The 72,089-nt window shown below is 41.6% G+C and overlaps 1 protein-coding gene across 6 annotated transcripts; it reads left to right on the top strand.

Moving 5' to 3' along the window:
* Positions 1-26,196: 26,196 nt before the first annotated feature.
* LOC136522886 (uncharacterized) lies at positions 26,197-50,303 on the top strand. 6 transcript variants are annotated; one of them, XM_066516682.1, is made up of 30 exons: positions 26,197-26,367; positions 27,103-27,132; positions 27,416-27,725; positions 28,779-28,939; positions 31,087-31,152; positions 32,011-32,128; positions 32,206-32,315; positions 32,424-32,519; positions 35,542-35,665; positions 36,012-36,079; positions 37,798-37,884; positions 37,977-38,129; positions 38,223-38,318; positions 38,710-38,769; positions 38,853-38,974; positions 39,057-39,144; positions 44,849-44,953; positions 45,152-45,256; positions 45,328-45,380; positions 45,463-45,526; positions 45,610-45,744; positions 45,823-45,935; positions 46,029-46,122; positions 46,341-46,560; positions 47,568-47,698; positions 48,566-48,712; positions 48,849-48,977; positions 49,097-49,195; positions 49,296-49,334; positions 49,719-50,303. In XM_066516682.1, the coding sequence occupies exons 3-30, from the start codon at positions 27,476-27,478 to the stop codon at positions 49,854-49,856; spliced, it is 3,171 nt and encodes a 1,056-aa protein (XP_066372779.1). In that variant the 5' UTR covers positions 26,197-26,367; positions 27,103-27,132; positions 27,416-27,475; the 3' UTR covers positions 49,857-50,303. The 6 variants fall into 6 exon arrangements, with proteins under 6 accessions (XP_066372779.1, XP_066372778.1, XP_066372776.1 ...); XM_066516681.1 differs by having other exon boundaries at positions 27,385-27,725; XM_066516679.1 differs by having other exon boundaries at positions 27,103-27,256.
* Positions 50,304-72,089: the final 21,786 nt, after the last annotated feature.

The following is a 72,089-nucleotide window of genomic DNA, read 5'->3' as shown; positions in this document are numbered from 1 at the left end:
CCTCCTCAATCGCAGCTCTGACTGCGGGTGAAACTGGCTGATCTGCAATAACAACTCCGCTGCGGGTACCACCTCTCTCGGCACGCTCTGCGGCCTCTGCAACAGCTGCTGCTCTCGCTGTCTCGGCGTCGGGGTACTTCCGCTTCTTGGATGTTACTTGCTTGGTTGACTTGCCTTTGGATCCGGCTGGCTGTCGAGGCGGGGGCCTCCGATCATCATCACCTAGACCACCACCAACATTCTTGGTGCGAGCCATCTGAACTGACAAGATGGTGAACTGTCGCTGATGAAGATCAACTGTCAAACTGCTGCTTTCGAGGCTTGGCCTCGATCCTTACTCGCGAGCTTGGCTCCGAGTTTACTGCCAACTGCCAGACGAAACACAACGGAACCGACTCGCTGCACGATGGAATAGATGGATATACAAATAAATACCATATATCTAATAGATGCGAAATCCTAATAGAGAAAGCAATGTAGATGCGAAATTGAATCGTATGGCTTTCTACCTGACGAACCGCGAACCGAGAAGAGGTAAGTTGTCACGCGGGGGATCTCGGAACCGGCTAGGGTTAGGTCAAACGCCCTGAATGCAATGGGGAATCAATGTATTTAGAATTGATCGAGATCACAATTGGAGATCAAGATAGAAACGCAAAGATTGCCATACCAATCACTGGGAGAATAGGGCAAGAGCGGCGGCAACAATGAAGCAACGAGCAAGGGCGCGAGGAGGCCGGCGAGGCACTGAGCAGAGGCAAGGCAGGGCCGGAGCTCGGCGGCGCTTGGCTGGCAAGGGGGCCGAGCGCGGTGGCACAAAGGATGGCGGCGACTTCGGCAAGGCAGGGGCGGCGCGGCTTGGTGGCACGTGGGCTAGGGCACGGCGTGGTGGCGCGCGGCTGGGCAGGCGTGGCGCGGCGAGGCTGCGGCGGCGCGTGGCTGGGGTACGGCGGCGCGGGCGCGAGGTGACGGGTTAGGTCAGGGAAGAAAACCTTGAAGGCCTGTTAATATAATCCCCCGAACCGTGACAGAGAAGGAAAGCGAGATAGAGACTTGAAGTCGCGCGAGATCCACTGACCGGACACTCCGGTGGTAGCGACCGGACGCTACCACCCAGCGTCCGGTCGATTCCAGAGAGGTCCAAATCCTCTGGAATCACGACCGGACGCGTCCGGTGGTTCTTGACCGGACGCAGGCAGGGTCCGGTCAGTACAACTTTGTCATCCTCCGATCGACCGGACGCTGAACCCTTCCTGACCGGACGCACAGACGCAGCGTCCGGTCACTCCTTCAACAGCAGTTCACCTCCTGTGAACTGACCGGACGCTGGACAGCAGCGTCCGGTGCACCTTTTCCAGCAATTCTTCAACATACCTTCGCGCTACCTGTTCCCAATCAAGTCCCAACTTGAATAAGATCCAAATAAACACCAATTGGGACTGATGTGAGTGACCTCTCTCAAACCCTCATATTTTTCAAAATATTTTGCCTTAGGCTATAATTCTTTTTAAGAAAGTAGGCAACAAGAGGGCAAATGGAACAAAACGACAAAACAACATTCATGCATATGTAATGCTTGTAAGTAAATCTAGTTGCTTGTCAAGTTTGATCCAAGGTTAAGCTTCTTCACACGCTTTTCGGCGGTTTAGTGAAGATATCCGCTAATTGATCTTCGGATCTTACACCTTCTAGTGATATATCATTTTTAGCTACATGATCTCTTAGAAAGTGATGGCGGATATCTATATGCTTGGTGCGAGAGTGTTGAACCGGATTATTTGCAAGTTTTACCGCACTTTCATTATCGCACAAAAGAGGTACTTTCTCTAGAACTACTCCATAGTCTAGTAAAGTTTGTTTCATGTATAATATTTGTGCACAACAAGCACCCGCGGCAATGTATTCCGCTTCGGCGGTGGACAAAGCCACACTATTTTGTTTCTTGGAGGACCAAGACACAAGTGATCTACCAAGCAAATGGCACCCTCCGGATGTGCTCTTTCTATCAACTTTGCATCCGGCGTAATCCGAATCGGAATAGCCAATTAATTCAAATAAGGCTCCTTTGGGATACCAAAGGCCAATGCTTGGTGTGTGCTTAAGATACCTAAGGATTCTTTTTACGGCAATTAAATGTGTTTCCTTAGGACTAGCTTGAAATCTAGCACACATACACACACTAAACATGATGTCGGGCCTAGATGCGGTTAAATATAACAAGCTACCAATCATAGAACGGTAGAGAGTTTGATCAACTGAGTTACCTCCCTCATCTAGATCGAGATGTCCATTGGTAGGCATTGGGGTCTTGATTGGCTTACATTCATCCATCTTGAATCTCTTGAGAAGATCTTTTGTGTATTTCTCTTGAGAGATGAAGATGCCTTCTTTCATTTGCTTGACTTGAAAACCAAGAAAGAATGTAAGCTCACCAATCATTGACATCTCGAACTCCTTAGACATCAATTCACCAAATTCTTTGCATGAGTCTTCATTTGATGATCCAAAGATGATATCATCAACATATACTTGACAAATGAAGATATGCCCATCAAGCTTCTTGGTGAATAGTGTGGTGTCGACCTTCCCAATGGTGAAGCCCTTCTCAATAAGGAAGTCCCGAAGGCGCTCATACCAAGCTCTTGGGGCTTGCTTAAGCCCATATAGTGCCTTGGACAACCTATAAACATGATTAGGATATCTAGGGTCTTCAAACCCGGGAGGTTGATCAACATAGACTAGTTCATTAATAAAGCCATTTAAGAATGCACTTTTCACATCCATTTGATATAGTTTCATTTCATGGTGTGATGCATATGCAAGAAGGATACGGATGGCTTCTAATCTTGCAACCGGTGCAAAGGTTTCTCCAAAATCTAAACCTTCAACTTGAGAGAACCCCTTTGCAACTAGTCTTGCCTTGTTCCTCACAACAACACCTTGATCATCTTGCTTGTTGCGGAACACCCACTTTGTTCCAATGACTCTTGCACCTTTTGGTCGCTCTTCAAGATTCCAAACTTCATTGCGAGTGAAGTTGTTCAACTCTTCATGCATGGCATTGATCCAATCCGGATCTTTAAGAGCATCTTCTACCTTGGTAGGCTCATAGCAAGAGACAAAAGAGTGATGAGCAATAAATGAAGTAAGTTTTTGAGATCGAGTCATCACCCCCTTTGTTGGACTCCCTATGATGAGATCTTGTGGATGATCTTGTAGGAGAGGTGTATTTCTTCTATTGACCACTTGAGGAGGAGGTTGTGGAGCATCAACATCTTGTGCTTGTACCACCATTTGCTCATGGGAGATATGAGTATCTTCATTTTCTACTCTCCCAACTTTCTCACCATCTTGTGGTACATTTAATGAAGAGGATTGATTAATGACTTGTACATCATCTTCATCATCTTTTGGCTTGATGTCTCCCACCGGAATATTCTTCATAGCCTCCCTCAATGGTTCATCACCTACATCATCAAGATTCTCATGTGCTCCTTGGGAGCCGTTAGATTCATCAAATTCCACATCATATGTTTCTTCAACCAAGCCGGTGGCATGATTAAATACTCTATATGCTTTGGACTTCAATGAGTAACCAACAAGAAAACCTATATCACAACGCCTTTGAAACTTCCCTAGGTGTTGCCGCTTCTTGTAGATGTAGCACTTGCAACCAAACACCCTAAAGAAGGAGACGTCCGGCTTCTTCCCATTGAGCAACTCATATGGTGTCTTGACAAGGAACTTTTGAAGAAATAGGCGGTTGGATGCATAACATGCGGTGTTGATTGCTTCCGCCCATAGAGCTTCGGGAGTGTTGTACTCATCTAGCATTGTTCTTGCAAGAGTGATCAAAGTCCGGTTCTTCCTCTCAACTACACCATTTTGTTGAGGAGTATAGGTTGCGGAGACTTCATGTTTGATTCCAACTTCATCACAATAAGCTTCTATGTTTGTGTTGTCAAATTCTTTGCCATTGTCACTTCTTATCTTCTTGAGCTTTACTTCAAATTCATTTTGAGCTCTCTTGGCAAACTTCTTGAAACAAGATGCAACTTCGGATTTGTCATGAAGGAAGAATACCCATGTATATCTTGAATAGTCATCCACAATCACAAGACAATAGAGATTTCCTCCCAAACTCTTGTATGTTGTTGGTCCAAATAAATCCATGTGTAGAAGTTCTAGCACTCTTGTGGTTGACATGAAGGCTTTGGTTGGATGAGTGTTTGCAACTTGCTTGCCGGCTTGACATGCACTACAAAGCTTGTCCTTCTCAAATTTCACATCCTTCAACCCTCTCACCAAATCATTCTTCATAAGCTTCTTGAGTGAGCTCATCCCAACATGAGCAAGTCTTCTATGCCATAGCCACCCAAGTGTTGTTTTGGTGAATAGGCAAGTCTTCAAGTTTGCATCTTCGGAGGTGAAGTCAACTAGATATAAGTTGTTGTATCTAAATCCATTGAATATCACTTGATTGTCATCTACCTTGGATACAACAACCTCCTTCTCGGTGAATAAGCATTGAAAGCCAAGATCACACAATTGCCCAACGGATAGCAAGTTGAAGCTCAATGAAGCAACATAGAGCACATTGGAAATGGAATGATCATTTGATATTGCCACTTTGCCCAATCCTTTAACCTTGCCCTTTGAATTATCTCCAAATGTTATTTTCTCTTGTCCATCTACCTCTTCATCTAGTGAGGTGAACATACGAGGATCACCGGTCATATGTTGAGTGCAACCACTATCAATAACCCAATGACTTCCACCGGTCTTGTAGTTCACCTACACACAAGAGATTCAAGCTTTAGGGATCCAAGCTTGTTGAGGGCCCTTCACCTTCTCAACAAGTGACTTAGCCACCCAAATTTTCTTAGGCCTACTCTTGTTGGGGGGACCTAAGAACATGACTTTCATCTTTCCACTCGAATCTTTTCTAAGCATGTAGTGAGCATTGAAAGCAAAGGGTCTAGCATGCTTGGGCAAGGGTTGTGGTGGTGGAGTTTGACACTCATGAGCAAAGTGGCCTTCTTGTCCACACTCAAAACATCTCTTTGGCTTTGGCTTTGGCTTTGATTGTTGGTGTTGAGCTTGAGCCTTCTTCTTCTCTACACTTGCCATATATCCAATGCCACTTCTATCCATCTTCATGACGGTATTCATGAGTAGCTCACTTTGGAGATGCTTGCCTCTAGCAAACTTGCTCAATCCCACCTTGAGATGCTCTTTCTCCATCTTGAGCTTCTTATTCTCTTCCTTGAGAATATCATTGTTCTTCTCCTCCTTGAGTTTCTTGATTTCTTCTTTTAGCTTCTCATTCTCAAGGATCACCTCTTTGTCATGATCAAGAGTTTCTAGCACAATGGTGTTGTGACTTTTCATCTCTTCAAGATCTTTCATGAGCTTTTTATTGTCACTCTTGAGCTTGACAAACTCATCATAGTCATTGCACTCAACCACTTGCTTGCCCTTGCTACTAGATCCATGCTCAATGCTTTCATCAATTAAATCATCACATGAGGTAGCTATATCAATCTTAACAACATGGTTAGTAGCATCATGTGGCTCATTTGGTAAGAATTCTTGTGCAATAATAAGGGTATCATAATTGATCTTTAGAGTTGTATATTCATCTTTTAGCTTATGGTGACTAGTGACAAGCTCATTGTGCACCCACTCAAGTTTTTCATTTTTATCTTTAAGCTCTTTCTTAGAAGATTTGAGCTCCTTGAGTTTGGATGATATAGAATCATTTGTTTCTTTGAGCTCATCATTAGCCTTTTCTAATGTATCACACTTAGCTAAGAGTGAATCATTTTTAGCATCAAGTTTTTCATTTGTAGCTCTACTCTTTCTAATGATCTTTGTATATTTTCTTAGTATTTTGACAAGATCATCATATGTAGGTGAGTCATCATCATCGCTATCACTATCATCACTAGCATGTTCATCATCACTACTATCATCACTCTTAGTTACCTTGCGTTCACCTTTGGCCATAAGGCATAGGTGTGTAGAGGATGATGGCGATGGTGGTGGTGAAGATGTAAGATCAATAGCAATGGCGGCCACCTTTTCATCGTCACTCTCATCATCGGATGATCCACTTGATGAATCAATGTCCGTGAGCCAATCACCGACAATGTAGGCCTTGCCACTCTTCTTCTTCTTGTAGAAGTCCCTCTTTTTGCCATCTCTCTTCTTGTATGGCTTGTTCTTCTTCTTTTCATCTTCATCACTTGAATCATCTTTCTTGCCCTTGTTCTTGAACTTGTCTTTCTTGGGCTTTGTGCATTGATGAGCTAGATGGCCAAGTTCGCCACAATTGTAGCAATCCATCTCGGAGATTGGCTTTCTTCTTGAGCTTGTGAAGAACTTCTTCTTCTTGCCATCAAACTTGATGCCACTCTTATTTAGCCTTTTTAGCATCTTGGTGGTCTTCTTCACCATGAGGGCAAGACTTTCTTCATCATCTTCATCACTTGAGCTCTCATACTCAAGTTTTGCTTTGCCCTTGTCTTGGCTAGCTTTGAATGCTAAGTCCTTCTCTTTCTTCTTTGTAGAGGATGAGCCGTCTTGTGGTGTGATGTGCATGTACATCTCATGAGCATTGATCTTTCCCAAGATTTGTGTCGGTGTAGCGGCGGAAAGATCACCTTGATGTAGCACGGTCACAATGTGCCCATATTTGTCAATGGGGAGGATACTCAAGATTCTTCTCACAACGTCGGATGGTGACATTTGAGTAAGTCCAAGCCCATTGACTTCCTCTACAAGAACATTTAATCGAGAATACATCTCATTAGCACTTTCTTTGGGAAACATCTCAAAAGAATTTAGCTTTTTAATCACAAGATGATAGCGTTCCTCACGCTCACTCTTGGTTCCCTCATGGAGCGCACAAACGTCCAACCATAGAGCATGGGCGTCTTTGTGGTTCCTTACACGATTGAACACCTCTTTGCAAAGGCCTCTAAAAATGGTGTTGCGAGCCTTTGCATTCCATTTTTCATAATTTACTTCATCGCCTTGAAGTTGGGCGGCATTCCTAGGTGCGGGGAACCCTTGGGAGGCGGCTCTAAGAATTCCAACATCTAGAGCTTCTAAGTATGCCTCCATGCGGATTTTCCAATATGGAAAATCATCTCCCTCAAAGATAGGAGGAGGACCATCCCCGTGAGACATCTTGCTCTAAGCGATTAAGCTTAAAAACGTGAGCACGAGGCTCTGATACCAATTGAAAGGATCAAGATGCCCAAGAGGGGGGGTGAATTGGGCTAATTCGAAATTCTCTTGCAATATACAAATCCTACGGATAGCCCAATTAACCCCTTGTGCCTAGAAAAGTGCTTCTATCAAACTAATGCACAACGAACTCACAACCTATATTTCAACCTTACTCTAGCAAGCAATTCTATGGATATAAAACAAGTATTGAATTGCTCAAAGTAAATACTCAAAGTAAGTGCTCAAAGTAAATAGGGAGAGAAAGGAACGCGGCGATGTTTTGCCGAGGTATCGAAGAGTCGCCACTCTCCACTAGTCCTCGTTGGAGCACCCGCGCAAGGATGTAGCTCCCCCTTGATCCGCGCAAGGATCAAGTGCTCTTTACGGGTTGATTCTTCGACACTCCGTCGCGGCGAATCACCCAAAGCCGCTCACAACTTTGAGTTGGGTCACCCACAAGCTCCGCCGGGTGAACACCAAACTCCCAATCACCACCAAGCCGTCTAGGTGATGGCGATCACCAAGAGTAACAAGCACGAACTCTCACTTGACCACGCGAAGCCTAATGAGACGATGGATGCACACTTTGCTACTCTTGATTTGCTAGTGAGGCTACTCTCTTGGATTCTCAAATCACAAACACCTCACTAGGACCTTGCTCTTCTTGGCACTCACAAACGTGTTTCTCAGCTGTTAGAATGAGCAAAAGTTACTCCACTCACGAGTGGAGCTTCTATTTATAAGGCAGCCTGAAAAACTATCCGTTATGAGCTTCTGCGGGATGACCGGACGCTCCGGTCGTGATGACCGGACGCTCTGGTCAGTTCTACCCGCGAACCAGTATTTAAAGAGTCGACCGGACGCTGGCAGGGTCCGGTCAGCACTGACCGGACGCGTCCGGTCGTATAAAACCCTTACTGGAACCTTACTGGACTCGACCGGACGCTGAACGCTCAGGGTCCGGTCGCACTGACCGGACGCGTCCGGTCGCACTTTCCCAAGTTTGGACCCTTACTGGAGTCGACCGGACGCTAGCTCTCAGCGTCCGGTCACACGACCCTCCAGCGTCCGGTCACAACAGACTTAACCACCTCAGTCAAACGAACTGACCGGACCCTGCGGCCAGCGTCCGGTCGCACCGGAGCCAGCATCCGGTCAGTGTTTGACCCTCCATTCACTTCCAACTTTCGAACATATGTGAATGAAGTTTGCTCCAAAGGATCTTAGGCATTCATAGGAGCTACCTAGAGCTAGTTTTAATAAGTGTGCACCACACCTAACTCACTAGACTCAACTAGGTCAAGCTACTCGTTCATACCCCCCTTCATAGTACGGCCAAAGGAAAAACAAAGTCCTAAACTACTCTAAGTGTCTCTCCAACTCCAATCGACACTTAGAACTAGTTATCCTTAACCTTGTCGTTCATCCTTTGAAAACCGAAACGATTTCCATCGTAGGGGCATGACAACCTCGATTGCCCAATCGATCTCCATTACCATGACCTAACTTAATTGCCTCTGCAAAACACACGTTAGTCATAGTAATCTTGTATTGACATTAATCACCGAAATCCAACTAGGGGCCTAGATGCTTTCACGTGTGTTGGGACGTAACCATATCAACACATGGGCTGAGATGAAGAGAGTGATGAGAAGACGCTTTGTGCCATCAAGCTATCAGTGTGACCTCTGCAATAGGTTACAAACATTGAGACAAGGAACAAAATCTGTTAATGACTACTTCAAGGAGATAGAGTTACTCTTGGTGAGATATGGAATTAGAGAAGATGAAGAGTCAAAAATGGCAAGATTTTTGAATGGTCTCAATGAAGAAATTTCAGGTTTTGTTGAGATGTTTCCATATCATAATTTGCAAGACCTTGTTGATCAAGCTATGTGCACCGAGAGGAAAATTCAGCAAGAGGGGAGAAGAAGGTTTTATGGGAGCCAATCAATTTCAGCCCCATGGCATCGGCAGCAGCCCGGTACCTCTATTGGTGGGGGAAGATCACAAGGAGTTGCTACTAGGCCTCCTCCATCCATTGGTGCTGCAAAGACAACGGTTTCTACTGCTTCTTCACCTGCAATTCAACAAGAACAACGACGACCTGCTGCAAGCACAACAACCCCTCCTGCTGCATCAGCTACTTCTTCTTCTTCCCATACCCGAGGCATTGTTTGTCACAAGTGCCAAGGTCGAGGACATGTTGCTGCTCAATGTCCTAGTCGAAGGACCATGATTATAAATGAGCACGGTGAATGGGAATCTGAAAGCGAACCTGAGGAAGAAGCTCCAATATATGATGAAGAAATTATACAAGATAAAGGTGATGAAATTCAACCTGATGATGGAGACAACAATTGCTTCACTTCTTGCTGAGTGCTTAGTGTTACTGCTGTCCAAGAAGAGAATAATCAGCGGCACAATCTTTTTCACACCCGGGGCATGATCAAGGACAAGTTGTGTCAAATCATTGTTAATAATGGTAGCTACAATAATATTGCCAGTCGAGAATTAGTTAAAAGATTAGGACTAAAACAGTGGCGCCACCCTTCTCCATACAAGATGCAATGGTTAAATAGTTGTGGTGCGCTGCGTGTAACAAATATTGTGACCATTCCCTTCTCCATTGGGCGGTATAATGATCATGTGGAGTGTGATGTGGTTCCAATAGAAGCATGCCAATTGCTGTTAGGAAGACCTTGGTTGTATGACCGAGATGCTCAGATTTGCGGTCGTGCCAACAAGATTGTTCTCATGTACAAAGGAGAGCGCATCACTTTGCTTCCCTTGTCACCGAAGGAGATTGTGAGAGATGATCTAAAAAGAAAACAGCGAGCAAGCGAGAACCACTTACGAGTGACACACAAACATAGTGAAGGAGTGTTTCCAAAGCCAAATAAAACTCCACAGCTGCAAAGAACCGAGCCAAAGGGAAAAGAGGGTTTAGTGATGATGGCTAGGAAGGGGGATTTAAAAGAATTGAGTGAACCCAATGTTGTGTTCTATGTACTCCTGTACAAGGACAATTTTCTTGTCACTAACGACTTACCCTCTACTTTGCCTAGTGTTGTTTTTGATGTGTTACAGGAATATGAAGATGTGTTTCCTGAGGAAGTATCACCAGGGCTGCCACCAAAGAGAGGGATTGAACATCAAATCGATCTTGTTCCTAGTGCTCCACTCCCTAACCGTGCACCATATCGCACCAATACGGAGGAAACAAAAGAAATTCAGCGCCAAGTGCAGGAGCTCATCAACAAAGGGTATGTAAAGGAAAGTCTATCACCTTGTGTTGTTCCTGTCCTTTTAGTTCCAAAAAAAGATGGCTCTTGGAGAATGTGTGTTGATTGCCGAGCCATTAATAACATCACCATAAGATATAGACATCCCATACCTCGACTTGATAATATGCTTGATGAGCTTAGCGGTGCTATCATTTTCACCAAAATTGATTTGAGAAGTGGCTACCACCAAATCCGAATGAGAGAAGGAGATGAATGGAAAACAACCTTCAAAACCAAGTTTGGGCTGTATGAATGGATGGTAATGCCATTTGGTTTGACCAATGCACCTAGCACCTTCATAAGATTAATGAATCATGTGCTTAGAACTTTTATTAGCAAGTTTGTTGTTGTTTACTTTGATGACATCTTAATTTATAGCAAGTCTCTTGATGAACATGTTGAACATATCCAATGTATGCTTGCTATCCTACATGAACAAAAATTGTATGCTAACCTTGAGAAGTGCACCTTTTGCACTGACAAGGTAGTCTTTCTTGGATTTGTTGTTACAGGACAAGGAGTGGAGGTAGATGAAGAAAAGATCAAGGCTGTACGGGACTGGATGCCTCCATAGAACATGAGCCAAGTAAGAAGCTTCCTTAGACTTGCTGGTTTCTATAGGTGGTTCATGAAGGATTTCAGCACTATTGCTGCACCAATCAATGAGCTAACAAAGAAAGAAGTGCTCTTCAAGTGGGGAGAAGCACAACATAAGGCATTTGAAGAATTGAAGATGAAGTTAACAACAGCCCCAGTCCTTGCACTCCTAGATTTTGGTAAGACATTTAAAATAGAATGTGATGCAAGTGGAGTTGGGATTGGAGGTGTGCTCATGCAAGGACAAAGGCCAATTGCATACTTTAGTGAAAAGCTAAGTAGTCCAACTCTAAATTATTCAGTTTATGATAAAGAATTATATGCTCTTGTTCGGAGTTTGGAAACTTGGCAACATTACCTTTTTCCTAAAGAATTTGTGATACATTCAGATCATGAATCATTAAAACACCTTAAAGGACAACTGAAACTGAATAGAAGACATGCAAAATGGTGTGAATTCATTGAATCATTTCCCTATATTATCAAGTACAAGAAAGGAAAAGAGAATGTTGTAGCAGATGCGTTGTCTCGACGTCACACTTTGCTAACCCAACTTGACACTAAGATTCTTGGATTAGAAAGCATAAAAGGTTTATATACAACTGATTCATATTTTGCTAAACCATATTCCAAGTGTCGAGATGGCAAAGGATGGAAAAACTTTCATGTGCATAATGGGTTTTTGTTTCGAGCTAACAAACTCTCTATTCCAGATTGCTCTGTTCAAATTTTGCTTGTGCAGAAAGCCCACGTAGGAGGACTCATGGACCATTTTGGCATCAAGAAGACAGAACAAGTCCTTACCGACCATTTCTTTTGGCCAAAGATGAGAAGAGATGTAGAGAGACATGTTCTTTGCTGTGAATCATGCCACAAAGCTAAGTCCCGTGTGAATCCTCATGGATTATACACTCCTCTACCTATCTCTAGTGTGCCTTGGGAAGATATCTCCATGGATTTTATTCTTGGTTTACCTCGAACCAAGCGGGGAAGGGATTCCATCTTTGTTGTGGTTGATCGTTTTGGCAAAATGGCACATTTTATTCCATGCCATAAGAGCGATGATGCTTCACATATTGCTAAATTATTTTTCAAAGAAATTGTATGACTACATGGAGTGCCACGAACCATTGTTTCTGATCGTGACACCAAATTTTTGAGTTACTTTTGGAAAACTTTGTGGGGAAAACTTGGAACACGATTGCTATTTTCTACGACGTGTCATCCATAAATGGATGGACAAACTGAAGTTGTGAACCATACTCTATCAATGCTACTATGAGCTATCCTCAAGAAGAACTTGAAACTTTGGGAAGAAAGTTTGCCACATGTCGAGTTTGCATACAACAGGGCAGTACACTTGACCACTAAATTTTATCCATTTGAAATTGTATATGGGTTCAAACCCACTGCACCCATAGATCTTTTGCTTTTACCTATGCAGGAATGTGTAAACTTCGATGCAAGCAAGCGAGCCAAGTTTGTCAAGAACCTTCATGATAGAGCTCGGACAAACATTGAAAAGATGACAAGGATGTATGAGAAGCATGCCAATAAAGGTCGAAGGAAGGTGTTATTTGAACCAGGAGACTTGGTTTGGGTGCATCTACGCAAGGACAGATTTCCTGAACAATGCAAAAACAAGTTGCAAGCCCGAGCTGATGGCCCATTCAAAGTGCTACGCAAGATCAACGACAACGCTTATGAAATTGATCTGCCTAGTACTTATGGTGTGAGTACCAGTTTTAATGTGGCCAACCTATCTCCATTCTTTGGATTGGAAGAGTCGAGGATGACCCTTTTTCAAGGGGGGAGGATGATGTGACCACGCCAGCGTCGGGGACCTCGGCGGCCTCTCCGATCACCTCGACGATCTCTCTGACCACCTCAGTGATCTCTCCGACCACCTCGGCGACCTCTTCGACCACCTCACCAGCTGATACACCACTCCAAGTCCATACTGGACCAATCACCCATAGCCGCGCCCAAAAGATACAACAAGAGGTGCACGCGCTACTTTGTGAATTTCAATTAAACATTGGTGGTAATTTCGAGCTACCTAAGTTGTCAATGTTGTTATTACTCAGGTTCTCCGAGAAGAAAGACAAGGATGCATCAAGGATGGATCAGAGAGGAGCTACATTCGAGTCAACCCATCATGACAGAACCATCCAGAAGAAATAGTCATATCTTTTGTCTCCCAAAGGCTATGAAGGTGAATGAGTACTTGTTGGAGAGATCTTGAAGCCTAGTTTCCAATGCTATCATGCTGACCTGTTTGGAGTGTCTAGCGTGGCGTTCGACTAGTTTTAGTGAAGACTGCTCCGAAGCTCAATAGTCTGCATGAAGCTAAAGATCCCATGTAAAACTATACCATTCTATAATAATTCGTGGTGCATAGCATACATGGTTAGAAAGATGATGAAGTTAGCTTTCAAACGCATCCAATGGTTCATCATTTGGACTTCCTAGGAAGGAGTTATGACCAAAACATTAAAGACTGCACAGAAGCCCAGAAGACGCGCGGAAACTGAAGACCACCTCATGAATGCTCTAGGTCATTGACCTTCCACCTCCCAACCTGGCTTCTTTAGTTCACATCTATCTTAGAGACTTCTCATAGTATAAATATTACCTCTAGGCTACTAGAAAAGTACTTTTTGATGATTTGATAATTCAAGTGATATTGCAGCCGAGCTGCCGAGTGCTTACTCAAACCCTTGTTCTTCCTTGTTCTTCCTGGACTTGTGAAGAGATTCCTCTAGGGTCCACTAGTTTGTGCTTTGTGGGTTCTAGTACGGCTACCCCGCCTTGTGTGGATTAGCTCTGGTTGTGGTTCTGCAGTCGTTTAGAGATCGAGTCGAAGTCTTCATGGTTTCGGTGCCTCTCTCCTCGTCGCCTGGTCGCATCCAACCTTGACTAGGTATAAAGCTAGTTACTCCGCTGTTCTTCAGCAAGTTATCCTTTTATTCCTCGCTGCCTTATTGCAGGTTATCTTGATCGTGACCTACTATCGTGAAGATTGGGCCAACTCCCATACTAAAATAGTTCAGTACTTATTAGTTGCCCCGCGCTGTTTCTCTTTTGAGACAGCCACAGCACCCCGCCTCCCAGCCGTCCGTTGCCGGTCCTCGCGGGCACGTGCATGAAGCCCACCACCGCACTAGACCGAGCCCCTCGTGCTTCTCGCTTCTGCCATCATTCTTCTTCACGTGCGTGCGAGCCCGCATGGACCTGCGCTGGGAGCCGTCCGTCCCGTTGACGCCATTGTCGTGCCTCTCGCCATCGTCGCGCGTGCCCATGGCCACGCCAGACCTCCTCTACTCCACGCCACTGGGGTATGCACGTCTGCCTCCATCAGGCCGCTGGGCGTCGTCCCCGCGTATGGCTGCCGTGCCATGCTCCTCTGCTTCGCCGGACCAAGCCACCACCGCATCCTCGTAGCTCCACCTTGCGTCCGTCAGTGCCGGCTTTTCCACCACGCGCGAGCGCACTTCGTCCACAGTGCGCTAGGGCCGCGTGTGTGTGCTGAGTCTGCGTAGCTCCACCTCACCGTGCAGCCCACTGCGTTGCCGGAGCCACAGCCGCTCGCCTGGCCGGCGTCATCGTAGCCGGCAGACCGCCACCATGGCTCACGCGTGTGGGCTACCGGGGGCTGGTTTGGCTCTTGCTGCGGCCCGCCCAACACTGCGTAGGTCCTCGTGCAGCTCACCGGCGGGTGGTCCGCCACCGTCGTGCCGTTCCCCGGCCCCGTCACGCCGTTACCGCCGCTGATTGGGTCGGCAAATTGGTTCCCTATCCGTGCTCTGTTTTGGAGGCAAGGTGAGGACGTAAATACATAAATACATGGTTTTCCGAGGGTCTTGATGTAAAGACTATGACTTGAATGAATAGTAGAATGGTAGCATACTAAATAGATAGAAAACTTAGGGACGTTTTTGCAAATCTGTCAGCGAAACCTGGGCTTGCCCAGTTGGGCCAACTGGTTGGGCCGCCGGCCTCCTTTGTGGGCCATCTGGCTGGCCTGCTCTTGCGTCACTAGGCCGCGCACGCACTGTTCTCCGCGCCTAGGCCGCGCATCCGCTGGACCGGCCTTTGGTCCACCTACGTTGGGCTAGCCTACCGTGCCGCTGCCTGCGCTGGGCCACCCACACCGCGCGCTGGGCCGGCCTGCTCGGCGCCCGCCTGGGCCGCCAGTCCAGCTAGTTGGGTTGCCACCGGCCCCTTTTCCAATTCCAAAATGTTTTTCTAAAATAGGTTTCTAGTTTGAACTGTAAAATCAATATAAAATTGTGGAAGTGTTCAAAAATAGTGAAACTAGTTTTGTTGAGTTCATAGAATCATGATCTACCTAGTAGTGTATTTGTTCATATAGACTCGGTATGTTTTTAGGGTTGCTCTAATTATTTTAAATTGCTTAATATCGTTAAAAGGAGAACTCGTAGGAATTTCCGTGGTAAATTGGTAATAGTATTGGGTCTAAAATTTGTACAGTTGGCTCCTAGCAATATTAGGTATTCACCGTAAATTTTGTTGCTCTAGAATAATTAGTTTGCTAATAAATAATGATGTCCTATTGCGAATAAATAAACATCGTTGGTTTATATAACTAAAATTATCGTTGGGAAATAACGCCTTATCCGACAACGTGTATATGTAGCCTAAGTACAGTCGTCGTTAGAACTGGCCCATTAACTCGAGAGGCGTACGTCGTATTTTACGACTCACGATTGCAGTTGATTAATTATATCTTTGCATTGCATCGCATGCATATCATATAGGTACGATGATGGATCAACAGATCGATCGAAGGATGATTGGGAATCCAAAGATAGTGTAATGGTATTCTCTCTAGGAGATGATGCAATGGGCTTGTTATTCAGATAATGGTGGATGATCTGAAGATGTAGACACTAACTTTTTAATATATCTTACCTAGATAAGCCCCGATGTATAACCCCTACTTTCTGCAGTTGAAATTATATTTGTGCATTAAGTTTTAAGGAGTTGAATGAAACCCACCTGCATATATATATATATATATATATCTTTATCCTATGAGTCTTACTAGTATGATAGGATCATATAGATTGCTATGCTACAGGACCCCAGTAGAAGTCGAGTGATTGCCTGTCACTCGTGAGAGATAGGAAATATATTATTGGATTATGATCTCTTGGAAAATATAAATGGTGGAAAGAAAAAATGGTGACCGAACAGGGATATGGTTTGTGTATTGGTGGGTGTAAGAGGTTGTGTCGCCGTGGACGCGAGGCATAGCTTGGTTACACTGCTTTCTCTGTCTGGTCGGTTAAGGACCGATCATTGTATAAGACTCTAGGTAGGTCACCGACTTATTATCCTAAGCACATACTTGTGTACGAGGCACTTGGAAGACTTGTTGCTCTCTTATCGTGGATCCGGCTCTTTCCGGACCGACTATCAGGGTTTCTTTTTAGTGGAGGAGGTCCTTGCACCGCACTGAGTCTGGGACTCAGGGGCAGGGGCTTGGAGTCCCTATTTGGATGGGGACCTGGACACCTAGGACAGGAGAGTGATGGGTTGGTCCTGCTTGTGCCTGAGGTACAAGCGGAGCGTGTGTTTTTGGGGTACCTAGCTGGGGGCATTGATTTGCAAATCGCCAAAAAATTCGGTACGACTTGTCTACGGTTTAGCACCGTAGTAAGAATTGAAAGATGAAAGATGGAATGGAAAAAAAAGTTTGATTGCTTACCACCTGCTTGAAAGTAGCACAGGTGCTTACATAGAATGGTTAGTTAATGAACCAATGTGGCTATTAATAAAAATCGAATATAAGGACGCACACTTAGTAATGCTTCCTGCAAATGCAATAAACCCACAAGCCAGATAGCCTTGCATATCCTTGGAGTCTTTTCTTTCCTCCTGTCGGGTAAGTCTTGCTGAGTATAATTGAGTACTCAGGTTTTTATTCTCCCTGTTACAGGTGACAGGTGGATGCTTGAGCTGACTCTTGTGTATGGATACCTCCTGGTGGGCTCAGCGAGGATTCCTTTACGCTGCGATCGTAGTTGTTATTTAAAACCCTCACCAAATCCTTTTATAAATGAAAGTTCATAATCTGTTGTCATAGTTCATATATCAATACTTCATCATGTCATGATTAGATATTTATTTTCATTGTAATTCTGATCACATGTTTATATTCCGCTGTTACATTAAATTGTTCATAACTCTGATAATATGATTATATTCCACTGTTATAATAATAAATATTATACCCTGATGTTGTATTAAAAGTGATGTAAGAAATGATTAAGAATGGTGTAAGCTTTATTCTCTTATTTGTGATCCTGATGGCAAAAATGTGGATTTTCGGGTTCTCCCCTGGGGTGTGCCCGATGAAACCGAGTAATTTAGTGTCCTCCTTCGAGTGCTTAGTGTCTAATAGGAGATAAGCACTCCTGGGAGGCATTATATTAGGCGGTTCTACCACAACACTGAAGTACCCGCCGACAAGACCGACACCGAATGCCTAATTCGCCGAAGCAAGCATTACGTACGGGTAGACAGTAACTTGATAAGAGTGCCAAGGACGGGATATTGCAGAAATACATCACCCAAGACGAAGGAGTGAAGCTGCTTCACAAAATTCACTCTGGTTCCTGTGGTAATCACGCGGCCTTGAGAAACCTAGTCGGGAAAGCTTTCCAAGCTAGTTTTTATTGGCCCACGGCCATCTTCGATGCAGAAGACCTTGTCCAACGTTGTGAGGGATGCCAGTTTTTTGCCAAACAAATACATGTATCGGCACAAGAACTGCAGACCATCCTAGCTTCCTAGCCTTTTGCATGCTGGGGACTGGATATGATAGGGCCTTTCAAGCCAGCGCTAGGTGGTTTCCGGTATGTCTATGTCGCCATCGACAAATTCTCCAAGTGGATCGAGTATAAACCGCTCGTCTCAACTACCACAAAGAAAGTAGTTGAGCTCTTCGAAGATATTATCCGCAGATTCGGTCTTCCAAATAGCATCATCACCGACCTCGAAACCACGTTTACTGGCCATCACTTTTGGGATTTCTGCGAAGATCGGTGCATCTCCGTTAAATACATCTCCGTTGCCCATCCGAGAGCCAATGGCCAAGTTGAGCAGGCTAACGGTATGATTCTTGATACCCTCAAAAAGAGGTTATACCAAAAAGAAGAAAAGCATCTAGGCAGATGGCTCAAGGAGCTACCAGCTGTGGTTTGGGGACTGCGCACTCAAGCTAGTCGCAGCACCGGTGTGTCTCTCCATATTTTTTGGTCTATGGCTCGGAGGCCATACTACCAATGGATGTCGCCTTCAGAGCACCTAGGGTGGAAAATTATGCTGAAGAGCAAGCCACAGTTGTTCAAACAAAGGACGTCGACCTGGCCAAGGAAGAACGCCTAATCACTTGTGTCCGCACAGCCAAATATCTAGAAGGCTTGCGGAGATAGTATAACCACAATGTAAAAGGTCGTTCATTCACCATCGGCAACCTCGCTCTTCACAGAAAACAAAAGACCGAAGGATTGCACAAGCTCTCCTCCCCTTGGGAAGGGCCTTACGTCATCAAAGAGGCCACCCGACTAGGGTCTTATCACCTATGTGACTTAGATGAGATCAATGTTCCCAATTCATAGCACATTGAGCACCCTATATGTTTGTATCCTTGAAATGCTCCAGATATGTACTCTCTACTTTGTGATGAATAAAGTTTTGGTCTCTATAACCTGTCTCCATTTCTCTCCATTGTGTTTTAACCTCCATATACGGTCGCCGAGCACTACAATACTCCATACCGATCTCCAATGCAAAAATCATTGACCACGATTTCATCATATAAGTTTCTCCAAATCTCCAAAGTTGTCGCCAAACGGTCTTCTCCAAAATCACCTAACGATTTCTCCAAATCGCCAACATATTTTTTCACCGAAAATTGCCGAATAAGTTTTCTCCAAATCATCGAACACGTTTCCTCCAAATCACCAACGCATCTTGCCACACGTTTTCTCCAAACCACCAAACACTTTACTCTAAATCTCCAAGATATTTTGCCGATCAGCGAGCAACTTACTTTCTTTTCTATTTTCTTCTGAGAAGACCCATTCTCCGATCTCTCCCTACACCTGCCACGGGCCCCGCGCTCTGCGTTATGGGTGGTCGGCTGTGGTTCCTTGGTCACGTCTATTTCTCCTACATGTGCACGGGCTTCACGCTCGATGTTATGGACTATGGGCTATCTAAGGCCGAGAGCTCAGCACAGAACTAATTGCTCGGTCGCCGCTTATACTACCTCTATCCCTAAGTTATTTCAACAACTGCCGAGTAGCACACGTTTCATACTGTTTTCTATTGAGAAGATCCAGTCTCCGATCTCTCCCTACATGTGCCACGGGCTCCGCGCTCTGCGTCATGGGTGGTCGACTGTGGTTCCTGGGTCACGCCTATTCCTCCTACACGTGCATGGGCTCTGCGCTCGATGTTATGGACTATGGGCTAGCCGAGGCCATAGGGGTTAGTAGCGAACCAACTGCTTGGACGCTACTTGAAATATGCATAATCACGTCAGGATTAAAATACGAAGATTTTTCACCCAAATACAAGAAAATTGCATATACATGCACCTTGTAACATTTATTCGATACATAATTGTTTCTTGCACTTTCGCGCGTTCTAACTACACTGTTAGGATTTTATAGATGATAATCTATGAGCAGATTATTGAGCTCTATCGTCACCATCCGTCTCACCGAACATATCTATATCGTCAGCCAGCGTCTTCGTTGCGTCCTCTGCCTCATCCTCTAGCTGTTGGGTCTCCGCATCGCTTAGTCCTTCGACGAACCCACCCCTTATAGACTGAAGGTCGATGGTTGGGTAATGGGACCGAACAACTACGAGGACATGAGTAGCGACGGACATAATGGCATCATGGTTGAAAATCTTGAAGTTCTCCCACACTGCCTTATACCTCTAGATGACGGTGTCTGAACGCTGTCGCCTGCCGTCGGGCTGAGTGGCTGTTTTCAAGTCAACACAGTCAAGCACCGGCTTAATTGCGGTGACTACAACATTGAAGTTCTCCTTTTGGATCTTGGCCTCCTGCACCAGCACATCAAACTGTGCCTTGGCTTTATGACGATAGCCTGCAAGCATTACAATGTTCCATCATACAAGGAAGCTACTTCAATAGTAATTCCGACCATGAGGAATTCACCTTTCAGCTCCTTAGCTAGTTTGTCTGCCCGCTCAGTTTCCTTCGCCTTCTCCTAGCGAAGTTGATCGATGGCCTAGCATAGTTGGCCAAGCTCAACGTCTTGCTCTACAAGCGCAACAGTTATCACCGAAAACATGGTTGTTCAGCAATACAAAAGTACATTTGCCGATATACCGAACCTGCTTTCTGCTTGGATACACTCTTAAGCTGTTCGGATTCCTTCTCTAGTTGCTCGGAGGCATTCTTCAGTTGGCTAGAGACAACGGCCAGTTGTTCGGACTGGCTCCACACCTACTCGGACGTAGCAGCCAACTTTTCGGTCAGGACCCCCTTCTGGTATTCCAGGTCCGACACGTTGGATTCTACAAGGTCTCGTTCACATCGGGCCCTCTGGACATTTCTTTCCGAGAGGTTCATCGCCTCTTTGAGTTTTTCATTCTCCTCCACAAGGGGCTCCATTCATTTTATCAGCTGGCGCCGCTGCTCGGCAACCCGAGTTATCTCCTGCAAATGCACAATGACAGTATCGTTATCCAATTCTGAACATCAACCAGGACCTTTCTAGACGCAGTACTAACCTTGATCCGTTTCATCACCCCGGTAAGGGTGGTCTCTAGTCTCCTAAATTCCTTGGTGGTGTCCTCCTCTTCGATAATTACTGTCGTCGCTGCGCTTTTAGAGGATCCGGACTGATTGGGGTTGAGGTTCGTCACGTACGATTTCCTCCACCTCGTCCTCTTTCTATTGCAGCCGGAGGCACCACCTGGGGGCTTGGTGCCCAAATAGCAGCTCCAACCATGCCCTCCGAAGCACATTCAAATGGAGAGTGCTACAATCCAAACTTGATTTTGCATATCGCAAAATTCAAGTGTGGGGGTGAGCTTCTCTTAATCACCTCATGACATGCTTCATTCATTGATTTTATTTTGGTTGTTTCTACCTTGTTTTACCTGTATGTCTTGCTCACCATGATAAAGTCATCCAAAAAATATTTTGATAAATAAAATAAATAATATATAAAAATGAATAACATTTTTTATTTACTATATTTTTTTCAATAATAACAATAAAATATATAATAATAATATTTACTTTGCATAATAAACTTGTTTTAACTTAGACTTGTTTTAACTTAGAAAAAAGCTATGACCTCCCTTTCTCCCACAAATAAACAAAATCTTGGTACTAGACAACTTCCCTTCGAGTATTCTTTGCCACTAACAATTATAGGAACGAAGGATAAATGGTGTCTAGGAACATGGGTGCTGCAATACACGCTAAGGAGATGCTCCAACATTCCTACTTGGTTTTTAGTGTCAAATGACATAAAAATCTAAGTGTGGGGGACCTAGCCCTTCCATGCTATCACTCGGGCATACTGGTTTGCACTCCATTTGCTCACCCATGATTTGCTCCAATAAATTTGATTATGTTTAAAAAAATGTCATACATGTCGATCAAACTTAAAATGAGAAATGAAAACTTACCAAACTATGAACTTAACTTTATAAAGATTGACCGACATAAACTTTATTCCTAGATCATATACTTGTTACTTGTGGATAAATCTTTATTAGGAAAATATGTCAACTAAGTTGTTGTGAAGTGTGATATGGTAAAGACTAAATAAATCCTATCTTTCATATGTAAGCTCTTGGAGATTTCTGTTTTGCTAAAACTTCAAAATTTATAGCAATACTTCTCCTCAATGGTGAAATATCCTACCAAAGTCATATGATATTACACTTTGAAAAACCTTGAAACATATGTTGTTTGTTATCATGTTGAGCTTTGTCAGATTGTTGTGACCCTTGAGAGATTCTCGTCATGCACCCATGATCAAGATTCACGTACACCCACTCTTACACTAAGAGTTACGCAAAAATATGTTTTCCATCCACCAAAACAAATACTCCATTCAATTGTCATGAGTCTTTCTCTTCAAAGTTTTTCATATGCCAAAAAGAAGTATGGGGCTATGCTAAAAGAGAGAGAGAGACATGAAGCTCTCAAAATAGCAAAAGAAAAAAAGGAGCACATGAAGATTCCAAAGTGTTGAAAATAAACATAGCCCATACTTCCAAGGCAATTATCAAAAAGAGAGAAAGTCATGATCAAAGGAGTACAAGAACATGTAGAATTAGGAATCACTTTAAAATTCCACAACTTGCACTTCTTGATCAAAGTGTATGGCTTGCATCTCCTTGGGTCCGGTTTTTAACTTAGCAATATTATGTGATGCAAGTATGCCTCTCTACTCATCCGTACCCAAAGCTCCACATAAACCTTTTTAAATGCAGGATGAAAAAGAAGGCAATTTCAAAAGCCTTTGGTAAGGATATATACACCATTGAGCGACTTGAGAGTACCATTTGAGGAGAAGTATGCGCTATGCTTTCAATTTCAAAAATACAAAAACTCCAAGTATGCTTCATAGAGGGAAAGTGATGACTTGATGTCACAGTCGTTCCACTTTTCAACCGCTCAAGGTGACATGGTAGACACTTCAAAAATCCACAAGTATAAGGAATGACATGAATAACTTTTATGCTAGCATCATATCTTTTGAAGTCATGATCCATAGTTACACATAACTTTGCTCGAGGACGAGCAAAGAGCAAGTGTGGGGGCGCTTGTAGGCGGTCCTTAATGCATAAATTTAACCGCCAATCCCCGCATAAAATCCATTCATATAAACACCAAACTTAGTAATAGGGATTATAATGGACCTAGTTCCACATGTATTTGGATAATATTGTTTTGCATTACATAAACACAAATACATGGGAGAATACACCGAAAGGCACTTTCCGACGCCGATTTATGCAAAGACTAAATAAAGAGGCCCATCCACGACAACAATTTGGGCATAACACTAACCAAGGAGTAGCCTAGGACCGAGCACCAACCCACCACACAAAGGCGGTGGCGAGGGGGCTAGGTTAGGGGGCGGCCGACCCCTAGGGGCGGGTGACCCCCTGCCGGCACCTCTCTACCACCCCTTTGTCTGGCGGTGGCATGAGGGCATGTAGAGGTGGTGGAGACCAGTGCTCGTGCTAAATTTAGCCTCCAACACCACCTTAATCTGTGTATAAATAGAGGGGCAACCGCCTCTCCCAACACACACCTCAAGGGAGCAACTTCACCCCTCTCAAGATGTAGAATTATAATAGCCTTGTTGGGAGTTAGGGAGAGATGCTCAAGTTCTAGAGTAGTCCTCGGAGGTCTGGTAATATTTTTATCATACCTTTGTAAGACTCGAGTATTTAATATATATATTTATATTCTCTAATTACTTAAATGTCTATCTTGGTTATCTAGTCATGCTTTAGTGTTTAGCTAAGCATGGTAAATATAGTTGTCTACACGTTAGCATGGGATCTCCGCTCGCATCGAGTACTCTAGTTATAGATCGTGACTAGAGTAGTAATCGATAGGCTAGACATGGTGTCTAGTTTATAGGTTATCTAGGATGTCACCCAACCTCACGGATAGCTGTGGTAGCCCCAGGTGGTGATAGCCTCAACGGCTGTCGTATTCCACCATGTTTGGGTTGGTGCTTGTAGGACCATAGTCGGAGCTCCCTAGCCCCCTTCTCATCCCTATCCGCGGCTAGTGTTCTGATGTCCTGAAGTGTTACGATGAGATCGTTATATCTGACCCAGGCTTAGTTATCATCTTTGGTCTGTGCTAGATTGGAACCATAGTAATAGAGAAGTATAAAGGAACTTTGAACTCGTCCGTTGTCCTCCCAGCTTAACTTGTCTACTCTTCTATCTTATCATGGAGTGCTCCTGTGTGTGTCATTTATCCAAAACTCCTATCTTTTCACTTATCCCCACATTAGTCTAGTCAGTATACTAGTTACTAGATACATGATGGTTAACTATCAACTTCTTTAACCATTGTTTCCCTGTGGATAAACACAATACCCTAGAATACTTCTGGATGAAAACTACAACGGCATCCATGCGCTTACGGATTCATCTATTTACGTTAACAAATACCAACAAGCTTTCTGACGTCGTTGTTGGGGATACATTCTAGGTAGTGACGCTAAAAAATGCCAACACACACCAAAAAGTAAAATCGGCTTCAACCCAAGCCCCATCGATTAGTTGGTTCCACCCTGAGTAGTGGCAGATGCATTATTATGATATTGGTTGTGCTTCCCTTTTATTTTATTCATAATCATGTCTAGATCATTATAAACAAACTTTTAACTCCTACTAAATAAGACTATATATATATATATATATATATATATATAAACTTTAAAATAACTATGAAGTATTTTTACACTAAATATGCGATGGCTACTTTCATAACTTTTGATAACTCACTTGGTGACTATATGTATGGAATGAACACTCAAGTCTATCTATGTACTTATGGCTTTATATGGTGGCAACCTTCTACACTTTTTTACATTTTAGAATATCTCTCATGTTTATCTAGATATTTCTCATTACACATAAGATCTGGATCTAGAATATTCCATTTAGAATCTTGTTTGAGTTTATCTATTCCTAGATATTTCTCATGCAAAATATCCAGATATAGAGTATTCTTTTGTCTAAAGTATGATAATTATGTCTTATGCATACTCGTCATTTATCTGGAAAGTTTCTCATATAGAAGTTTCCTATTCCATAAGATACTAGGAAGGCAAATGGGTTACACTTCCTAACCTTTTCTATTATGAGAATATTTCTTTCCTCTTAATAAAATATTGTTTTTTTTTCTACTCTAGAAGTTGTTTCTAACCCCAAAAAATATTTTACTACAAAGGGGTAAGAAAAAAATGTTCTACCTATAGAAAAGCCATTTATTATTCCATAAAAGGACAACTAGTGTCATGTAAGAGTGGCAACATTCCTAATTTATTAATTATGCATCATTGTTATTTGTACAATATTATTTTTCTCCGAATGCATAATTGTTTTTATAGTCAAACTATTTCTATTCATATCCTGTCATGTCAAACCTTTTTTTCTCTTGCCTGATAACAATTGTATATCTTTGTTTTCGGTTGGAGTTTTTCTGTGGACTTGCGCCACTATGTGCCTCTACTTTATTTGTGCCTTGTGGATAATAAACACTCGCTTAGCCGGATTTATTTAAGGTTGATAAAGTGTGACTATTCCAACACACAAAAGTATTTTGCAACCTAATCTTTAACCCCGTTACAACATAAAAAATCCTTAGTACATTATAAAATGAAAATAGAGTGCTAGGAAGACTCAAAATTTTCACTGAGATATTGAAGTGTTAGTACTCTTATCATTTCTTGTTGGAGCATGTAAATTTCTTTTAATGCGTTCATACCATTTTTTTATTGATGATAGCAATGTTCCTAGTTCATGGGAACTATTGTTCCATGTTTAGCAAAGAAATATTTAATATTCACTTGGGAAATTGTCACAAAGAGAAAATTGTTTTTATTTTAAAAAAATGTTGTTATAGCTTCTTGGTTTGTGAAATTGGTATATGTTCATGTGAAAATGGCTTCTAGCTTCAATAGAAAAATATTCAACCTTAATAAAATATAAAAAAGTTCCATTTACTTATTTACAATGCACTATATATTTACTAGCCATTGATAGTGTCCAATGAAGAGAATAGATATGAAATTTCTGTTATTTAAAACAAATGTTGTACTAGCCATTGATAGTGTCCAATGAAGAGAATAGATATGAAATCAACAAGAATAAAAAAAATAAAAGGGAGAGAAAGAAAAATAAAAAACAGAAATTCTCAAAGAAACTAGAAAAAAAAAACAGCCCACAAGAAGCCCGTCCGTTTTTTTTTTCGCCGTCGATGCATAACCTACATTTCCCCCGTCGATGCATAGCCTACATTTCCCCCGTCCACTGCATCCCTCCTCTTCCATCCTCGCTCTCTCTCTCTCGCTCCCCTCTCGCTCTCAGACGCCGCCGCCGCCGCCGCCCTAAGCCAGGTGCTGAGGCTTTCGTTGGTGTCTTGCCGGCGCCCGGCGACGAGCACCCACCAGGGCACCAGGTGCTCCCATCCCTTCTCTTCCCTTCCCTTATGCTGTGCGAAGCTGAAGCACCGAAACCCTAACCTAAAGCTATATAGCTATTTGACAAGCCCCTAACTCCGAAGTTTTTGCAAAAATTATTGGATCCGCCCCTGCCCCTGGGATGAGCATCATCCTGGAGCGATTTCCATGCATGGTTCCACCCCTGGGATGAGCATCATCCTAGAGCGATTTCCATGTCATGCAACCTGATCTTTTTTTAGAATTATGCAACCTGATCTTTGATGATAGGCTATCCAGTGTTTAGGGGAATGCGGCATGTATTTTTTTTGATTAACTCATTGTTTGTTGTGCTGTGTGTTTATATGTATGCCGGAATGTAGGGGAGCCCTATCAAATAGAGCAGCACATAACTCGCTTTGATCTTTTTCCCCCCTGCGTTATGTTTCCTTTATCCCTTTTTCTTGTGTTATGTGATACCTGTTAAGTCGCTATAAATAGTCTTTTACCTGTGCTGTGCAGTACCTGTTCAGATTTTATCATTATTGCATGAACTAACAAAATACAATGGCTCAGCAAATGCAGCTATTGTTAGCTGATTATTATGGTATCACGTAGATTGCTGTAACTATGTTTGTATGTGTCATCAAGTGGAATTGCTTAGCAAATGAAGCTAAAAGCAACCATTGTTTTGTTATTATGCTATTGTTTTGCTGGTTTGGCGGTCGCTAAGTTTCGCATTTCCATTCTTGCAGATCACTGTAACCCAGGCTGAATTGGGGCTGGTATTGGCGATATAAGCATTCGTTAGCTGTTTATATTGTGTCTTGTGTCTTTGGTTAAGCGTCATTGAAAAGATTGTCATGAGAGAACTCTTTTGTTCAAATATTTCTCTCCTGTAATATGAATGTACTGTGACAATCCTTCATCCTATGCTAGAATCACATATTTTAGCTTCTATATAAGCTCCTTACAGTGCTTTACAAGTTTCCTATTCAACTGAATACCTAATGCATTAATTCGGTGCTTGTGACAAGCATTCATGCAAATTCGTGGATACTAATTCAGAACCTGGTGGCATATTAATCTTGGATACTTGGTCAACTGCAAACTCGAAGCTTCATTTTCATGTCATCAATGGAGAGCCTAGCGCAATTAGAGGTGTTGTGTGAAAAGCTTTATAATTCTAGAGACTCAGCTGAGAGAGCGCATGCAGAAAGCACCCTCAAGTGCTTCTCACAGAACAGCGAGTACATTTCGCAATGCCAATACATATTGGACAATGCCTCAACTCCATATGCCCTGATGCTGGCGAGTTCAAGCTTGCTGAAGCAAGTTTCTGACCGCAGTCTTTCTTTGAAGCTCCGTCTCGATATACGTAATGTTTCTTTCTGTACACTTATTGCATGGCATCATCTATAGTTAAGGTTTTATTGTTTCTGTTCTGTTGCATCCATGTGGCATTTTAGCATTAAAATCCCTTTATGTTTGTCAAATTTAGCTGTGTTGTTTCTGTTCAGTTGCATCTGCTTTAACATTTATGTCTCTCTATTTGTTGAATAAATATGAGCTGTGAGCCTGTGACGTATGCAGCATGCAATCATACAGAGTAGTCTCAATGTAATTTTCAATAAGCTTTTGTTATTTCTTCTGGACTCATTTCCTTATACTCGTGACATATCTAAAGATTGTAAATTATATAGTTTCATATTCTCAAGTTTTCTTTGTCTGCTTTCATGACGTTGCTGGAAAGATAACTATTTCCATTTATCATTCTTTATGGGAAAAAGTTCAAATTACTCCCCTTAAGTTTGGCATATGTCCAGATTACCCCGTAAACTTACATTTGGTTCAATTTACTCCCTCCAACTATTTCAGTTGGTCTAGTTTACCCCTTAACATGGTTTGTTATTTTTGTTTTTCCACGTATTTGTTGAGCCTTAATATCAACTTCTGTGATATGATAGAGAACATCACAAGTTATGTTAGAAAAATATATCTTAACTTTTTGCCACTATTTTGATAGCTTAGGAAATTTAATAATAAATTAACACTGGAGGTACAATATCGTATAAAACATAATGATGAAAAATTCATAGTGCATTTTTCTAATACAAAATACAATGTCCTCTATCACCTCACAAAATTTGAAACTAAAATATAATTTGTACATAGAGAAACCAAAAAAGAAAAAACTCTTTAAGGTGTTAGTTGGACCAACTTAAATAGTTGGAGGGAGTAAATTTAACCAAATGTTAGTTTTGGGGGTTATTTGGACATAGGCCAAACTTAGAGGGAGTAATATGGACTTTTTCCTTCTTTATGCGTCATCATAGATGAAATTAGTATTTGTGTCTGTTTCTTTCTTACATGCTTTTGTATACCTCTTGTTGCTTATTTACACCTAACCTTTTTTGTAATCTGTGTGAAGGGAATTATGTCATAAACTATCTTGCCACAAGGGGGCCTAAATTGCAGAACTTTGTCATTGTGTCCCTAATTCAGCTGGTTTGTCGAATTACAAAATTTGGATGGTTTGATGATGACAGATTCAGAGAGACTGTCAAGGAAGCGACTGATTTCTTAGGTCTTGTAAGTATGTCTTGCATGCTTTATGTGTTGAGATAAGAATTCTCTGATTGTTTGTCACGTATTTAAGAGTTTTGTCATCACATGAGACCTTGCCAGTTCGTTGACTGAAACCTGTTTTTGAAATTAATTAAACTTCACAAGATAGCTATTTGCACCATATAAATCTGCAGACACTATTCCTGTTTCTATACACATGGATCCAGTGAGTTGTTTGAACTTTTTAACCTTTTGAACACAGAGAAATGTAACTTGTAAGGAAAATACAGACTGTTTCCACCCTACTGGACCCATGCTGTTGTTACATGCATAGAGGTCATACATGAATTTGTTCATGACTTCATGTTCATAAGACCTAAAGCCTTGGAAGAAATCATTGAGCACTTGAGTGGTATGATTAAGAACTCTGATAATTTGTTAGTAATTTATCAGAGAATCTGTTGTTTCAATTTTGTATTCCTGGTGATATCCATTTTAATGGTCTAAGTTCCATATGAGAAGCAGGTTGTAAGATCCAGTGCCAAATATGCCAGTAAAATTTGGAAGTTGCTATTTCAGTTGAAACTTAGATAGGAATTTTTTCTATGCTATTTATATAGGTTAAAATTAAAATCCTTTATGGAGTAACTTGATCCAATCGTTGATGTACTGTTACCATAACTATTCAAACTAGGCTTCTTGTTTTCTGATGGAACCCTCATCTCACGGAAAAAGAAATATTTCCTTTCAGTTTGTCCGAGGTTATTGTAAACTTTCTACAACAGTCACATTGCTGCTCATTATACTATATACGGCTATACCTTCTGCATCCCTTTTGTCATCTTTTATATAGACCCCCACTGTTTTTCCATAAATGTTTTTTTTTTATCTCACAACTCACATACACATGTTAAGATAATGTGTGCTAGAATAGGTTGTTATCATACACCAATAAATATCTCTTCTACTGTTCTCTAAATTTGTTTAGTTTTTTTTCTTCCACCAGTCTGTAAGGCACCAGTTAATAACGGCATGAGAGTCTCTCCCAGATTAATGGTCTCTTACAGTGATTGTATGCACAGTTGCATAGCGATTTGAGAACATCTATCTTTGCCCTTTAAACAGGAGAACATTACTTGTAAATGAACTGTTCTGTCTGTTAAACGCATTGATTTATGAGGCAACAATTAAGTGTCCAGGTGTACCCCTGGCGTGGTGGCGCGACAGAACGGTACAAGGTTCTAGTTACACTATATTTCCTAGGCATTGCCTAGATGGCACGTGTCATGAACCTTGATCTGGATGGCCCTAAGCCAAGCAGCCGGTAGCTGGCAGCTGGAGCACAAGGGCAGGGGTAGAAGGGGCTAAACCTAATAGATTGATGTTCATTTTTGCTTTCCCCAAAATGGTTGCTAGCTGCTCCTTTTATAAAGCTAGCATGGCCCTAACAGTTCAAATATAATCTTATCTCTACTGGTAAGAAACCCCTGAGATAGATCTGAACTAATCTTATCCTTGCTATCCAATCTTCTAATTCCTAACTAACTAAAGATAACAATTAGCCACACTGGCTATAAGGCTAGATTACTGTTCCTGTGAACAGTAACACACTTGGGACCTGCACGTGACAGCACCTATGTGTCCAGGCACACCTCAATGGCACTGGGTGCCACAACGCCTTAGAAACCTCAATCATTTGTAGAAGAAGAATGGAGTAACAAGAGCTTTTTTTATTATATTATGTAAAACTTATGTGTTTAAGCTAAAACATAGGCATCTTTACTGTTTTGCTACATTAGTAATTACTGAAGCAAGTCTGTTTAATGAATATTTAAATGAAGCAGTTGTGGCAATATTATACTCCCTCCTGTCGCCAGATGTCATTTTGGACATGCCTGCAGCCAAATTTCCAAAATTTCAATTGTCAGAAGATTTTAATTTCTGAAATATTTTTACTTTGAGACCATGCATATCGTATGTTTAGGTTTGTCATGGGAATAACTTCCATAATATTACAATTGTATTGGTCTTGTAAATACAATTTGGGAGACCATGTGTTCAAAGTGACAAGTCTTTGTGACTGGAGATGGTATACTTTTGGTTCCAAGTTCTTTTGCATGCGACGTGATGCATTTTGCTTATCTTTTTTGGTTGTGCCTACATCATTTCAGGCATCTCAGGATCATTATTTCATAGGCTTGAAGATACTAAACAATCTCGTTACAGAAATGAATCAGGTGAGACACAATTATTTGTGAAGCCAGTATATGCTCCATAGGTTATAGTTCCCTTTCAATTTTGGGTCTTATTTTGATTCAAACATGGATAGATTAAAGTTTAACTGAGCGTTGCTTCAAAAATAATGTTGATTGGTTGGTTCTACCAGGCTGCAGATTGTGTTGTTTGCTCATGTTGCGTGGACATACCGTCATAGAAAAAAAAAATATATGAAATGGTTGTTTTGACCACCATACATAATGCTGACTATGCACAAGCACAACTGATCAACATATACACTATCTTGTGGAATGAATTCATGCAAGACCAGTTGCACCTAGAACTGTGCAAATGAACATCATGTATAATCTTAATGTTAGTACTAAGAAGCAGGGATATTAAATATGTCTACGTGTGATTGGCTTATTAACATGTATGCAAATGGACACACAAAAGGCTTTTCTCTGTTTCTTTGTGTACTTCTGTTTTGTCATATATAATTGTGTCTGTTGTGAAGACCTTGTTTGTCTGTTGCTGATGAACTTGTCGAGATAGTTCCAATATGCTTGTTTCCTACTTAACATGAAGAGTAACACATGTTGCTTGGTTAATATGGAGGTAAACTGTAGCGGTGTCCATACTTGCTATCTCTCTCTCTCTCTCTCTCTCTCTTTTTTTGAAACAACACATCTCTTGAATGAGAGTTTTCTTAGTATGTAATGTACTAGTGTATACATTTACAGACTGACCTTGTGCTTTTTGGTTCATATAATTAACTTCACCTCCAATCAAGGTTTTATTTCGGACTTCATTTTTTTAGTACATTTGAATTGTCATACCCGTTTTAATTTGATGTTTATATGTTGTTTATCATATAGCCAAACCCTGCGATGCCTTTGACGCTTCATAGGAAAATTGCGAGTTCATTCAAGGACCAGTTTCTTCTGCAGGTCTTCCAAATTTCATTAACCTCACTTAACCAACTGAAGAGTGAAGGTATGCACAAGATGTCTAGTTGGCATTTTTTCCTAGTAGATTATTGCAATTCTTAATATTTTTCCCTTATACTTCAGCTCCGGATGAATTTGGACATATTCCTCTTGACCTTGCATTAAAGTGCTTATCATTTGACTTTGTTGGTTCTCCGGTGGACGAAAGCTCTGAAGAATTTGGAACAGTGCAGGTATATCAGTTACATGATTGTTAGCTTCTTACGTTTGATTAACCTGTCATTGTACCACACTTAATCTCTTCCTTTTATTCAATAATTGAATATTTTATTTTGGTGCAGCTTCCTGCATCTTGGAGGCCTCTTCTTCAAGATCCTTCCACACTCCAAATCTTCTTTGATTACTACAAAGTCAATGGCATACGAGTTTCAAAAGAGGTATACACTGACATGATGATTTGGGTAATTCATTCATTAATAACTAGAGAGTTTTGTTTTGTTCCACGTTTGAAAAAGGTTACCTTGTTTTGTCCATGTTCGTGTGCACAAAATTATGACAGTTTTATGCCCTCGATAAACCTGTGAAGAATGGATCCGGAACGACATTTTCTCTAGCATGTTAGCGAAGTTATTAAAGTATAATCTTATTTTTATGGTTGGTTCAGTGTATTTCTAGTATCCTGTTAGAGACCGATCACTATATTACCTTTTTGAAGATCATTCACTATTTACCTTCTTATGAGGTGGCTTGGTCAGTAATGCAACCTGGCAGCCTGCTAATTTAGTATTCTTAGTGGGTTTTTTCTTGCTCAAGAACTGTAAATTTTTGTTGCGACATGCAACAACAACAACAACAACAAAGCCTTTCATATATTAATGCGACATGCAGCAACAATTTTTTTTTTATAATGTTTGCCGTATTCTCTTAGAAGTATGTTCTTTCGTCCATTGTTAGTAAATTGGGAAAACGGTGTTTTTGCCCCTGTCCAGAGGTTCAATTGTGATTTTACCCCTATTTTTTCAACTTTGTGATTTTACCCCTGTTATTTTGAAACGAAGGAGCCGTTTGCCCCTGGTTTGGATGTCCGTTATTTAGAGGCTGATTAAGCGATTTAAAAAAAATAAAACACATAAAATCAGATGCGAAATGACTGGAATGCCCCTTCCTCTTTATTCTTATCCGCTCGTTCTCGCCGGCTTCGCCCACCGAGGCCCGCGCCGGCCTCCCCAGCCGCCATTCTTCCCGCCGCAGACGCTCCCGGCCACGAACGCGAGCGCCTCGTCGGCCGTGTACCGCGGCCGACCGTCGGCGCCCCTCAGGAACAGCATCGCCGCGAGCACTCCGTCCGCGCCGGCGCCCGCCGAGAGGTCGAAGAAGTCGGCCACGCGAGCGTCGGTGTTGCCCTTGTGGTCGCGCAGCCCGGCCTCGAGCCTCGCGAGCGCGGCGGCGGCCAGGAGCGCGTCCTCGGCGCCCGTGCCGCCGCAGCCGTAGATCGCCAGCACCCGCACGCGCCCGCCGTCCAGAAGCGCCCGCATGCCGGTGCCGAAGAGGAACTTGCTCTCGAGCAGGGAGAAGATCTCGTAGCTGAGCTTGTCCACGCCACCCATGGCGGCTTTCGTGGGCGGCGGCGACGCCATTGCCGCGTACGCTTCCATCTCAAGCAGCAAAGACAAGGGTGGGAACACGTAGCTTGGCTGGCAGAGTAATTGGAGCTCGAGATAGCTCGTGATGTGTGAGAGTGAGACTGCGACTGCTGCTGCGATCGACGCGTCCTAGTCCGTTCTACCTCGAGGCCTTTTATAATGGCGGGAGCAGGCAGGCTATCGCTCCCCTCCCCCGCACTACACGACGTGGCCGCGACGCGCACGCTCTGCCGTCCGTGAAGGGCTGCGCCGGACAGGATAGCTAGCGTCCTGGGCGTCAGGAGTCTGGATCGGCGGGTGGCACGGGGCCAGGCGACGGGAAGGTGGCAGGAAGCGCCGAACGCTGTGCTCCGCTGGATCGGATCGCATGGGTGGGCACCTGGGCATGGGTGTGGCCGTGTGGGTGTGGCAGGCCTCGCTCACCGCGTGCACGCACGGATGGACGCACCCGACGACGAAGCTTCCGCTTCCGCTTTCGCAGTCCGCAGCACAAAGCTGTCGGCGCGGGCTCCGGCTGTCATGGAGACGGAGTACCCAGCGGCGCGTGCGGGCGGCATGCCGGCGCTCCCTGGATGGCGAGAGAGACAGCGGCGGGCCTGGCCGCGATCGTGCGCGTGAGGGCCTTGACTCTTGAGCCTTGCTGGGGTCACGGCGGGCGCGGCGTGGCGTCTGTAGTCCGTACGCGTCGCGGTTAATGCAGCGGGGCTTGTTGTACCTCATGTGCAGCGGGGCACCCGCCTTTGGTTCTTCTCCCCCACCTCTGGTTCTTCTGGGCACGGGAGTGTACGTCTGCAGCGGCGCCAATCCATGCTTCGAGCCGGCGGCAGGGCACCACCTGTTCGATGGCGACGGCATGGTGCACGCGGTCCGCATCCGGAACGGCACCGCGGAGTCCTACGCCTGCCGGTTCACCGAGACGGCGCGGCTCCGGCAGGAGCGCGCCCTGGGAAGGGCCGTCTTCCCCAAGGCCATCGGCGAGCTGCACGGCCACTCCGGCATCGCGCGCCTGACGCTCTTCTACACGCGCGGACTCTGCGGCCTCGTCGACCCGTCCCGTGGCATGGGCGTGGCCAACGCGGGGCTCGTCTACTTCAACGGCCGACTCCTCGCCATGTCCGAGGACGACCTCCCGTACTAGGTGCGCGTCACCGCCGACGGCGACCTCCGCACCGTGGGGCGGTACGACTTCGACGGGCAGCTCGCCGGGTGCGCGTATATGATCACGCACCCGAAGCTGGACCCGGCGTCCGACGAGCTGTTCGCGCTCAGCTACGACGTCCACTGTCTCGTGTCCCCTATGGCTTCCACGGCACCTTCATCGGCGAACGGGAGCTGGAGGCCCAGGCCTGATGATGACCCTGCGCCCTAGCGGCTAGGCCCCAGCACCGCATCTCCGGTGGCCGCGCCATGGCCGGACGGTCGACCCCACGCCGCGCGCAACCGAGCCTCGGCCAGACAGGGGCAAAATCACAATTAGGCATAAAAACAAGGGGCAAAATCGCATGGGCATTCATGTCTTTTGTACAAAGTTTAACACCGTTAGGGGTGGATGACGGAGCAGGGGCAAACTGGTGCTTCGTGAATGGCACAGTAGGGGTAAATTCACAAAGTCAAAAAAATAGGGGCAAAATCACAATTTCGATACAAAACAATGGTACAAATGCAAGAGCCCCTAGTAAATTTAACATCGACTAATCTCTGCTTCAGAAATTTATTCTGGCTAGTGCCTTAAGTTATACTTGCATTTCACCTTTCATATATTTTTCTTTTCCTTTTCCTTCTGTACTTATATGTGCAAACCCTTTGATTTTTCCAGGCTTTGGAGTGTCTGGTGCGACTTGCTTCTGTCAGGCGCAGTATTTTTGTGGAGGATCCTGCAAGGTCCCAGTTTCTTTCTCATCTGATGCTAGGCACCAAGGAGATACTTCTAACTGGACAAGGTTTACTACACAAAGATTTTTCATTGTGAATTTGTATTTGATGCTGGTTTTGTGTTCCTCTCACAATTTTCACACATTAATGAGAATAATAGTCTCTCTTGCTAAAATAAAAGCATAATGATCTCTATTGAAGACATTGTACATGAAGTAATAATCTTGTTTTCTGTTAATTTGATAAATTGACTGCCACAACCACATTGTGTATTGTAAGAGAATGCAAACTTGTTAGCAGATAAGTCTTTTGATTTGATATGCTTACAGTTGCTACTCTTACCATGTAGATAAGTTTCTTGATGCACTGACGCAGGCAAAATAGTTATGCAATTTATTGGTTTCCAATTTGCAGGACTTGCTGATCATGACAATTACCATGAGTTCTGCCGTCTTTTGGGGCGTTTCAAAGTGAATTACCAGGTTGCAATCCTGTTCCTTTTTTTGCTATGGACATAGCTTGAATTTCATTATTTCATAGCAGTGAAATTATGACGGTTTAGAGTTAAAAAAATACTTTTAGTTTTTTTATAAGGACCTGTATAAGTTGGCAATCCTGTTACTTGAATGAAGAATGACCCTACTTGGTTTATTGCTGTTTTGGCAACAAATATTCTCTTTATCTGTTTTCGTTTTTTCTCTAACGATTATCTGTTTTCATTTTAGCATGTGATAGGAAATAGACCAACAACGTATTTGTGTCTTCTTTTGTGTTGCTTGGTAGTTTTTTTTTTATTTACACATGTCAAAGGGGTAAGAGCCCTTACAAACACACAACACACCCAGGTTTCTAATTAGCCATGCATGCCTATTACAGAGAAAAACACACAACCACGACCTAAACTCCACTGTCGTCCGGCTGAAGCGCAAAGAGGTAAGAAATGCCTTGCGCTTTAGCCAAACCTCACAAATGCAGCCTCTCATTAGCTAGCTGAAGATCTCTAGCCAGGTTAGGAGATGCCCCATCAAACACACACCTATTGTGGTGCAAACCATAAGGTCCAGGCTTCTAGTATAATAAGAGAATTGACACCCTTCTGAAATTGATTGTTGTTTTTTTTTGTAAATTTTCCTAATCTTTTAGTTTTATACCGAAGTTGACTTGGGTAGAGGCAATAAAAGGAGACTTGAAAGGATGGAATATACTCAAAGACTTAGCCTTAGACAGGAGTGCTTGGAAAACAGCTATTCACGTGCCTGAACCTTGATTGCTTCTGCTGGGTTTCAACTCTAGCCTACCCCAACTTGTTTGGGACTTAAAGGCTTTGTTGTTGTTGTTGTTGTTGTTTTAGTTTTATACCAATGAAAATAAACCAGTTAATTGGTTATGCTAATATATTAGTATGTTGCAGCTTATTGGCGTGACTGCTATTGTTTACTGTTGCTGTTTATTTAGTAGCCATATAAAAACATCACTGGAATAGATGGAACATGCACAATATATTGACAATCCTTCTCTTCTTTGCCACTAGCAGTGTACTGTTACTCCTATGGCCACCTCATGTATGAGGAAATGTGTTAAGTGTTATGCTTGACATTGTTTTTGGGACCTTTGTTTGTGAACTTTCGTTGCCTCATGGACACTTCGTACCAAAATTACTGTTCTTAACTGGGAGGCTATTCTAGTTTTATTTTTTCAAATGTTGTTGTCAATACCAACTAGCAATGTTTTTTTTTGGTATTGTCATTTCTTATCATTAAGCTTCGTAGAAAAAAAATCAAAATAATACCTAAATAACCCCCATATTATCCAAAAATGTCTGAATACCCCCTGGTGTGGTCTGAAGTGCAAAATAATGAATTTAAGGTATTACATTTTTTATTTGGAAATTTTTTCTGTTACAACTATGTACCTTATATTTATTGATCATATTAAAGCAGCATCAATCAAACTGTTCTATGTTTGTTCCTTTACTTTTTCTGTTATTCTTTTTCGACATCCTCAGAATTATCCACAACATTTACCAGATGATTCGGTTTATATTTGACTGTTGTCATTTGTTAACAATAATACGATAAATAACTTCATGTGTGTAGATCTTTTGCTGATGGAGTTGCCATATTTCTTTATAATTGACTAGCCTATGCTAGAAATGAGCCCTTTTATCATTATATGTTAGTTAAGTTATTGTGCTGTGCAGCTGGCAGAGCTTCTGAATGTTGAGTTTTATGGTGAATGGATTGGTCTAGTAGCTGAATTTACAACTAGATCCTTGTTGTCATGGCAGGTTTGTCTTATTCTTATTGCTTAACTGCTGGCCTTTTGTTTTCTGAAATATGATGTTGTGAGGCTTATGACTATTGATTTTTCTTTCTGTAGTGGGCCAGCAACAGTGTCTACTATCTTCTAAGTCTTTGGTCAAAGCTGGTGACATCCGTGCCTTACTTGAAAGGCGAAACACCAAGTCTTCTTGATGAAACTGTTCCCAAGATCACAGAGGGTTTTATCACTTCTAGAATTAATTCTGTTCAGGTATTAGTTCATACAAGATACTTCTACTCCTATTTCAGTTTAAAAAAAGTTTTTCCTACCATTCTTATCATTTGTTGTTTCTACCCATCTCAGGCCATCCTTGCTGACAACTCACTGGAAAATCCTTTGGATAGTGTGGAAGTTCTCCAGGACCAGCTGGAGTTTCTTCCCTTCCTTTGCAGATTCCAGGTTTCTGTTACCTAATTTTGGTTTTTGGTGTTTTAAAAACTATTCATCTGTTTCTCTTCTTTGAATACAGTAGGGAATAAGATCATTTACATCTTTAATTGATTAGTTGGAGATCTTCCTGTAAAAGATATGCTCTGTTCCAGCTTATTTAGGAAAATGGTGCTAAATAAAATTTTCTGAATCTGGATAGTAAATTTGCCTGCAATTTGTATGTGTTAACTTTATATGGATAATTTTTAGTTAATTAAATCAGCAAAAAATTATAAGTAATCTTCCTACCAATTGGATAAATGAGACCCCTTATTATTTTTTCGACTTCAGAATATAATATTTTCCTACAAATGTTTCATATTACAGTACCTGATTCTTCTTTTCTTTCAATGAGTTGCAGTACCAAAGTAGTAGTCTGTACATCATAAACATCATGGAACCTCTTCTGCAAGCTTATACGGTATGTTTGTGTTGTTTGATTGTTTCACACAATCTTTTTTTAATATAAATATAATTCTATTAAAAAATAAATATCTACTACAGGAAAGGTCCAGATTACCAGCTCCTGGTGATGCTGATGAGCTGTCTGTCATTGAAGGCCAGATCGCATGGATGGTTCACATAATTGCGGCCATTGTCAAAGTTAGGCAGGTGACAGGTGCTAGGTGAGCAATATTTTTTTTTTCTTATTTTGTAAACTTTGTTCTTTATATGCTTTTCATGGATGAGATTTTCCATGTTCTGCAGCCAAGAAACACAAGAGTTAATTGATGCAGAACTCTCTGCCCGTGTACTGCAGTTGATAAGTATGACTGATACAGGAGCACACGCACAGGTTAGATGAAACTGATTTATCCACTTAACATGAATAATTTTTCTCGAACAACACTTGAACATGAATAATGAGCTAGTGTATTCGCAGGATGAATAATTCCCCTGAGAATTATTTGTTAATGTAGAAAGTAAGCACGTGTCTAGAGTCGAACAATCCTCTTAGTGTGACAATTTGTTGTTGAACTCTGGTTAACAGCTTTAGTATTTTGCCAGTAACATGATATAAACTCATTTATCAATTCACTTGAAAAATTGGAATTGCAGTAATGCAAAATGTGTTATTTCAAACTTTTCGGTACATATAATTAGCATTTTTCTGTGGGCACCTTCCCTCAGTTTCCCATCGGAATTGTATGAATTTGATCAGAATGGCAGAAATGACATTCTTGTTATTAGTTTTCCATTTGATGTCCAGCCTACTCGTAGTTATGTGAATTATTATGTAATTAATGCAAACTACAGTTCAAGATGGCTTTCGAACTTTCGACTTATTATTGTTTGTTCCAAAAGCAAGCACCCTACATTATAGGAAATAATGTTTCTTTTACTTGATGGATTCACTTACCGCTATAGAGTACATTTATATTTGTGCATCCACATTGGGTTGTTAGGTTTTTGCGGGCCTCGTGGTCAGTAGGTTTCTTTGAGATGATAACCATAAGGATGCTTTTACACTACCAATGTGGGAGCTAAGTTTAAAGCTCCATTTGGCATCATGTGGCAAGAGATCTATGTTTGAATAGGAGTACTTGGAAAGCAGCTATTGAAGTGCCTGAACCGTGACTTGGGACTCTTGGTGGGTTTCAACTCTAGCCTACCCCAACTTGCTTGGGACTGATAGGCTATGTTGTTGTTGTTGTTGGCATCGTGTGGCTCAAAAGGACACATACTTTTGGATACAGCAATTAGTTTAATGCATCTTTTGGATCCATAATAGCAAAAGATACTACAATGATATAGTACAGACTGCTGTACTATCTAGGTTTGGCAATATGGAACAAAACGCCATGCAACTGTAAATTGCCTTTAAATCTAAGCTTTTGTCAGCTCTGTTATGAGAAGAGCATTGGAACTTAAATTTGTGATATCCCAACTAAGGTATTGATCAACATTTGCTTGCTGTGGTTATGGAAAATGATGAGCTTGCATATGATTTCTGTTTTGTTGTTCCCTTTCCCCTTGTTTATAAAAAAAAAAACTGGACCTGCGGGGGATAAGACAGCCTCCAGGCCTTGCACTAAGAAGAAGGCCTTCTCACATAGGTCGAGAAAACCCCTGAACCCCTGCCCCACCCATACGCAGCGGCACCATAGCCCATGTGAGAACAACCACGGCCGGGGCCAGACCTTAGACCTGTGCTTCGGTGTTGGGACAGACGAGGGGATTTTTTTAACCTCAGCCTGAAAATGTGCTCTCATGGGGAGTCGAACTAACTCAGCTAGATGCCCTTTCGCTTTCCCTTGTTTATATTATATTATTAGATACAATTTTTGTTTGCTGAGCTTTTGTTAACTTTTATACCATTTTCAGTATGTTTGCTGACAATTGTTTGCTAGCGAACAGTTTTGGTGCTCTTCGTTATTTTCTTGAGCGAGTGATTGACAATTTTTCTAATATGATTCATCATATATTATGGGACAATTTTGACAAATGAGGCAGATGTCCCTAAACTTGTCCGTGGGTGTCATGTTGGTCCCCAAACTTTCAATTAGCAGTTTATATGCCCCTAAAAGTGGTTCACCCAAGGCCCAAAGCCTTAACAGTCCTTGTTAGTCTGCCACTTGCCATGTACTGTCATCCATGGCACCTTATTTTGCCACCTCGTCATGTCAACATCACCGCTAGCGCCAGACGCCACATGCCCCACATGCCATTAAACTGTGGTGGGACCTTAATGTCATATTGTTCCTCATTCCTCTCTCTAGTTCATGCTTCGTTAGGGCCTGTTGGGATGCTGCCTGCCAGGCAGCAATTGAGGCCCCAGGCTCAGCAAATCGTGCACCTGCCTGTGCCTGGCAGGTTTTCCAGGGTCACAAGCAAACACGCCCTTAGTGCCCACATCATTATAGCATGTCTTGTTAGCTTCCACGTCACCAGCAGAAAATTTACCACTGGTTTTGAACCCAAGGTGGATCATTTAACAAGTTGAGAGTCATAAAAATGCATATTAATAGTTTAGGGACCTAGATGACCCCCTCAAAGTTTGGGGAGCACGCTGGTATTTTGGTATATTTTACTCTTATAACAGATTACCAGTAGCATTATTCCTAATAACAGACTAATTGCTCAAAATTATGATTGATACAACAACAACAACAATAAAGCTTTTAAGTCCCAAACAAGTTGGGGTAGGCTAGAGTTGAAACCCAGCAGAAACAATCAAGGTTCAGGCACATGAATAACTGTCTTCCAAGCACTCCTATCTAAGGCTCTATCTAAGGCTAAGTCTTTGGGTATATTCCATCCTTTCAAGTCTCCTTTTATTGCCTCTACCCAAGTCAACTTCGGTCTTCCTCTGCCTCTCTTCACGTTACTATCCTGGCTTATGATTCCACTACGCATCGGTGCCTCTGGAGGTCTCCGTTGGACATGTCCAAACCATCTCAACCGGTGTTGGATAAGCTTTTCTTCAATTGGTGCTACCCCTAATCTATCACGTATATCATCGTTCCGAACTCGATCCCTTCTTGTATGACCGCAGATCCATCGCAACATACGTATTTCCATGACACTTATCTGTTGAACATGTCGTCTTTTCGTAGGTCAACATTCTGCACCATACAACATAGCAGGTCTAATCGCCGTCCTATAAAACTTGTCTTTTAGCTTCTGTGGTACCCTGTTGTCACATAGGACACCAGATGCTTGCCGCCACTTCATCCACCCTGCTTTGATTCTATGGCTAACATCTTCATCAATATCCCCGTCTCTCTGTAGCATTGATCCTAAATATCGAAAGGTATCCTAGGCACTACTTGACCTTCCAAACTAATATCTTTCTCCTCCCGAATAGTAGTGCCGAAGTCACATCTCATATACTCAGTTTTAGTTCTACTGAGTCTAAAACCTTTGGACTCCAAAGTCTCCCGCCATAACTCCAGTTTCTGATTCACTCTTGTTCGGCTTTCATCAACTAGCACTACATCGTCTGCGAAAAGCATACACCAAGGGATGTCCCCTTGTAACCTCATCCATCACTAAGGCAAACAAATAAGGGCTCAAAGCTAACCCTTGATGTAGTCCTATCCTAATCGGGAAGTCATCTGTGTCTCCATCACTTGTTTGAACTCTAGTCACAACATTGTTGTACATGTCCTTAATGAGTCCGACGTACTTCGTTGGGACTTTATGTTTGTCCAAAGCCCACCACATAACATTCTTTGGTATTTTATCATAAGCCTTTTCCAAGTCAATAAAAACCATGTGTAGGTCCTTCTTCTCCCTATACCGCTCCATAACTTGTCTTATTAAGAAAATGGCTTCCATGGTTGACCTTCCGGGCATGAAACCAAATTGGTTCATAGAGACCTGCGTTATTGCTCTCAAGCGATGCTCGATAACTTTCTCCCATAGCTTCATAGTATGGCTCATCAACTTAATTCCCCGGTAATTAGTACAACTTTGAATATCTCCTTTATTCTTGTAGATCGGTACCAATATACTTCTCCTCCACTCATCAGGCATCTTGTTCGATCGAAAGATATGGTTGAACAGCTTGGTTAGCCATATTATAGCTGTCCCCGAGGCATCTCCACACCTCGATTGGGATACCATCCGGTCCTATCGCCTTACCTCCTTTCATCCTTTTCAACGCCTCTCTGACCTCAGATTCTTGGATTCTCCGCACAAAGCGCCTATTGGTGTCATCAAAAGAGTCATCCAACTGAAAGGTTGTGTCTGTATTCTCACCATTGAACAATTTGTCAAAATACTCTTGCCATCGATGTCGGATCTCATCCTCCTTCACCAAGAGATGTTCACTTTCATCCTTAATGCACTTAACTTGGTTAAAGTCCCTTGTCTTTCTCTCACGAACCCTAGCCATCCTATAAATGTCCTTCTCTCCTTCCTTCGTACTCAAACGTTGGTAAAGATCCTCGTACGCTCTACCCTTTGCCACACTTACAGCTCGCTTTGCAGTCTTCTTTGCCACCTTGTACTTCTCTATGTTGTCCACACTTCTATCATGGTACAAGTGTCTATAGCACTTCTTCTCCTTAATAGCCCGTTGGACTTCCTCGTTCCACCACCAAGTATCTTTAGCCTCACCTCCACTTCCTTTGGTTACTCTACACACCTCTAAGGCCACCTTCTGAATGTTGGTTGCCATCTTCTCCCACATGTTTATGTCATCTTCTTCCTTCCAAGAGCCCTCTTTGATAACTCTTTCCCTGAATACCTCTGACGTCTCCCCTTTCAATTTCCACCACTTTGTTCTTTCAATCTTAGCTTGTTTATCCCTACGGGCACGCACCTGAAAACGAAAGTCTGCCACCAAAAGCTTATGTTGAGAAACAACACACTCCCCTGATATCATCTTGCAACCCAAGCATGCTCGTTTGTCCTTTCTTCTTGTGAGGACAAAGTCAATCTGGCTAGAGTGTTGTTCGCTACTGAAGGTCACTAGATGAGATTCTCTCTTTCTAAAGAAAGTGTTGGCTATCATCAGGTCAAAAGCTACCGCGAAGTCCAGAACGTCCTCCCCCTCCTGATTCCTACTACCATACCAAAAACCTCCATGAACTGCCTCGAAACCTGCGCTTGTAGTACCTACATGCCCATTAATATCTCCTCCTATAAAAAGCTTCTCACTACTGGGTACAACTCTAATCAGGCCATCTAAGTCTTTCCAGAACTGTCTCTTAGCACTCTCGTCGAGGCCTACTTGGGGGGCATACGCACTAATTATGTTCAAGACCATATCACCAATGACAAGCTTGACTAAGATAATCCTATCTCCTTGCCTTCTTACTCCCACCACACTATTTTTGAGGCTCTTATCAATCAAAACTCCTCCATTTCTATTCGCAACTGTCCCTGTGTACCAAAGCTTGAAACCTGTATTGTCCACCTCCTTCGCCTTCTGACCCTTCCATTTAGTCTCTTGAACACATAATATATTTACACGCCAACTAGTCGCGGTATCAACTAATTCTCTTAACTTACCTGTAAGCGACCCTACATTCCAACTGCCTAAACGGATCCTAGTTGGTTTGACTAGCTTCCTTACCCTTCACGCCCGTCGAATCAGATGTGAAGACCCTTGCTCATTTTTCACTACACCCGGGCGCCGATGTAGCGCGCCACTAAGGATGCGACGACCCGATCCTTGATCACTTGACACCGTGCCCAGATCGCGACACGGCGCATCACGGGGGTGACGACCCGGCCCTTGCTCATTTAACACCATACCCGGGTTCCGATATGGCGCGTCGCTAAGAGGGTTATGCCCCAACGATTTTCTTTCGGGTTTCATCTCCATTAGAATGGCTGGATTTAACGTTGGCTCGCCACGCCTATCACAACCCTCCTCCTTTACCAGGGCTTGTGACCTGCTATGTTGAGACAACATAGGCGGAGTTAAAATTATGATTGATAGATGACCAAAAATACTACAAACCTTTGCTTGCAAAGAAACCGCTGGGAATTGGTAGTCTTGTCGCAGGTTCATTGTGTGAACAATAACTGACTTATTGTCTTTGCAGAGATATCAAGAATTAAGTAAGCAAAGGCTTGACCGAGCTATTCTCGTCTTTGTACAAAGTTTCAGAAGGTCATATGTAGGAGACCAAGCCATGCATGCTTCAAAGGTTAATAAACAATTATTCTTTTATTTTCTCTTTTGATGGGCTTCTTTTGGTTTATGCCGGAACCAGCCCTGCAAAAATTTGGCACTATTGCCAATGGTTGCTAAAATTTTCCCTGTACATTTTCTTGCTAATATTTGGTGAAGTGTGGCAGATGTACCTGCTTGTTAGATTCCATAAACCAATGCTTCTTTGCTGCAGCAGCTGTATGGAAGATTGTCTGAGCTTCTAGGACTTAATGACCATTTAATTCTTCTCAATGTGATTGTTGGGAAAATTGCTACAAATCTGAAGTGCTATGCTGAGGTGACTATTCATTTACTGATTTTGGCTTAAGCTTTACCTTTGAGCTTTGCTGACCTTTGCTGTGGTTACAGAGTGAGGATGTTATTGATCATACTCTGTCCCTGTTCCTTGATCTGGCAACTGGGTAAAATTGTGGCTTTTTTTTTTCAGTTTTCTTTTTCTCATTTATTGCGTGATGACAGTTCATTTTTTTCTTGCCAAGCCAGCTATATGACTGGAAAACTGCTGCTTAAGCTGGAGAGTGTAAAGTTCATCATTGCAAATCATTCTGTAAAGTCTTCCCACTAGCTTTTATTTATTTTCCATCCCTGCGCTCAGTTTAGAGATAATTCTTTTTTATTGTATTCTTCCAGCCGGAGAATTTCTCATTTCTTGCAGAATACAAATGTTCACGTAGTAGAACTACGTTCTATTACATCCTTGGCTCCTTAGTCTTCATGGAAGATAGCCCTGTGAAATTCAGGACTTTCATGGAACCACTTCAGCAGGTGCGTAGATAATCCTTTTGAGAGAAACATTGGTAAATTTTAAAATTTGATGTGGTTTTTATTCTGTTTTCACTGTAGGTTGCATTTAACCTGGAGGCAACTCCTGATGCTGCTTTTCGGACTGATGGCGCTAAGCATGCATTTATTGGTTGGATGAGAGATCTACGTGGCATAGCGATGGCAACCAACAGGTGTGTTATCTGATCATGTTCATTATGAGGGTATTACAGCCCCTATTATTTTGAAACTAACTTTACCTTTACTGATTTACTGATGTGATCCAGTCGCAAGACATATGGCCTCCTATTTGACTGGTTGTATCCATCTCGCATGCCACTTCTGTTGAGAGCCATCTCACTCTGCACGGATGAACCAGAGGTTGTCATCTGTTCCCAATTTGTGCTCTAGAACAATTTTATGCCCCTGCACATATTGCATTTTATTATGTATAAGCCCTTGTTTTTAGAAACAGCTTTATATCCGTGCGCTCCTATTGCATGTTTTTGCTCAAATATGCTGCCTAAGCCTAACTTAGCTACTCATAACCTGAGGTTTCATAATTTGTCTTCAGTCACCCTAAATGTCACCTCATGCAGGTCACCACACCCTTGCTCAAGTTCATGTATGAATTTGTTTTGAACAAAGCTCAAAGACTGACATTTGATTCATCATCACCAAATGGGATCCTTTTGTTCCGAGAGGTTAGCAAGATAGTCGTGGCTTACGGGTCGCGAATTCTATTGCTTCCTAATGGCACAGACATTTATGGAAGTAAATACAAAGGCATATGGATCTCACTGACTGTTCTTTCAAGGGGTGAGTAAAAATTATGTCATTTGACCTGCTAATTTGATATACTGCAAGTGAGTTGACTATAGGTTCCATCAGCATAGTGGATAGCTGGTTGCATTCATCAGTACTATATTTCAGAAGGCTCGATATCACTGATTTACATGAGTGTGAAACATGATTATTTGCTGGGGCTTTTGTAATAGACTTTCTTGTATTCAACTGTAGTGTTCATTTTCCCAAATTCAGTGATATGGATTTAGTTGGGGCAGGATGGAATATAGCAGGAAGAATAAGCTCATCCTCCGAGGCTCTGATTGCCTTTTAGGGTTCCTGCTTGATTACAACTAATGATACGTCTAGGTGTTTGTAGCCGTCAAGTCTAACTGATAACCCTAACAAACTAACAAATTTGATCTAATCTGCCTAAGAGCCACAAATAAAAAAAATGCTAACATGCCACTGCCATAATAACATTAAAACACTATGGGTTTGACATTTCTAGTATGTCAACATATCACATATTCACATGCATCCAATCGAAGAGCCAGAGAGCCAGATCCACTTGTACATGGTTCATCTTATGTTCAACCCCCACACCCCACCCAAAAACAAAAGATGTTACTATTGCTGAATTATCATTTTGAACTGCAAACTTGCTGGCTGTTTCATTAGGGTTCATGCTTCGAAAAACTGTTGAAAAGAGCTGCTTCTCTCTCTCTCTCATTCCCAAATGGCTTTTGATTTTTTACGCAATGAGTAACGAATTCCAAAGACTTTAAGCTAACTTTGTGAATCACCAGTTCTTGGATGGTTTCTGAGGAATTGTTACACACTGGGATATATCTTGGTCCTTATCTTGTAAATGTTGGCTACTTTTTGATTCTTAGTATTCTTCACATTTTTAAGATTGTACTATGACCTGTTCTCACAATAGTTGTACCATATATTTATTTCTTGTGGGCTTAAGATTTTGTAATCTTATTGTGATTATGTATTGTTCTTTTGACTGCCATTTTACCTGGAACGTCCAGCTTTGTGTGGGAACTATGTCAATTTTGGTGTATTTGAGCTGTATGGTGACAGAGCGCTTGCTGATGCCCTTGATATATCTCTGAAGATGACCCTCTCAGTTCCATTATCTGATATATTGGCATTCAGAAAGGTATTCATATAAATTCAATTTTAATTTATGTCTTAATACTAGTGCTTAGTGAAAGAAGGTATGCAGTGTATAATAGTAGATTGATTATGGGATTACATGATACATGCATATATATAGGTAGAGATAGGGGCGGCTTATGGAAACAGAACCGACCTCCAGTATCCCTACCATATACAACTCAATCCACACCCTTGCTGGACAAGGAATCCAACGCAGGGCAGCTACAAGGGCTGGACGCAAGGCCCAGACCCAGACCAGCCACATATGGCTGTCTTAACACTTAGTTCCATGCATCAAAGTTCTCTCACATAGAACGTGGGCAGGAACATGCATGCAAATCAATTTAGGAGATAATTGCTCACTAATCAGAAATGGTCAATTGGTTCTGCTCTTACCATTGAGTTTGGTGTTTGACGATTTTGCTCGCGGGCCCCACGGGGCCCCATGCATAAGGAGGGTTGTGTTAGTGCGTCAGCCATACCATAGGTGCAAGCTGGGGTTCAAACTCTGGTTCTTGAAACATAAGCAAATATCGTAATAGTAAGCAGTACCTTATGTGTGTATTTCTATGCATTTTTTGGGAGTGCTAATTATGATGGATCAATAACTCAATTTCTTTTAAGAATTTATTTATTTAGCTAAACCCTAGTACTAGAAAACTACAATCTGATACCTCTATGCAAGATAATTTTTGCTTGGTCGAAGTCTTATGCTTCCAGAATCTTGGCCAGAGCTTATGTCAACCCACACTTCTTTTGTTCACCTAAACACTTTATTTTTTCGGTTTCATTTGTACTTCTGTAGCCTTAGTGAGAAGTTATTGTTTTCAGCTGTTGACCTTAGTGAGAATGAGTTATTGTTTTTCAGCTGTCGAAGGCGTACTTTGGGTATATGGAAGTTCTGTTCAACAACCATATCAAGTTTGTTCTCAATTTGGACACGAACACATTCATACATATTGTCAGCTCACTCGAATCTGGCTTAAAAGGTCTAGATACAGGGATATCAACACAGGTTCGTCTCAAATATTCCATCTTGAGTGATGAAACTATATTATATAATATTTGTTTAGTGAAATATATAGGCTGAAACTGTACTGGCTATTGTATTATTTGGGCTGATTTATGTCATGTTTATCTCCTTTGGGCAGTGCGCTTCTGCCATCGACAGCCTGGCAGCCTTTTACTTTAACAACATTACATCTGGTGACTCACCTCCATCACCAGCTTCAGTAAATCTCGCGCGGCATATTGGAGAGTATCCCAATTTGTTTCCTCAGGTTTTGTTGCTAAATCCTGTTTACCATATTCTGAAATGTTTCAAAGTAATACAGTAGTATTTTATTTGTGATAGATACTGAATTTGCTTGGGACTTAGGCTTTTTTTGTTGTTCTGTAGATACTGAAGACACTTTTTGAGATCATGCTCTTTGAGGATGCTGGTAATCAGTGGAGTCTGAGTCGACCAATATTGAGCCTGATAATGACCAGTGAACAGGTGCCTTCATTTATTTTTTATTTTAATAATACTTATTTTTTTCCACTTTATGCTTTTAAGCTTGTTTATTATTTTGATTTGTTTTTTTCCTTTTGTACAGATGTTCAGTGAACTCAGAGCGCACATATTAGCATCACAGGTTAGAGCAGTCCTCTGCTTGAAGTTCCATATTCCATTAGAGCCTTTGGTACACCTTTTTTTTTTTTGTCGGGACCTTCTCATAGTTAGCTTGGTTCTTTGGTTTTGCTCCTATGGTACAAATTGGGCTAGTGTCATAATATCGCAGATCACCTTCAGCGTGTACGCTTTATATAAAAGAACATATCGAGCGGGAGCGGGCTACTTTTTCGCTCCATTAGCATTTAGCAATCTTCAGGGTTTTGAATCAAGTTACCTTAAGAATGCTAATATAATTATAATGAAAGCTGAGATTTGTTGGAACCTTTCTTTCTTTTGGATGCCCCAAATAGCTTTATAAAATGGGTGATTATTTTAAGAGATCTAATGCAAATTTAATTTACAGACTGTGGACCAGCAACAACGCCTTTCACAGTGCTTCGATAAGCTGATGACGGATGTCAACAGGAACTTGGAACCTAAGAATCGCGACAGATTCACTCAAAACCTGACAGCATTTAGACGTGATTTCCGACTGAAGTAACAGCTCCTTGGAACCAGTTATCAGTTTGAAGGAGGTGTTCCTGCATGATGTAAATACTCCAGTTACCTTCTTTTTAGGAACTACCATTCTGTGGGTTGAGAATGGTTTGCCTTGGATTGGCTGAAGATGATGGGTCTTGTTGATGCATGTGGTGGTGAAAGCAGCTGTATGGTGAATGGTGGAGATTGTTTCTTTTGTTTTTTTTCTTTTATTTATATTGCATCCCTTTTGCGTGTACAGCGAAATTGATGCTAGAACAGGGACAGCTGTTTGCCCAAGTTGTTAGGTGGGAAGCAGTCATCCCTCAGATCTAATTCATTTGTTAAGAAGTCAACGAGGTAAAGGATGTAAATGATTCCGTTGGCTTTGCTGAATATGAAAGTTGAAACAGTAGAAAGGGTGGCTCATTTGCATGAGATGTGCAGATTGAACAGTTGATAACATTTACCTTTTTGTATCAATGTTTGGTATTGATACTCTGCAGGTTGGTGTGGTGCGATTGCAATACAGCACTGTGCTTTGTTGCTGCCTTGCTGGTTGGGGTCTGTCTTGTCGGCCTACCGGGAGATGCAGACATACAATGGTGCAAAATTTCTCGAGCCCAGGGGGGCCCAGCTGTCGAGGCTTCATATTGCTGTTCTTGTGTCTAGCTAGTAATTATTCAGATAATCGCCATGTTTTGTTTATTTGATTATATTTAATTATTGTTTTTACGATGCTCTTTTAACCTCATGTAATCTGCTTACTGTTGACGGAGGGGGTAAAAACAGATCACCTAGTCGTTAGGTCTTTTGATGTTTGCATTTTTTGACGAGCCATTCTAATTGTTGGATGTATCTTGGAGCAACTCCAATTGGTCGGGTAAAGTGAGGTACCTGCACCCGCGAAGGCTTACGGCTAAGATTTTGCACCCTAACTCTTACCTGTACTCAGGGATGAAAACGGTACGGATATTTTCCGACTGTATTTAAAACCGAATCCGTTTAGAGGGGTTGAGATCTGTTCGTATCCGAGTCCGGATATCCGATACCGTATCCGTATCTGAATACTCAAATCGCATATTTATGATGTCGATATCCAATCGTATTCTATCCGACATAGTTGACACTATCCGTATTCGAATCCGAATCCAGACAGAAATATGAAAACAAATATAATATCGATGATATCTGTTCGTATCTGATCCGTTTTCATCCCTACCTGTACTTGTAAAGGCTTATGGGTAAAATTTTGTACTCGTGCATGCACCTGTTGGGTATCAGGTGGGTATATTTAGGACAGATCAAATAATACATCATTGTGATCACAACAATAAAGTATAATTCAAATTTGGTACATATAGTTTCATCTTAGCAACAAGGAATGGCTCATGTAGCGGCTAATTAAGCAAAATTCATAGCTCAGATCAAACACAATCTATCCACTCACTCTGTTCCAAAATATTTGACGTTTTAGTTTTGAACACGGGAAATTAGTAGTGAAAAGGTATGGTGTACATAAAACAAGGAGAGAGATAGAGAAAAATATAGATATAGATGTATTGGAAAAAGACAAGTGTATTAGGAGAAGAGAAAGATGCATTGGGAAGTGAGAAGGTCAAATATTTTGGGACACAATTTGAATCCTATAAGGTTAAGTATTTTGGGATGAGGGGGTGTCTCAATTACATTATAGAGACTTCACCTGGATAGTATAAGCCAAATAGTACTATCTCTGTCCCGAAAGAGAGCCATTCTCATCTTTTGGGGAGCCAAAAGTCTTAGGTTTGACTAAACATGTATAAAAAAGTATTAATATGTTTTTGAGGCAAACAGGAGGGGAACACCCCTACTGAACTCATTTTTATAAATATATAAGTCTGTACAAAATGACAAAATAGAAGCTAAATACAAGAAAACTAAAAAGAAAAAAGCCAGTCCCTAAGAAGAGATTTCTTAGAGAACTTGCACCTAAGAATAGTCAAAGAAAGCTCCTCCTGAAGTAAGGTGGAATAAGTATCATTAGATGAGTTATGAAATAATTTTTTATAGTTAAACTTTTTAGAGATATAAATGTTAATAATATTTTCTATAAATTTAGTAAAACTTAAAAAAATGACTTGGGCCAAACCTAGAATGACACTTTCAGGGACAAAGATAGTGCTTACAAACCACCATATACATAACAGTTCAGTGGTTCATGCTCATGCAAATAATGCAATGCAAGAACTAAAATAAACTAAAAATTCACACAAATCCTTATTCACTTGATGTGGGGAAGCGTTCTCTAGCACAGAAATAGTTTAGTGCTATGCGGTTTGGTATGTACAGCACATGTAGTTTGAAACTGCATGTACCCACGGAGTTTAGTACCTATAGCCGACTTGCACCTCCGTGGGTACCTAACTCGCATGTATCCGCGGTTGAGTTTTCTTGCCTGTACCCACAACCACCCTGCGCGTCTGACTACTATCCCTACCTCTCAAGAGACCTCCTACCTTACTTTTGAATGCCCAACCTTTAAAAACCCATGTGCAACCAGGATCCTCACCCTTATTTCTAGACGATGGGCCTATAATTTTTCTTCCCTAACCCCTCACAAGTAGGAGCCCCCCATCCTTTCCCCTACTTCTTTCTCTTTGTAGGGGACCGTAACGCCTAAGAGGGAGGAGGGGTGAATTAGGCAACCTAAAATTCTAACTCTAAACTATAGCCTCTTTTTTTATTCTTAGCAAAACCTATGCAAAAGATAAACTATTTAAATGTGCAACTATGGTTTTGCTAGTGTGTTGCTATCTCTACTGCAAAAAGAGTTATGCAAACAATGTAAATGCGGAAGCTAAAGAGTAAGGTAGAGATATGCAAACTCCCGTCGATGACTCCGGTATTTTTACCGAGGTATTGAGAAGCACGCAAGCTTTCCCTTAGTCCTCATTGGAGCCTCTCGCAAGGAATCCCTCGCAAGGGCCAAACTCCCGGTCGGGTAACTCCGTGGATAGCCCCGGGCCTTCCCCATGCGCAAGTGGGTCTCCGGTGTGCCTTCCGGTAAGTCTCTCCCGGACCGCTCCCCGCCGTCTTCACTATCAAGCTTCTGACCGAAACACCGCGGGCCTTGTTCCCTCCGGTACACGGTGGCGGCCACACCCCAAACGCGGTTGGTGTGATCTCGCAAGACTATAAGCCCCTCCAATGTACAACAATAGTGCGCATAAGCACCGAGTGGTAAGAGGTATGCAAACCTCACTAAACACTAGGCCTAAACCTAGAGCAAGCGCATAAGCGGTGGTCTAATCAACCTAAGCATTTCGCAAAGCACCTACGCTAATCACCTAATAAATCACTAAGCACTATGCAAGTGGAGATCACTAAAATAGTGTATCAACACCCATGATATGTTTCCTCAGCTCCACTCACTTCAAATGGCCGATTGGGGGGGGTCTATTTATAAGCCCCACTGAGAAAGTAGCCGTTAGGGATGAAATCTCGCTTTTCTGCTCCTGACCGGACGTTGCTTTTGTCCTGACTGGACATGTTCGGTCATCCCAACCGTTAGAGCGCGCGATCAACTGATCGAACGCTGATGGCATCCGGTCGCAACTTCGCCGCTCTGAGTTCGTGTGTCTGGTCAATTAGCCGCCAGCGTCCGGTCAGTGCTGAGTGTGTTGCCAGGATGATGAATAGTGCCATCGGTGCGTCCGGTCACTTTCAGTCCTCAGCATCCGGTCGCTACTGCTGACGCTTGTTGTTGCTGAGCCTCTTGATCGGAGCGTCCGGTCGCTATGCCGCCAGCGTCCGATCACCTCTGAGCTCGTTTCTTCGTGATCCTACGTCAAGCTTTATTTCTATCTTCGTGCTTGGACTTTACTTGATATCTTGGGTCTTCTCTTGTACTTCTAAGGTCTTGCTTATGGCGTTGATCATGGGATCACCATGTCGCCTTCGTCCAAGTCACGTCTTGCACCCTATTGAACTACAAAACAATTACTTGCAAATTCATTAGTCCAATTTGGTTGTGTTGGTCATCAAACACCAAAATCCAAAGTAAATGGGCCTAGGGTCCATTTTTCTTACAATCTCCCTCTTTTTGGTGATTGATGACAACATGACCAAAACAAACAAATAATAACAATTTTAGATTTTTAAAACTATTTACTTGTTAGGATGCAATGCAAAGGGCAAGGTTATATGATGCTAAAAGATACCAATTGAAGATACTAATTGTAAAGCTAAAAGGTACCGCATGTAAAACATCCTTGGAAACTTATCTTGCCCTTGCAAATGTCCCCATGTGGCATTATGAATTTAAGCCTTGCTTTTGGTCCTACAATTTCTCCCCATTACATAGACTAATCCATAATCCACTATCCTCCCTTTCTCAGATCATTACCACTTGTAAATTATTATGATTGGGCTTGCTTTTGGTCCTACAAATTCTCCCCCTTTGGAATCAAACACCGAAAAGGAAGACATTAGTAGCACAAGGGAGGGTCAAACTTTGTGATCCATTGTATGTGGAGTGGAATAGGTCATGAAGTTTGACTCTCACATTATATAGACTAAGCTCCCCCTAAATATATGCATACATATGATGGAGAATGTAGTTTATGCATAATTGGCAAATTAATGCTCAAGGGAGTTTAATCTATATAATGCATGGAGAAAGCATATAAATACCAAAGTGAAATTAACATGATGATATCGGTTTAGAAATACCACATGTGGAAACCAATTTAATTTCTACCACTTGCAATAGGTGGTGGATATTTGAAGTATGATACTTAACCCCGAGGACTCTATTTTCCTTGCAATGAGACTACTACACACATGATAAGCTTGAAAATGTGTTAGTCTCAAAGCATCCAACTTGTAGAGTAACCTCCCCCTAAATTTGTGCACACAAGTATGAAATGCTTGTAGAAGACATGCACATTGATTTTAGAATAAAAAATACCACTTGAAAGATAATATCACATGAATGTGAGAATCATTTTTGAAGGTGATATTCGGGAGAGATTATCTACAATTTGGACTTTGGCACATATTAGATGAACAATTGTTAAAACAAGCTATGTGCTGAGCTCCTAAACAATTTAAACCATGTAGGTTTACTCCAAGGGTTAAGAGTGAGACCGAGCAAGCCTACCATAAGATATATCTAGTGTATGCATGACAAATGATTTAAGCATGCAAATGCAAACCTAGGCATGAAAAGAAACTAGATGCTAATTGAGATTACAAGAAATTGAATCTTGATACCAATTGAAAAGAATTAAATCTAGTTACCTAACATGGGAAGGGGAATTTGGGTCCATAGTATTTACTAACCCACTTGGCAATTGACATGATCCAATGTGATGCACCCCATGAAATGCACCCATACTTTGCCAAGTCTCCAAATTCCCCAACGTCCATCAGACTTCTCACTTCCCTTTTGGGATCCAAACCTTCTTGGTGCTCTTCATATTTGAAATGATCTCTTTTGGCACCAAAAAGCGTTTGACCCCATTGTTGGCTTGCTTGTTCATCTTGATGGCCACTATCTTGTCATTTTTCTTCTTCTTTAACAAGTATGGTGTGGAGGCCTTATTGTCCACCTTGTTGGTGTAGGTGTTGGAGAACTTGCTTATTTGCCTTTTCTCTTTCTTCTTTGTTCCTCCCCTATTCTTCACCTTGCACTCATAGGACTTGTGGCCTTCCTTGTGGCATACATAGCAAACCACAGTTTGTCCTTCATCAAGCTTCTTCACTCCCTTGTCGGTGTTATCTTGATGATGTTGGGCTTGCTCCGTTTTGCCTTTTACTTGAGTCAAGTCTTTGGTGAGGCGAGCCACTTCTTGCTTGAGTTGCTCATTCTCCTTTGCGACCTCTCATGTGCATGTTTCTACAATAATTTTGTCAACACAAACTTGGTTGTACAAGGGTGAGTCTAAACATAAATCATTACAAGAAATAGAGGCATCCCTTTTAGGTATGTCAAAAATACAACCTTCCATTTTAGGTGCCTTGGTGGGGGTAGTACCGACAGCTTCAAGATTAGCAACTTTATAAGTTAGCTCATCACAATATTTGCACATAGTTTCCATTTTAGCAAGCAAACTTTTATAAGCATCTTATGAGCTAGCTAACTTTTTCTTTAATTTTTCATTTTTCTTTACAAGTTGCTCATCATTGATTGTGCAATCATTTGTGTTTGTACTTGTCTTGAGTTGCTCAACTTTAGTAGATAGCTCCATATTAAGATTGGCAAAAGTTTCATATTATTCAAGCAAGGTTGCATAAGCTTGTTGTGAGCTATCTAGTTTTTCTTTTAATTTCTCAAGCTTCTTTTGTTGACTAGTGCAAACTTTAGCAAAATTAAGATTTTCTTACACAATTTCATCATAAGAAGGTAGCTCATCATCACTATCACTATCATTGTCACTATCACTAGGGATAGACTTTTTGTTACCTCATGCCATAAGGCACACATGTGAATTGCTTGATGATAAGTGCTTGTGCCTTCGCCTCTTGTGATGGTCTTCTTCTTCACTTGAAGAATCATCCCATGACCTTATTGATGTGAGAGCTTTGTCCTTGCACACCTTATTCTTTGTCTTGGGTGTGGGCTAGTTTGGACAAACTTCTACAATGTGCCCTAACTCACCACATCCATAACATCCTTTCTTTCTTTGCTCATTTCTTTGATTGGTGAAGATGATATCTTGAATTTGGATGGGCACACCCTTGACATTGAGCCTTTGGATCATCTTCTCCACCTTGTTGATAAGTTTGATTGATTCTTCATCAAGGTCGAAGGTGGAGGAGGAAGATTGATCATCATCACTTGAATCTTCATCATCATCATCATCCTCATCCTCATTATCTTCATCTTCACTTGAGGAGCTTGAGCTTGAGCTTGTCTCAACTTGCTTGCCCTTCATCTTCTTTTTCTCACTACATATGAGAGCTTTGCCTCTGCTTGATGAAGAGACTTCTTCTTGACCCATCTTGCATACATTTCAAATGCCACTATCTTATCAATGACTATGGCCGGGGTCATGGTGCTCAAGTCCTCCATGTTGTGAAGGATGGTGATGATGCTTGCATATTTCTTTTGTGGTAGCATGGAGATGATCTTCCTCACGATGTCCGCATCATCTAGCTTGGTTAATCCTATTGAATGGAGCTCATTGATAATTAGATTCAAACAAAAATACATATCACGAACAAGCTCATCATCATTCATTTTAAAGGAATCATAATTTTGTTTAGCTAGACAATGTTTTTGATCATGGACATTAGTTGTGCCATCATGGAGCTCTTGGAATTTTAACCAAATTTCATGTGCCATATTTAAAGTGAACACTTGGTTAAAAACATCCATGCTAAAAGATTCAAACAAGCAATTTTTTTGCTCTAGCATTGAAATAAATTTCTTTTTCTTCACTCTTTGTGGGTTTATCAGGATTCTTAATGGGTTTCATCCCGTCACAAGTGACTCTCCAAACACCCAAATCTACCGCCTCAAGATGACAAGCTATTCTAGCTTTATAGTAGGGGAAGTTAGTGCCATCAAAGTGCGGAGGCCTAGGGGTATCCATCCCAACCACTCTAAATAGCGTTGGCTCAACGACGGTTAAGCCAAAGGTGGAATAAGTATCATTAGATGAGTTATGAAATAATTTTTTATAGTTAAAGTTTTTGGAGATATAAATGTTAATAATATTTTCTATAAATTTAGTAAAACTTTAAAAAAATGACTTGGGCCAAACCTAGAATGACACTTTCAGGGACAAAGATAGTGCTTATAAACCACCATATACATAATAGTTCAGTGGTTCATGCTCATGCAAATAACGCAATGCAAGAACTAAAATAAACTAAAAATTCACACAAATCCTTATTCACTTGATGTGGGGAAGCGTTCTCTAGCACAGAAATAGTTTAGTGCTATGCGGTTTGGTCTATACATCACATGTAGTTTGAAACTGCATGTACCCACGGAGTTTAGTACCTATAGCCTACTCGCACCTCCGTGGGTACCTAACTCACATGTATCCGCGGTTGAGTTTTCTTGCCTGTATCCACAACCACCCTATGGGTCTGACTACTATCCCTACCTCTCAAGAGACCTCCTACCTTACTTTTGAATGCCCAACCTTTAAAAACCCATGTGCAACTAGGATCCTCACCCTTATTTCTAGATGATGGGCCTATAATTTTTCTTCCCTAACCCCTCTCAAGTAGGAGCCCCCATCCTTTCCCCTACTTCTTTCTCTTTGTAGGGGACCATGATGCCTAAGAGGGAGGGGGTGAATTAGGTAACCTAAAATTCTAACTCTAAACTATGGCCTCTTTTTCTATTCTTAGCAAAACCTATGCAAAAGATAAACTATCTAAATGTGCAACTATGGTTTTGCCAGTGTGTTGCTATCTCTACCACAAAAGGAGTTATGCAAACAATGTAAATGCGGAAGCTAAAGAGTAAGGTAGAGATATGCAAACTCTCATCGATGACTTCGGTATTTTTACCGAGGTATCAAGAAGCACACAAGCTTCCCCCTAGTCCTCGTTAAAGCCCCTCGCAAGGAATCCCTCATAAGGGCCAAGCTCCTGGTCGGATAACTCCATGGATAGCCCTAGGCCTTCCCCACGTGCAAGTGGGTCTCCGGTGTGCCTTTTGGCAAGTCTCTCCCAGACCGCTCCCCGCCGTCTTCACTATCAAGCTTCCGGCCAAAACGCCACAGGCCTTGTTCCCTTCGGTACACGGTGGCGACCACACCACAAATGCGGTTGGTGTGATCTCGCAAGACTACAATCCCCTTCGATGTACAACAATGGTGCGTGTAGCGCCGAGTGATAAGAGGTATGCAAACCTCACTAAACACTAGGCCTAAACCTAGAGCAAGCGCATAAGCGATGGTCTAATCAACCTTAGCACTTCGCAAAACACCTACGCTAATTACCTAATGAATCACTAAGCACTATGCAAGTGGACATCACTAAAATAGTATATCAACACCCTTGGTATGTTTCCTCAGTTTTAGTCACTTCAAATGGCCGGTTGGGGGGGTCTATTTATAGTTAGGGACGAAATCCCGCTTTTCTGTTACTGGCCAGACGTTGCTTTCATCCTGACCGAAAGCGTCTGGTCATCCCAACCATTAGACCACGTGATCAACTGATCGGATGCTGACGGCGTCCGGTCAAATGCCACCGGATGCATCCGGTCTCATCTTCGTCGCTCTAGAAGCTCTCTGTACTCGATTGGACGCTGTAGTTCCTGCGTCTAGTCGATTATTCGCCAGCGTCCGGTCAGTGCTGAGTGTGTTGCCGGGATGATGAACAGTGCCATTGATGCGTCCAGTCACTTTTAGTCCTCAGCGTCCAGTTGCTGTTGTTGACTCTTGCTATTGCTGAGCCTCTTGATCGGAGCGTCCGATCGCTATGCCGCCAGCGTCCGGTGCTGCGTCCTATCACCTCTGTGAGCTCATTTCTTTGCGATCTTGCGTCCGGTTTGGTTCTTATCTTCATGCTTGGACTTTGGTTGATATCTTGGGTATTCTCTTGTGCTTCTAGGATCTTGCTTATGGTGTTGATTGTGGGATCACCATGTCGCCTTCATCCAAGTCATGTCTTGTACCCTATTGAACTACAAAACAATTACTTGCAAATTAATTAGTCCAATTTGGTTGTGTTGGTCATCAAACACCAAAATCTAAAGTAAATGGGCATTGGGTCCATTTTCCTTACACTCTTTTACCACATGTATGATAAGTAGGACGAGTTAAGTGGATCTAGAATTAAAATTGAGGAGGAAAAAAATAGTAGGTGCACTATGACGTGGAATATGGTTGAGTGGAAGATCAAGGAGGCCGACTAGAGGGGGAGGGTGCGAATAGTCAACTTTAAAAGCAACAAACTATGAAGCATGAATTTATTTTTGTAGGTGCACTATTGAAAGAATTGAGGCAAGGCCTAGAGGGGTGAATTGTGGTAGAACCACCTAATCTAATGCCCTCCCAAAAGTACTAGTCTTTCATTAGACACTAAGTTCCCAAGAGAGTGCACTAAATCATGCCGTTCTGTCGAGCACACCCCAAGGGAGAACTAAAAAATCCACATTTTTCTGTCAGGATCATAAATGAGAGAATAAAGCTTACAACATTCTTAACCATTTCTTACATCACTTTATTACAATATTAGAGTACTTAAACAAGTTGAATGCAATAGCGGAATTAAGACAGTTTTACTTATACAAGAGTTTATACATTTTAGGTTCACATTTTTATCTTGCAGCGGAGAACAACATATGATCAGAGTTACAGCAGAAATAAAGGTGAATGATGAATCATTAACATAGTGAACATTTATAAAGTCTATGACCTGACTACCATCCACAGTAACGGACGGTCCTCAATGACTACCATCCACAGCAACGGACGGTCCTCAATCGACACAGGCGGAACAAATGCAACCCAAGCCTCACTTGAATGCCTAACTAAGTCTAGATCCAAAGTACCATTCCACTCGGTCTCCAATTATCATTCTGATATATATATATTCTATGTGATAGTAATATAATAATAACAACAATAATATCTTTCCTATCTCTCGCGAGTGACAGATAATCACTCGACTTCTACCGGATCCTATAGCAAAGCAATCTACATGATCCTGACATACTAGTAGGACTCATAGGATAAGTGGGTTTCATTCAACTCCTCAAAACTTAATGCACAAGTATAAAATAAAGTGCAGAATATTAGAGGTTATGCATCGGGCTTGCCTGGGTAAGATATAACCAAAGGTTAGCACTCCATCATGGTGACACGATCACCAAGGCTCCATCTTTTCTGCTACTCTAGATGACACCATGATCCATCGTTGTTCCTATTATGATATACGTGGATGCAACGTAGAAAATGTAATTAACCAACGGCAACCGCAACTCTTAAAATATGTTGACGCCTCTCAAGCTAACGAGCTAGCTCTAATGACTAACGTACTAGGCTACGTATCCACGTTGTCGAGTAAGGCGTCGTTTCTCGGAAAATATTCTAGTTTTACAATCCCATGGTGTTTTGGCATTTTATCGATTAAACATATATATATTTGAACTGGAACTCATCTAGCTACCATAGCAAACTGATTATTATGGAGCTACAAAAATTACAGTGAATACCTAATAATGTTAGGAATTTACTATGAAAGTTTTAGTGCCAACACTATCACCAATTTATCACAATAATTCCTATAAGTTTATATTTTAACAATATTAGGCACCTAAAATTAATTAGATCACTCTTGAAAATACTTATGAAGCTATGCGATCCAATTATACTAGTAGATAGATCATGATTTTAGGAACCTAATAAATTTAGTTTCACAATTTTTGGTTAACTACACAAATTTATATTGCATTTACAAGTTTACATTTAAAACTAAATTAGAAAACGCTTTAAAAAAGAAAAGGGCCGGTGGCCATCGATTCGGCCCAATAGCCCCACGCAGGCGCGACTACGCGTGCGTTGCGACGGCCTAGTACGGCCCAAGGATGAGGGTGCCCGCGCACGTTGGCTGTTTTGCAGAAAAGCCCCCAAGCTTCCAGAGATTATTGTGAATGCTATGTGCACTATTCCTTTTGACAGTGGTTTTGCGATCAAGCCCTCGAACATTTTCATCCTCACCACGGAGAGGTCCCTAGAATCCCCACGCTCGTCGGCGCGGACGCCGACGTCATAAGGTAGCTATGTCGGGCAACCTTATTTTGCTACGACAGGAGTAAGGGGTCGACTACCATCTACGGCTAAATGCATAAGGTTAGGTGGCGGTTATGGACTCAGGGACACACTAACGTGAGCTGTAGCAGTGAGCGGCTACCTGCGGCGGCGGCACAACTGTTTCGATGAGCTAGGGCCCCAACAGAGGGGTGGAGATGGCAGGGAAGCATCAGAAACTCACTGTGGACCGTGCTGTGGTGACGGTTGAACCCGGGGAGTGCTGAGGTGGTCTGGCCACGTGCACCCGCACCACATGGCGGCGTGTAACACCTTGGGTGTTTAAATACTAAAACCTACCATGTCATCATATGCATTGCACATCATTTTGTGATAGTGAAAATTTTGATATGCATACACTAAAACAAGTTTACCTTTATGTTATACATGTTGACTTATATGGTTTGAATCAAGTTCAAAACTTTTGTATTGGATTGAATTTCCGAAAACCCTAATTTCCAGCATTTAAATTCTACCCTAAAAACCTAATTCAAAATCTAAGCACATTTTGGGGTTGAGCCTAAAAGCAAAAGTGTAGAGCTTATCATGGTGTACAAAGTTGGTTTTTGGAGTTTTCAAAGTTGTTTTATAAAATTTGAAGTAATTTGAAAAGGTGTAAATTTTCAAAGTGTCCCCTTTTGATTTCAAACTCGCATTTCAAAATGTAGACCGAATTTGGGTATAGTTATAAAAGCAAAGTTGTAGAATTTTGAATTTGGAACAACTTTTATTTTTTGGAGATTTTTGAGTTACTATATAAATTTGGGAGTAATTTGAGAAATTAGACGAGTGGCAATTCGGAAATTAGTTGGAACAGTACCAGCGGGCAGCTGTCACCACCGGCGACCTTCCTCTGGCTTCTAGGTGCGCTCGTGGCCACGTTTGGCTTCGTGCTGGCGTGGAGAAGGCCACGGCGTGGCTTCCTCTTGCTTCTTGGCCGCTCTTTAAAGCTTGTGCCGTCGCCGTTCTTCTCTTTTCTTCTCTGCTTTTCCTGACGCTGCCACCATAGCTCCGTCGAGCTCGTGCCATCACCGTAGCGCCAACCAGTCATAGCAAAGCTCATCAAAGCTCCGCTTGCTCCTTGCGCATCCAGCCGACCAGCCATTGAAGCTTGACTCCATCGAAAAACCACTGTGCGTCGCTTTTCTTCCTCGCGGCCGGCAGCATCGTCGTTGAGTGCGCGTCACCGTGGCCAGCGCTCCACAGTGCGTATCTGTCCTCGCTTAGCATCCCTTCAGCTTTGCCTTGTTGCCAGGATGCTTTGTGCCTTGTTGCTTGACCATTTTGTTCACTGTAGCCACCGGAGCACCGTCGCCGACGTTGTTCGCGCTGCCGTGATTGCTGTGATCGACAACGAGCTTCACCGTTGCTTCTCTGGTCCTGTTTCCTGCCCGAATGTGTTTGGGGCGAGCTCCTGATCCTTTCCAAGCGCTTAGTTTAACTGCTACCAGTCTCACATCGCCGACGTAGCACAGCCGCGCCGTTGTGGCCACCATGGCCGGCGTCAAGCTCGTACCCCGCTGTAATTAGTCTAGCTAGTACATTCAATCGATGCGTTGTGATGTGGGGAGTGTGTTGGTACCTTCGCCGTGGCCGGAGACCTCACCGGCGTCGAGTTGTCGGCGGTCAAACCGCGGTCGTCACTGTTGAGCACGGGAGGACGGTGATGACAGGTGGGACCCCGTTGTCAGTGACTGTGTTGTTTGAAAATGGAATTTTTCTTTTTCAGAATTAAATGAATAGTACTATGATTTGTTATTTTTGTATAGAATTAATTAGAGCTCCAAAAATTATGAAAATTTTTGTGTGACCTCTCTATGATGTAGACTATTTAGGAAAAATATTAAATGTAATTTTTCAGTACATTTTGAATGTGATAAAAATTACTCCAATTAATTAATAAATGAGCTTCCTTGATTTTTCTAGGCTTTATTATTTATCCAAAAATTATGAAAATTGTTTTACCACTTAGCTATCATGTGATAAGCTGTTATAAAATTTTTGAGCTTATTTGGAGAAAGTTGATTTATTTCATATCTTTTAATTAAATAATTAATGCATAAAAGCAAATAGTAAACCTTATAATTTAGGTTTTGTTTGAATTTTAGATTGAGTGATGACCTTGGGTCATTAGTATAAAATAATTCTTGGTACTTAAAGTAATTGTTTGAATTTATGAAAAGGTTTGATTAGTTGTTGGTTTGCAACTGTACCGCGAAGGAAAGTTGTATTCAAGTTATTAATTTTTGCATCCATTGTTAAGCATCATGTTTTATATCTCGCATCATATTAAACATGGCATTGTTACTACGTGTAGTGAACGAAAGTGAGCACGTGGTAGTTAATCAAGATGAGGAGGAGGTTAATTCGTCTGTTGAGGTTGGGTTTGATAATTATGGAACGTCTCCGGAACCTAACTTTTTCGTTAATCAAGGCAAGCCCCAGATGCATTTAAACCTACCTTGTGTTTTACAAATTATATCGCTTTTGCTTTTATATACTGCATTAAGTGATTAGGAGTTGAGTGAAAACCTAATTGGTGCATTACCAACCTTGTTTTTTTCAATATCAACCTTGTTACCAGTTTCAATCCGAGAATGCTTATTTATGCTTAGCCATGCTTAGAACGATAAAAGTCAGGTGATCACCGGTCACCTGCGAGATATAAAATGGTTTCTTGGATACGATCGGTTACTTATGTTATCATGAGATATGAGCATGTGAAGTAATAAATTAAGACCGGGCAGACTCGATGTGTGAGAGCCACAAGACATGGAGGTCTTGTGAGCGGGTTCTTTCCACCTGTGTCGATTAAGACACGTCCGTTGTTGAATTGCATGAGGTGAGACTTTGTAGTACTAACCACATACTCCGGTAAGCCTTAACTCGGCTATTCTATTATGAGAATGGCTACTCACGCACTGGGAGTGGAGAGATGGTGAGAGTAGCATGTACCCACGTGGCCATGGGCTAGATTGGTAGAGTACTGTATTCTCGGGTGGAGCAAACCTGTTCTTGTTTTAGAGGATCTGAGGGTAGGTTGTTATATGTAGGTCAGGGACCTACATATGTCATGTGGTCTGGAATTCCTAGCTGGGTTATAATCGGTTCGAATCGTCGTTGCTCTCGGTTATGGAGACTCAACTCACTGTTCATTATCATAGTTAATAACTGAAACTTGAGGAAGTTTTGAGTAAGGGTTTGATATGAAGTTCATGATCTCATTACGGATCATGGCAAATTCATATATGATTTTGAGACAGATTTAAACATTGAATAAAAGAATCTTGTTAGAAAGCTTTTACGCAAAAGAACTTTGTTTATTGTTAAAGCCATACCTTGAATCCCTAAGCCAGCATTCCTGAGTCTTATCTATTGTTATTTCGGTTAAGTCTTGTTGAGTACTTTTGTACTCAGGGTTCGTTGACCCTTGTTGCAGGTGAGCCTCATGAGCAGGTCTGTCTTGGACCGTGTTGCATGAGTGTTGTTTAGATTGATGATGATAAGTGAATGTGTGACCCTTGGGCAGGGTACTTATATTGTGTGTTTGTATTATGTTATTAATGCCACTCCACTACTATGGTTTGTAATAATAATTATACTTAGTTTGTAAGGTTTGAAACAACTATTTGGTAAACTAAGTTATTGTAAGACTTCCGCTATGTTACTCTGATGTAGATATTTGAATAAACTATTGTAATACTACAATGGCTCTGTAATGGGAGTTTGCTCGGAAATCGTGGATGATTTAGGGTTCTCTGAGGACACCCGACAGTCTTCTTAAGTTACCGGGAACATATGCATAGTCGTGAGAGGTCATTGGACAGTGACAAGCACATATGAGCCCTATAATTTAGGAGGTTTTGCCACAGAATGGTATCAGAGCAATTGTTACAAAGTTTTTGTAGTATTGTTTTATAAAAACTTCAAAATGATTTGGGATAATTAAAATTAACCTGTTAATTTGGTCCAAATTGCTTCTGACTTATCTTACTTCATTCTCGCCAATTCTTATTTGATTAAAAAGGCTTTGTGTGGTGGAGTAGTAATCTTATTATGCCCTATATAAATAACAACTATTATTTATGAGCTTTGATGTTTTGTTCATAAGAACGATTCATGTATCATGATTAATCCAATTGTTACTTACTTTCCCTCTGAGTTTGGGTTGGGTAGTGAGTCTGGGTTGAGTTGTGTAATCCATCCTTGCTGCTCTTAAGACTATTATCAGATCGTCTTACTGTTTTGAAATCTTGTTTCCTACAGTATGGCTTGTACCAAGGTAACACCCTATAAGTCCGTTGGATCCAGAGGAGTTCGTCGTCACCAGCTTGCCACTAGAAGTGATGGTGCTAGCAGTAGTAGCTTTAGGCCTGATCCTAGGCAGAGATACAGAGGCTTTTAGCAGAGTTAGCATAGGCTACTAAAGATAGGGCCTTGGATGCCATCCAGGTGGCAAGTTACAGGATCAATTGAGGTGTTGTACCACTGCTCATAAGAACTGTGAGCGTATGTTAGTTCATATGGTGGAAGGAAGAAATGAAGCTTGGCATAGAGAAGATGTAGCTAGAGCCCGAGCTCATGAGTTAGAGTTCTATGTAGAAGACTTAGAAGAATATTCTACCAATCTGCATGAAGAAGTCCATAGGCTCAACTATCTTTTGGATCCAAATCATGAACCTCAAGCAGATGCCATGGACCTAGGTGTCATCATTGTAGATGATGACAAACTTGAAGAAGAAGAAGAAGATCCAGAGGAAGTAGTGATGGTCGATGAGAGTGATAATGAAGGTGGAAATGTTTCTGGAATGGATACCGATCATGAGGTTTGAGGTGATCGAGGAGAAGAGTCGAGATGTAATATATTGAGTTCTAGTTTAGTTGGGTAGACTTGCTTAAGTTCGAACTTGTGTTTAAATAAGTGAAACCAGTGTATTATGTTTGTAGTTAGCTCTTTTAATAGTTCAATAAAGGCTTGTGAGTAAAGTTTGGTTTGCCATGAACAGATGTGTCATACTCAGGGTTCGACTAATCCTAGTTCTTCACAAGATGAGGATGGTATTCCTGATCTGCCACCAGTTCCTCTAAATTTGGTTGATGCTATCGCCGCACTAGTCAATGTGATCGTCAATAATGCTCGATTGCTTAGGGAGTTAGCTCAAAGTAATCAGAATATGATGCAAGGGAACCATGGTCGCAATCATCATAGGCAAGAAGCTACGTATGTTGATTTCACCGATACATGATCACCAGTGTTTACCAAAGCTGACAAACCACTAGAAGCTGATGATTGGCTTCATATCATGGAGCAGAAGTTTGACCTCATTCCATGCATGGAGTTCCAGAAGCCTATTTTTGCTGCTCAATAGCTTAGAGGTGCAGCAGGTGCTTGGTGGGCAAACCTTATGGCTATGCAACCCATAGGTGTTCAGTTAACTTAGGCTGAGTTCCGCACTACTTTCCGTGCCTATTATGTTCCGGAGGGAGTTATGGCCATGAAGCTTGATGAGTTTCTTGCTTTGAAGCAAGGTGATCAAATAGTCATGCAGTATGTGGGCAAGTTCAATCACCTTTCACAGTACGCACCTGAGCATGTTAACACAGATGCTAAGAAGGAGAAGTGGTTCATGTGGGGTCTAAATACCAAACTTTAGACAATGATGACTACCTGCACTAATGTCACATATCATGAGGGAGTCAACATTGCTATTGCTTTGGAGGAGAAATATCGGCAATATAAGGAGATTAAGAAGAAAAAGAGTGTGCCATCTGGATCTTTCAGTGGCAATCAAAAGAGACAGAAGATAATCTATCATCCAGTGAATCACTATCGTCCTCCTTATCGTCCGTCGTGGTTCCAAGTCGGTCAATGACAAAATGTTAGTCCTGCTACAACTAACTAGAACTCTCAACAGTCAAATGTTCCTGGTGTTCGTGCTCCAACACCCTAAGGCCACAATTACCCATGTTTCAATTGTGGGAAGTCAGGTCATTTCTCGAGGGAATGTTCGTATCCTAAGCAGTATAATCCAAATTTTCAGAAGGCTCCTAGAAATCAACAATAGGGTCAAGTCTAGAACAAGAACAACAACCAAAATGCTCAGAAGGGCAAAGATGAAAAGAAGACGGGGTAGGTTTTCTATATTCAGGCTAGGGAGATTCTAGAAGGGGAGCCCGTGATGCTGGGTATGTTTCTTGTCACCGATCATCCTGTAGTTATGCTTTTTGAGTCTGGTGCATCTCATACATTCATTAATAGAACCTTTGTCATAAAGCATAAAATTCCAATTGGGGCAATAAAGGAAAATTTCTATATACAGTCGCTCAGGGGACGTCTGTGTACTAAGGAAATGGTGTACCAGGTACCCATAAACCTGGGTGGGCATATTTTTCCCACTACCATGATTATTCTCAAGGATCAGGATATAGATATGATCTTGGGAATGAATTGGATGTATCGGCATAAGGCTGTTATAGATGCTTTGAATAGGACAATAAGGTTGAGTTTGCTAGATAGTAATTCTCAGCTTCTTATCCAACTTCCAACCTTAAGGAGATCAGTGGAAAAAGTTTGTGCAACTTTCGTCAAGGAGATTAGGGATATCCCAGTAGTTTGTGAATTCCCTGATGTTTTTCCTAAAGATTTACCCAGTCTACCACCTGATAGGGATGTTTAGTTTAACATAGATTTAAAACCTAGAACAGCTCCGATCTCTTAGAGAGCTTACAGGATGCCTCCTAAGGAATTAGCCGAGTTGAAGACTCAGTTGCAAGGGTTGATTGATAAATGATTTATCCAACCTAGTTCATCACCTTGGGGATGTCCTGCAATTTTTGTGAAGAAGAAAGATGAGACCCTGAGGTTATGTGTCAACTATCGTCCATTGAATGAAGTGACCATTAAGAATAAGTATCCCTTGCCTCGGATAGATTTACTTTTTGATCAACTGGCTGGAGCCAAAGTTTTCTCCAAGATTGATTTGAGGTTAGGTTATCATCAAATCAAAATAAAGCCTAAAGATATTCCCAAAATGACATTTACCACAAGATATGGATTATATGAATACCTAGTAATGTCTTTTGGTTTGACAAATGCTCCAGCTCATTTCATGTATCTGATGAACTCAGTATTCATGTCTGAGCTAGATAAGTTTGTAGTGGTGTTTATTGATGACATCTTAGTATATTCCAAGAACAAGAAAGAACATGCAGAACATTTTATAATTATTCTGACACGCTTAAGAGAACATCAGTTATATGTCAAGTTCAGTAAGTGTGACTTTTGGATAAAGGAAGTGCAGTTTTTAGGACATGTGTTGTTAGCTGAAGGAGTTGCTGTGGATCCAAGCAAAGTTAAGGATGTACTAGATTGGAAACCACCAAGCACTGTTCATCTAGTTCGGAGTTTTCTAGGAATGGCGGGTTATTATCATCATTTTATTCTAGATTTCTCTAGAATATCCAAGTCCATCACTGGGTTGTTGAAGAACCAAGCCAAGTTTGTCTAGTCATCTAATTGTGAAGAAGCTTTCTAGACTTTGAAGAGATTATTAACCACTGCACTAGTGTTAGCATAGCTAGATATCGAGAAGTCATTTGATGTTTATTGTGATGCTTCTGGTATTGGTATTAGATGTGTATTGATGCAAGAAGGCCGAGTCATTGCCTATGCTTCCAGACAACTTAAGCAACATGAAGAACATTATCCAACTCATGATCTGGAGTTAGCAGCAGTTGTCCATGCTTTGAAGATTTGGCAGCATTACCTGCTTGGTAATACTTGCCATATGTATACAGATCATAAAAGTTTAAAGTATAACTTTACTCAATCAGAATTGAACATGCGACAAAGAAGATGGTTAGAATTGATTAAAGATTATGACTTGGAGATGCATTACCATCCTGGTAAGGCCAATGTGGTTGCAGATGCCCTCAGTCGTAAGAGTCATTGCAATTGTCTGGCAGTAAAAACAATGGATCTAACTTTATGTCAAGAGATGGAGAAGTTCAATGTAGAGGTAATTCAACAAGGTAGTTTGACCAATATAATTGTTGAATCAACTATTTGAGATCAAATTATTGCCGCTCAGAAAGAAAACAAGGGTATAGCCCATATTAAAGAAAGAGTCAGGAATGGAAAAGCGACATGCTTTGGGATAGATGATGCAGATGTGTTATGGTTCAAGGATCGCCTTGTGGTACCAAAGATTCCTGAGTTGCGACAGTCAATTCTTGAAGAGGCACATACCACCAGGTTATCTATTCGTCCTAGAAGTAATAAAATGTACCATGACTTGAAACAGAGGTTTTGGTGGACCAAAATGAAGATAGAGATTGCGCGATATATAGCAAAGTGTGATACTTGTCAAAAGGTAAAAGCTATACATTTGAGGTCCGCTGGAGAGTTACAGCCATTGCCTATTCTAGCTTGGAAGTAGGAGGATATTAGTATGGATTTTATAGTTGGTCTACCTAAGACATCAAAAGGTTTTGACTCAATATGGGTTATTGTAGATCAACTAACTAAGTCAGCACATTTTCTTCCCATCAAGAGTATATATCCTACTATCCAATATGCCAAGATATATTTAGCAAGAATCATGAGCCTAATGGAGTACCAAAGACCATAGTGTCAGATAGTGGTACACAATTTGTCTCCAACTTTTAGAAATAATTACATGCTTCATTGGGTACCAAACTCCAATATAGTATAGCTTATCATCCGAAGACTGATGGTCAGACTGAAAGGGTAAATCAAGTACTTGAAGATATGTTAAGGTGTTGTGTCCTTAACTATTCCAATAAGTGGGATGAATGTTTGCCTTTGGCTGAGTTCTCATACAATAATAGTTATCAAGAGAGCATTAGAATGACTCTGTTTGAAGCACTTTTATGGTTGTAGATGCAGAACATCACTAAATTGGTCTGAACCTGGGGAAGATGGTTCTTTGGAGTTGACCTTGTGAAAGAAACTGAAGAGAAGGTTAGACAGATACAAAGTAATTTGAAGATAGCTCAGTCCCAACAAAAGAGTTATGTGGATAAACGATGTAGACCATTGGTATTTAACAAGGGAGATTTTGTATATCTAAAGGTATCACCAATGAAGGGAGTTACCCGTTTTGGTGTTAAAGGCAAGTTGGCACCTCGTTATATTGGACCATTTCAAATTTTGGATAGGTATGGAAAGGTGGCATATCGCTTGAAGTTACCAGAACATCTCTCAGCTGTACATAATGTGTTCCATGTTTCCCAATTAAAGAAGTGTCTTCGAGTGCCTGAGCAGAATGTTGAGGTCGAAGGAGTGGAACTTGGACCTGATTTGATCTATTCCGAATATCCTATCTGCATTCTAGATCAGAAAGACCGTGCCACTCGAAGGAGGACAATCAAATTCTATAAGAAACAATGGAATCAACATTCCAAAGAAGAAGCTACTTGGGAATCAGAAGATTACTTGCTAGAAAAATGTCCAGAGTTTCTTGCGTCAATATAGAATAATATTAGTTGTGCTATGTCGTTACAAATCAGGGTTGTAATGGGATCTTCACTGTTTTATGAATAGGTTTTGGATGTTTTTGGACTGACACATTTCCTTTTCTATTACTTACCCTTGGAATTTAAATCTTGGGACGAGATTTCTTTTAGGAGGAAGGATTGTAACACCTCGGGTGTTTAAATACTAAAACCTGCCATGTTATCATATGCATTGCACATCATTTTGTGTTAGTGAAAATTTTGATATGCATACACTAAACCAAGTTTTCCTTTATGTTATACGTGTTGACTTGTATGGTTTGAATCAAGTTCAAAACTTTTGTATTGGATTGAATTTTTGAAAACCCTAATTTCCAGCATTTAAATCAGTGACTGTGTTGTTTGAAAATGGAATTTTTCTTTTTCAGAATTAAATGAATAGTGCTATGATTTGTTATTTTTGTATAGAATTAATTAGAGCTCCAAAAATTATGAAAATTTTTGTGTGACCTCTCTATGATGTAAACTATTTAGGAAAATATTAAATGTTATTTTTCAGTACATTTTGAATGTGATAAAAATTACTCCAATTAATTAATAAATGAGCTTCCTTGATTTTTCTAGGCTTTATTATTTATCCAAAAATTATGAAAATTGTTTCACCACTTAGCTATCATGTGATAAGCCTTTATAAAAATTTTGAGCTCATTTGGAGAAAGTTGATTTATTTCATATCTTTTAATTAAATAATTAATTCATAAAAGCAAATAGTAAACCTTATAATTTTGGTTTTGTTTGAATTTTAGATTGAGTGATGACCTTGGGTCATTAGTATAAAACAATTCTTGGTACTTCAAGTAATTGTTTGAATTTATGAAAAGGTTTGATTAGTTATTGGTTTGCAACTGTACCACGAAGGAAAGTTGTATTCAAGTTATTAATTTTTGCATCCATTGTTAAGCATCATGTTTTATATCTCGCATCATATTAAACATGGCATTATTACTACATGTAGTGAA

The sequence above is a fragment of the Miscanthus floridulus genome, chromosome 18 (assembly GCF_019320115.1).
Source record: "Miscanthus floridulus cultivar M001 chromosome 18, ASM1932011v1, whole genome shotgun sequence".
Lineage (NCBI taxonomy): Eukaryota > Viridiplantae > Streptophyta > Magnoliopsida > Poales > Poaceae > Miscanthus > Miscanthus floridulus.
This window is presented reverse-complemented; position numbering and strand designations above follow the sequence as displayed.

What these genes read in the sequence shown, in the direction of transcription:
- LOC136522886 (XM_066516683.1), top strand. Translation starts at nt 27,476, where the DNA reads ATGTCATCAATGGAGAGCCTAGCGCAATTAGAGGTGTTGTGTGAAAAG. An exon ending in AGGCAGGTGACAGGTGCTAG is followed by an intron (nt 38,975 to 39,056) that starts GTGAGCAATATT and finishes CATGTTCTGCAG; the next exon opens with CCAAGAAACACAAGAGTTAA. An exon ending in ATACAGGGATATCAACACAG is followed by an intron (nt 48,713 to 48,848) that starts GTTCGTCTCAAA and finishes TCCTTTGGGCAG; the next exon opens with TGCGCTTCTGCCATCGACAG.